The sequence below is a fragment of the Pan paniscus genome, chromosome 3 (assembly GCF_029289425.2).
Source record: "Pan paniscus chromosome 3, NHGRI_mPanPan1-v2.0_pri, whole genome shotgun sequence".
Taxonomy (NCBI): domain Eukaryota; kingdom Metazoa; phylum Chordata; class Mammalia; order Primates; family Hominidae; genus Pan; species Pan paniscus.
The window spans coordinates 97,457,082-97,518,029 of record NC_073252.2 but is presented as its reverse complement, the minus strand read 5'-3'; the positions used below and the strand labels follow the sequence as shown (position 1 = coordinate 97,518,029).

Genomic DNA, 60,948 nt, shown 5'->3' with positions numbered 1-60,948 from the left:
GAAGCAGATGTGAAGCCCTCATCTTGTGAAAAATCTGCTTTGGATTCTTTTCTTGAGTAGGGTGTGCATGCAGAAGCAAATTTTCTGAAACTACTAGGCACAATCTCCCATGGCAGTTCTGAAAGCTGGCACAGTGTGCCTGAAAAAGGATTAGCAAAAGCGTGACAAATCTGGGCAGAGCTGCAGAGGCCCGATCTCTGCCCTACTCCTGGCACAGCCTCATTCCCAGTTGGCTTGGCAGAGCTGATGGTATGAAAGGATGAGTTTCAGCTTGCATCTAGCCATAGGATTTACCACCTGAGTTTGCAGTGTTGGAGAAAGAGAATTTTAGAGACAATGGCAAGAATGAAACCCCACCCTCAAGGTTTGTAGTTTACTAAAGTGGAGTGTAAATGAGCAGCATTCACCCTAATACAGGGTGTCTAGTTATATCCCACTCAGTAAGTACAATTGCATAACTATTTATGCTATTAAGAATGATTTAGCAATAAACAGATCCTTTCTTCCCTTCTTAACCTTAGGGAAATACCTATTTAATTTTCAGTTACTGAGTGTTTGACAGTTTAATAAGCACTTCCGCACTTGTGCTTTACAGCAAGTCCTGAAGTGGGTATTATTTTCTCCCTTTGTGAAGGTTGGAGCATTTAGTTTTCTTGCCATAAGTGCCTACCAGTCCCTATGGAGCAGATACCTAGCTCTTCTGACTGTAGTGACTCTTTCACTTCTCTGCTGTCATTATGAGACTGGAGTGAGAACACTTCTGGACAGGGTCCATAACAGAAAGCTGTTACCGAAGGGCGAAGGAGCAAGGCTGTAGGAGAGTAGTGCTGATAACATGACCCTGTAAGCCTCCCACACTTACAGACTCCCACACTCACAGGTGCTGCAGAGTATGGACAGGGTAACCGACTAGTCTCCATTTGCCTGGGACTCTCCTGGTTTGGGAACTGAAAATCTTGCATCCTGGGAACCCCCTCAATTCTGTGCACACCAATGGCTGGTCAACCCCTGTGTGGATCATATTTTGCCTCTTAGGTTTCATCTAAATTTCTGGTAGCACTTCCAGGTTCAAAAGACTTAGTCCTTAAACTCTTAGGAAATTCTGGCGGCTTCCAGGACCTCACAGTCGATTGCTGCAAGACAGCTTTACTGAGTCAGTACTCTGGGACATTTGGTCTCATGTGGTTCCATATTTAAATATTTGAGCAACCAATCCATAATAATAATAATAATCCAAGCAGCCAACTGGAGTCAAGTTAATAATAATGACATCTGCTACTGATTATGAATCAGGCAGTATACTTCAGTGCTTTCTGACCCTCACTACCAGTCCTCAGGACACCCATGCAATGTGGTTATCATTAGTCTTATTTTATGAATATGGAAGCTGAAGTCATACATATTCAAGCAAGGCTCCAGGCCCTGAACCAAGTGACTCTAATTCCAAAGCCCATATTCCTGTAGTACACTTTTCAAAGTTCCTCTAAGTTCCCCTGTATCTTGACCTGAGGAAATTACAGTTGCATGGGTGCTTTGAGGTAATCATTAAAGGCTTTTGTAAACTTTGGGAGTAGGACCAGGCTCACAGTAACTAGGAGATTGAGTACCCTGAGAGTTCTGGCCCCAGAATTTCACAGAAATATGGTGTTTAGAAGAAAGAAGTCATCGGTTAAATTCTCTAAACCTAAAATTAAGACTTAGCTGCTATATATCCAAACTGACCCATTTTTTTTATTACCTTCCAAGATTCAGCTTTTGGCACTTTATCATCCAATCAAGTTTCATGGAGACTGGATTAGGACCATAAGACTTATTCAGATATTAAGCCTCACATGATACATTATTTTTTGTAAAAAATTTTTTAGATTAATATGATACAAAGTTTTGCCAAGCCCTTAAGAGGGAGTTTATCAATTCAGCGCTTTTGCGTTTATGCTGTCACCACCCATGTTTGAACTCATTTTCTTTTGTTCATAAGTAAACAAGTTTTTGTTTGAAAGTCGAGACTAAGAATACCTGTCCTTGTCCACACCTGTTTAACTTTGTCTTATAGTGCCAGCAAACATACTGGAGTTCTTCAGCACTACTGCTAAAGCAATGGTGCTTACTCACAAGCCAAATCAACTGGCAATGGTTTTTCCTGGTGGATTTGATTTGGTTAATGAGTTATAGTAACAAATTCTAATTACCAATTCTGAATTTGACATAATATATGTTAAATTGGATGTACATTTACTATATTATATTGAAAGAGAGATGTGTGGAAGAAATGTATACTTATTTTTGAAAAGAAACTTTTGTTTGTATCTGAAAAATAAACTCTTAGCAAATTTCATCTCTGGGTTGTTAAGAGTCCAGGTTCTGGATTTCATAGCTTGAACAGCTTTGTCTGAAGACTTAGAAAACCTGCTTCACTGGATCACTTAACAAAAGTAAAATATCCTTTGGGTAAAGTTTTCTTGGAGGTGATGGTGTACCAGTATGCTGACCATCTGGTGTACCAGTATGCCGACCATCTGGTGTACCAGTATGCTGACCATCTACTGTCAAAAATAACATCTATACTGGACATTCTCCTATCAAATAATAGATCCAGAAGCTTCTGGAGTCATTGCAACTTATATTAAGAAATAATGGTCTGTAATGGTTAAACAGCTACTCAAGAAGACCTAGGTACTTGCCCAAGTAGATGAAAACCCTCTGGCATTCGAGAGCCAGTATGCAGGCTGGATTTCAATTTTTCTTGAGCCCCTGCACTGTGTTACATTGGTGCCGTAAACAAACTGTACAACCATATGAGGCAACTCTGTGGTTAATGGGATTTGGAGTCAGATGATAATTTCTCTATGTGCAGGCACAGAAAGTTTTACTTAACTTTCTACACCTAAAATACTTAGAAACCATAGTCATCCATATTGATATTTTATATCATCTCAACTTCTCTTGCCCACACTTGACCTACTGTTGCAATTATTTTACATTTCCTTGGCTCTGTTTTCATTTATATTTAATTCCAGAAACCACATCCAGTCTTTGCAGAATGAAGTAGAGCATAAAGAAGTAGAGATGTACACACGCGTCTCTAAAATCAGCCGTGCCTAGGCAAAGCAGCTTGCACTTAAACACCCAATACATTTTTCATGATTGTGGTGAAGTGAAGTAAACTAACCCGTTTTTACATCCTTCAAAATGAGGTGGATAGGAATGCTTTCAGCCCTTTTCAATAGCTTTGATTATCTTGTTTTTGTTAGATCCCTCCTCTTGGTTTGATCATAGTAGTTACTGTATTTCTTTCTATAAGTTGGTCTGCAAAGGGTAGGGCTTGCAGACCATTGGAAAGTTGTGACGGCTGTGAGTCATATTGCTGAAGGTGGAACGCTGAAGCCAGACTATCTATGTGAAGGCACAAGCTGCTGTTATATACAACAGAGTGAACTGAGCATCAGTCAGAAAAAAGTCTATGTTTGCAGAAATACAGATCCAAGACAAAGACAGGATGGGCACTGCTGGAAAAGTAAGTGGAACATTTCTGTCCTCTCCTCATCATGACCTAATGATGTGAGGCTGACACTTAGAACTTTGAATCCATTAAAGTAATTAAACACTTGGAGATATTCCTTGAGGAATGAAATGCTTGGTGAGCAGGCATACAGTGAGGGAAACACTGGATATGGTGTTTCAGAGAATGTCAGTGGAAGCAGGGGTAAGTTGGAAATAGCATATCCAATGTCAGCAAGACATTGGTGGAAAATAGAGAAATTGATTTATATTGGCATTATTCATAATTTGATTTCAGGATAGCTGGGCAATTGCTCCAGGAAGCCAAATGTTTCCACAAGGACACTTCAATCGTCTCAGTAGCATGTGCTGCACTCGCTGCAGTAGTTCAATGGGAGACCAGGGTCTCATGCCCAGATGTTGGAAGAAACGTTCCTGCCATTAAGAATGGAAAATGCTAATTCTGGGATGCAAAATGGCCAAGAAAGTGTCATGAATTTTAGGTTTCTTACAAATGTAATTTTTATCAAAATATATATTTAAAAATTCTTTAAAATCAAGACTATATTATTGGTAAAGTATGTTTATTGTTCTAAAAACAACAGAGTTAGCAGAGTTGGTATTAACTTTAGAAACAGCTTTGCTTTGTTTTTTTTATTTGAAAATAGGTCAGTATATTTCCTTACTTTAAATGGGTACATAATTGCTTAAAGGACTAAATTTTTTTGTTTGTTTTGTTTTAACTTGAACAATTTTGCATTTAGCTTGCTTAAGGTTTTGGAAAAATAAAGATGACATGAGAAGTCTGGGTAATGTGACAAGTCAGGAGACTCTATGATGTTAGAATTTGAAATAAGTTTTACTAGAATTGGATAGAACTGGAATAAAACCATCCTAATTTGGGTCAGAAATCCAGCAAAACTAGATTACTTGGGAAGTTAATTTTGCACTACAGAAGCTAGCAACTCTACCCATGGATATTAATGAATCTTAGAACTGAAAGGAATCTTAAAAATTTGCAACTTTAACCACCCAACAGATGCTTCAGGTCTGGTCACACTATTTCTAGGAAGTCGATATTCATCCACTGTAAGAACATTTCTGATGATGGAGAAAGTAGCCTCAAGGCAGCACTTTCCAATTAATAATACAGTATATAATATATAAAGAGTATAAAAGCTATATGATTTTGATATATGGTCATGCAATAGTGTGGTTTGCCTAAGGATTATATATTTCCCAACTTTCTGTAGTGTTCCAGCGTAGCTCTTGAAAGGAGTTTCCCTTTACATTGGGATTGATTTTTTCTCTTTATAATAAATGTTTTCTTTTTCATTAAAAAAGTAAAAGATAACTGTATTAGTTTCCTAGGGCTTCCATAACAAAATATCACAGACTGGGTGGCTTAAACAGCAGAAATTTGTTTTCTTGTACATCTGAAGGCTGCAATTCTGAGATTAAGGTGTCATCAGGGTTGGTTTCTTCTGAGGCCTGTGTCCTTGGCTTGTGGATGACCCTCTTCTCGCTGTCTTCACATGATCTTCCCTTTTCCTAATCTCCCCTTCTAATAAAGACACCAGCCATATTGGATCAGGTTCCACCCTGATTACCACTTCTTGAAAGACCCCATCTCCAAATACAGTCACCTTCTGAGGTACGGGGGGTTAGGACTTCAACATACGATTTTGGAGGGAGACACAATTCATCCCATACCAATGATTATTCTAGAAAATTTGGAAGGTCAGAAAATATGAAGGAAAAAAATCAATCATAATATCACATCCCCAAACTGCCATTTTTGTGTGTGTGTTTCCTTCTATTTTTCCATCCATAGTTTATGTAGCTGTACTCATACAATATACAAATATTTTATCCTATTTTTCCATCTTAAACATTTTTCAATTTATAACAATTTATAAACATTTTTAAATGTCTAATTTCTGCATTTACCACAATTTATTTCATCATTCCTCTATTATTATTTATGTATTTTCCTTTATAAATAGTGCTGTGATGACATCTGCTATATAGAGAGGTTTTTCTAAAATTAATATTTCTTCGAGGTAGCCTTTAAAAATGGAATTACATGGGTAAACATGCCACAACATCCTTAAATATCTTGATGTACCATGCAAATTACTTTCTAAAGGGTTGACATAGGTAAGATGGCCCATTTTACCATTTATCTGACAATACTGTGCATTCTCATTAAGTTCTCATTAAGTAAAAAGTCGTTATCAGAGCATGGTGGCTTGTGCCTGTAGTCCCAGCTAACTGGGGAGGCTGAGATGGGAAGATCACTTGAGCCCAGGAGCTAGAGTACAATCTGGGCAACAGAGTGTGATATTGTCTTAAAATTTTTTTTTAAAATTCATTACAGACTTGATAGGCAGAGAATTGTATCTCATTTTTATTTTTTTTAAAAGGCATTTTTATGAGTGAGAACAAACATGTCACAATCTATTCATTAATCTGTTGCAGTTTTTTCCATAGGCCCTTTGCCTGCTATGTATCTCCCAGGATGTAAGTGTGGTATGTGGAAGTGGGAAGGAGTGTTAGGAGTGAAGTTGTTAACACTTCCTCTGTAAATTTGAGTAAGCATTGTATTTATCAAATGTGGTAACTTTTATCTATTTTGCTTTAATATTTTCCCTCAGTACTATTTGATGTCAATGTGGAAAATTTACTATTTCTCAACACACAAAATTTTAATTCTTAGAAGCTGTTTCCTTTATGACTTTTTTTAACTTTTATTTTAGGTTCAGGGGTACATGTGCAGGTTTGCTACATAGGCAAATTGTGTATCATGGGGTTTGGTGTACAAATTATTTTGTCACCCAGATATAATAAGCATGGTACCTAATTGGTGGTTTTTTCATCCTTACCCTCCCTCCACCTTCCACCCTCAAATGGGCCCTGGTGTCCATTGTTCTTTTCTTTGTGTCCATAGGTACTCAATATTTAGCTTCCACTTATAAGTGAGAACATGTAGTATTTAGTTTTCTGTTTCTGCATTCGTTTGCTCAGGATAATGGCCTCCAGCTCCTTCCATGTCCCTGCAAAGAATATGATCTTATTTTTTTATGGCTGCATAGTATTCTGTGGCAAATATGTACCACATTTTCTTTATCTAGTCTAGCATTAATGGGCGCTTAGGTTAATTCCATGTCTTTGCTATTGTGAATAGTGCTTCCGTGAACATACGCATGCATGTGTCTTTATGGTAGGATGATTTATATTCCTTTGGGTATATACCCAATAATGGGATTGCTGGGTCAAATGTTAATCCTGTTTTAAGTTCTTTGAGAAATGGCCAGACTGCTTTCCACAGTGGCTGAACTAATTAACCTTCCCACCAGCAGTGCATAAGTATTCCCTTTTCGTTCCAACCTCACCAGTTTGTTTTTTGACTTTTTAGCAATAGTCATTCTGACTGGTATGAGATAGTACCTCATTGCGGTTTTGATTTGCATTTCTCTAATGATTAGTGATGTTGAGTATTTTTTCATATGCTCGTTGGCCATATGTATGTTTCGTTTTGAAAAATGTCTGTTCATATCCTTTGCCCAGTTTTTTATGGCGTTGTTTGTTTTTTGCTTATTATTTTGTTTAAGTTCCTTATAGATGCCAGATATTAGACCTTTGTTAGATGCATAGTTTGCAAATATTTTCTCCACTTCTGTAGGTTGTCTGTGTACTCTGTTGATAGTTTCTCTTGCTGTGCAGAAGCCCTTTAGTTAAATTAGGCCCCTTTTGTCAATTTTTGTTTTTGTTGCCATTGCTTTTGGCATCTTTGTCATTAAGTCTTTACCAGGTCCTATGTTCAGAATGGTATTCCCTAGGTTATCTTCCAGGGTTTTTAGAGTTTTGGGTTTTAGATTTAAGTCACATCTTAAGTTAATTTTTATGTATGATATAAGGAAGGGGTCTAGCTTCAATCTTCTGCATATGGCTAGCCAGTTACTCAGCACCATTTATTAAGTAGAGCATTCTTTCCCCATGGCTTGTCCTTTGTTATTTTTTCGGTCACTCTTAAGCATAAAAGTTACTCCATGCTCAGTATGATCAATATTTACATCTTCACTGATTGATAAAATAGTTTGACTTTAAAAATAAATCTTGGGCCAGGCACAGTGGCTCACACCTGTAATCCCAGCTCTCTGGGAGGCCGAGGAGGGCAGATAACAAGGTCAGGAGATCGAGACTATGCTGGCCAACATGGTGAAACCCTGTCTCTACTAAAATACAAAAACATATTAGCTGGGCGTGGTGGCACACACCTGTAGTCTCAGCTACTCGGGTGGCTGAGGCAGGGGACTTGCTGAACCTGGGAGGCAGAGGTTGCAGTGAGCCCAGATTGCGCCACTACACTCCAGCCCAGCGACAGAGCAAGATTGCGTCTAAAAAAAAATAATAAAAAAATAAAAATCTTAACAATGAATCCAGCTTGAATTTGTTTGGGAATGTGGTGTGAGATTTCTAACTTCAACATTGGGCCATATTACACTGTAACCCATAACATTTTCATTAGTAAGGCAGAGGGTAAATATTAAATTGAGCTACTGATGGCTTTCAGCCGCCCATCTGTTACCAGTGTATCATTTTTCACATTTAACGTTTTTACAAAAGAGCCACTTAAGAATCCATAAGAGCTCTCTAGGACTGTTGTGTTTGTTGACAAGTTGAAGGTAACTTATTTTGCATCTGAACAAATTAATTAAAATATTTTATAGGAGTCCTAGACAGATTTGGAGGTAGGAAGGTGGAAACAATTTCTCTATGTGTGTCTGTCTCTGTCTCTCTCTCTCTGTCATAATTCAATAATCTTAGCAAAACCATTTAATTGAATAACTACAGCAAAACCAGTTGAACAACTGGATGCCAGTCACTGGTATCTCCACACCTAGTGTCCACTACTATAAGATGACAAGCTTTAACCTGCCTATCAAGCCCTACCAGGTGCAAGAACTGGGCTAGGTGCAAAAGGGATGCAGAGATGCAGACACAAATTCAATCATCCAGGAACTCACAGTCATAATCTGTATGCTTCATGATGTTCATGGTTCCCTTCATCCTTACCATGCTAATAGTCTAATTTCTTCACCATTGCTATATGATTATATGCAGCTATTAAATACTGGTTTAAATTCTTACAGACAAGTCAGCAGCATTTTCTGTTTTATAAATTTGTCTCTTGTGAATAAGCGATACACAGAGGACAATTTTGTTAATCTATTAGATTTGAAATTGTAACAAAATAACCTATTTTTGGGTGGGGGTATTATGTGAACAGCAAACAAAAATCAATAAGTTGGGAAAAGTACCTCAGGTCTAGTCCAGCTCTGCATGTCATGTGCTAGGTGACCATGGATCCATCATTTAGTCACTCTGGGCTGCATTTCTCATACCTTAAGCAAAGGCACACACAAGATGATTTATAAGGCTTATAATACTAGTGTTTGATGAAAATCATTCTGGAAAACTTAGAATATTATATATGCTCTTCTGTTCATATTTATACTATTCAGGGAGTCTGTATTTAAAGGCATAATTCGGACCCATTATAACACTTGCCTATTTCTTAGGTTATTAAATGCAAAGCAGCTGTGCTTTGGGAGCAGAAGCAACCCTTCTCCATTGAGGAAATAGAAGTTGCCCCACCAAAGACTAAAGAAGTTCGCATTAAGGTAAGCGTGAGCCCTAGAGAACTTAAGCCAAAAGCGTTATCAAACTTATATTGAATATAGCACTGTTGTGAGGCTGGATTCTTAAATAAGGAGATGCTTCCCATGTTTGGAGTATTAATTCCTTTACTGGCTCTTGTATATTGTTAAGGATCTGGTTGTACTCGATGTGAAATTAATGAGTTCATTATCCTTTTAAAAAACAACAGTGCTAACATGCTTTATTATACCTTTGATTTGTTGAATTTTTATTCATATAGTGTCTAATTAAAAATGGTTAATAATCATAGCTAAAGACTTCTTTTAAAATCTTCTGGGAGTCAGATTGTTTTGAGGTTACTTTTTGCAAAGAATGAGGAACTCACTTGTGCCTGGAGAAATGACAACTTCGTGGAACATTTTCCTCCCTTTCTTTGGACAGAGCTTAACCTTGGCTTTGGACACCAGTTGTTGAGTAGGCATTGCTACCAATCTTTCTTTGACCCTCTTACTGTTATCTGAGCACAACAGTAGCAGGAAGATTTTGCTCTTTGCTTACCTTCTTGCATGCCATTTCCTCTGTTCTTTGTTAAGAGAGCCCAATAAGGGCCTAGCTATAAAAATCTACTTTGGGGCCATCACATGGTAACATCTGTATTCTGGTTCCCTCACAAGAGCACCAATTTACTACCGACAGGCACCAAGATTCAACCTAGGGTATAAGGGAGCAATATTATAAGTTCCATCAGAGAGGGATCTTGTCTGATGGTTGATTTTTGGCTCAGAATAGTCTAAGAATAAATGTTGTTATATTAGGCAAAGATATTGATTAAACAATTATAATTTCTTCAAGAAGTTAAATATTCTCCCAACAGTGAAATGATCAGTTTGTTGATTGGTGCAATGTTTTTGTCTTTGAACACAGATTTTGGCCACAGGAATCTGTCGCACAGATGACCATGTGATAAAAGGAACAATGGTGTCCAAGTTTCCAGTGATTGTGGGACATGAGGCAACTGGGATTGTAGAGAGCATTGGAGAAGGAGTGACTACAGTGAAACCAGGTATATGCAGGTGTCAAACCACAAGTTTGAAATAATTAGGCTTTGATTAGCCTATCAAAGGAAATAGCACACACTAGGAATTATTAGAGGGATCCTTAACACAATTCAGGGAATTAAAAGGATACAAGAATGGATTTTACTGAGTAATGTTTAATTTGGCAAAACCTCAACCTTTAGAAGGCAAACCTTACGGTGTTTATAAACCTTAGAATATCTTTTTAAAAGTTTTACCTATAATATGGGCTCAATTCACATTTGTTAATTTCATATTTTACCATTAATGAACAGCATCTTATATCATGATTTTTTTCCTGTAGGTGACAAAGTCATCCCTCTCTTTCTGCCACAATGTAGAGAATGCAATGCTTGTCGCAACCCAGATGGCAACCTTTGCATTAGGAGCGAGTAGGTTTCAGTCATTTTTACTTTAATGTTATTTACATTTTTCCTATGCTAATTTTTGAATTGAATTAATTAATACGTGTATTTGATGTATCAAATAGTATTACTGGTCGTGGAGTACTGGCTGATGGCACCACCAGATTTACATGCAAGGGCAAACCAGTCCACCACTTCATGAACACCAGTACATTTACTGAGTACACAGTGGTGGATGAATCTTCTGTTGCTAAGATTGATGATGCAGCTCCTCCTGAGAAAGTCTGTTTAATTGGCTGTGGGTTTTCCACTGGATATGGGGCTGCTGTTAAAACTGGCAAGGTAAGAAACAGGGTAGGCTAGTTTATTTGTTCTTCTTTCCTTTTCTTAAATGATTTCCTTGGAATCTTGAAGGGTTTTGGAAAAAAAAAACAAAACATTTAAAAGAATGTATTGCATATTCAGGCTGCCAAGCAACACAATGCCAAATCAACTAAAAGAAAAATAAAAAATTCAGATTAGAAATTTTATTTCTTTTTTTTACACTTGAGAATATTTATTGACTATATTTGCAAACTGCATCATTTCTCCATCTTTAAAATATACCCCTTCCCCATATGTTAAGTTTGTTAAGATAGAACGATCTCAGTATTTTAGTTACAGCAGAGGGTTTTTGTCAGAGCTTTTACTCCTAGTTTCTTGTCAGCTAAGTAAGATTTATTGTATAACTACAAAATAGAGTAGTAAGTACATTACCAACTTCTCAGAAAAAAGTACAATTTTGTCAGATCACCTGTTATAGATAATATAAAGAGCAATAAAGTCATTAATCATTTTGATTACCACCTATAATGCATATCAGAAATAAAATACAGTAGTGTTTGTTGCCTATTATCAGTAATGCTGTTACTGTTCACCAAAACTGATTTCTCAGTATACATTTTTCCATCAACTGTGATGTTAGATAGGATCCCTGGAATTTTAAATTAATCACATGAAATTTCACAAGTAAATTGGAGTTCAAGGAATTAAGAATCTTTGACCTCTTATTATTTTGAGATACATCCCATCAATACCTAGTTTATTGAGAGTTTTTAGCATGAAGGTCGTTGTTGAATTTTGTCAAAGGCCTTTTCTGCATCTATTGAGATAATCATGTGGTTTTTGTCTTTGGTTCTGTTTATATGCGGATTACATTTATTGATTTGCGTATATTGAACCAGCCTTGCATCCCAGGGATGAAGCCCATTTGATCATGGTGGATAAGCTTTTTGATGTGCTGTCGGATTTGGTTTGCCAGTATTTTATTGAGGATTTTTGCATCAATGTTCATCAAGGATATTGGTCTAAAATTATCTTTTTTTGTTGTGTCTCTGCCAGGCTTTGGTATTAGGATGATGTTGTCCTCATAAAATGAGTTAGGAAGGATTCCCTGTTTTTCAATTGATTGGAATAGTTTCAGAAGGAATGGTACCAGTTCCTCCTTGTACCTCTGGTAGAATTCGGCTGTGAATCCATCTGGTCCTGGACTCTTTTTGGTTGGTAAGCTATTGATTATTGCCGCAATTTCAGATCCTGTTATTGGTCTATTCAGAGATTCAACTTCTTCCTGGTTTAGTCTTGGGAGAGTGTATGTGTCGAGGAATTTATCCATTTCTTCTAGATTTTCTAGTTTATTTGCATAGAGGTGTTTGTAGTATTCTCTGATGGTAGTTTGTATTTCTGTGGGATTGGTGGTGATATCCCCTTTATCATTTTTTATTGCATCTATTTGATTCTCCTCTCTTTTTTTCTTTCTTAGTCTTGCTAGCAGTCTATCAATTTTGTTGATCCTTTCAAAAAACCAGCTCCAGGATTCATTAATTTTTTGAAGGGTTTTTTGTGTCTCTATTTCCTTCAGTTGTGCTCTGATTTTAGTTATTTCTTGCCTTCTGCTAGCTTTTGAATGTGTTTGCTCTTGCTTTTCTAGTTCTTTTAGTTGTGATGTTAGGGTGTCAATTTTGGATCTTTCCTGCTTTCTCTTGTGGGCATTTAGTGCTATAAATTTCCCTCTATACACTGCTTTGAAAGTGTCCCAGAGATTCTGGTATGTTCTGTCTTTGTTCTCATTGGTTTCAAAGAACATCTTTATTTCTGCCTTCATTTCGTTATGTACCCAGTAGTCATTCAGGAGCAGGTTGTTCAGTTTCCATGTAGTTGAGCAGTTTTGAGTGAGTTTCTTAATCCTGAGTTCTAGTTTGATTGCACTGTGGTCTGAGAGACAGTTTGTTATAATTTGTGTTCCTTTACATTTGTTGAGGAGAGCTTTACTTCCAACTATGTGGTCAATTTTGTAATAGGTGTGGTGTGGTGCTGAAAAAATGTATATTCTGTTGATTTGGGGTGGAGAGTTCTGTAGATGTCTATTAGGTCCACTTGGTGCAGAGCTGAGTTCAATTCCTGGATATCCTTCTTAACTTTCTGTCTCGTTGATCTGTCTAATGTTGACAGTGGGGTGTTAAAGTATCCCATTATTATTGTGTGAGAGTCTAAGTCTCTTTGTAGGTCACTCAGGACTTGCTTTATGAATCTGGGTGTTCCTGTATTGGGTGCATATATATTTAGGCTAGTTAGCTCTTCTTGTTGAATTGATCCCTTTACCATTAAGTAATGGCCTTCTTTGCCTCTTTTGATCTTTGTTGGTTTAAAGTCTGTTTTATCAGAGACTAGGATTGCAACCCCTGCCTTTTTTTGTTTTCCATTTGCTTGGTAGATCTTCCTCTATCCTTTTATTTTGAGCCTATGTGTGTCTCTGCACATGAGATGGGTTTCCTGAATACAGCACACTGATGGGTCTCAACTCTTTATCCAATTTGCCAGTCTGTGTCTTTTAATTGGAGCATTTAATCCATTTACATTTAAAGTTAATATTGTTATGTGTGAATTTGATCCTGTCATTATGATGTTAGCTGGTTATTTTGCTCATTAGTTGATGCAGTTTCTTCCTAGTCTCGACGGTCTTTACATTTTGGCATGACTTTGCAGCAGCTGGTACCAGTTGTTCCTTTCCATGTTTAGTTCTTCCTTCAGGAGCTCTTTTAGGGCAGGCCTGGTGCTATCTATGACAAATCCACAGCCAATGTCATACTGAATGGGCAAAAACTGGAAGCATTCCCTTTGAAAACTGGCACAAGACAGGGATGCCCTCTCTCACCACTCCTATTCAACATAGTGTTGGAAGTTCTGGCCAGGGCAATTGGGCAGGAGAAGGAAATAAAGGGTATTCAATTAGGAAAAGAGGAAGTCAAATTGTCCCTGTTTGCAGATGACATGATTGTATATCTAGAAAACCCCATTGTCTCAGCCCAAAATCTCCTTAAGCTGATAAGCAACTTCAGCAAAGTCTCAGGATACAAAATCAATGTACAAAAATCACAAGCATCCTTACACACCAATAACAGACAGAGAGCCAAATCTTGAGGGAGCTCCCATTCACAATTGCTTCAAAGAGAATGAAATACCTAGGAATCCAACTTACAAGGGATGTGAAGGTCCTCTTCAAGGAGAACTACAAACCACTGCTCAAGGAAATAAAAGAGGATACAAAGAAATGGAAGAATATTCCATGCTCATGGGTAGGAAGAATCAATATCGTGAAAATGGCCATACTGCCCAAAGTAATTTATAGATTCAATGCCATCCCCATCAAGCTACCAATGCCTTTCTTCACAGAATTGGAAAAAACTACTTTAAAGTTCATATGGAACCAAAAAAGAGCCCGCATCACCAAGTCAATCCTAAGCCAAAAGAACAAAGTTTGAGGCATCATGCTACGTGACTTCAAACTATACTACAAGGCTACAGTAACCAAAACAGCATGGTACTGGTACTAAAACAGAGATATAGATCAATGGAACAGATCAGAGCCCTCAGAAATAACCCCACATATCTACAACTATCTGATCTTTGACAAACCTGAGAAAAACAAGAAATAGGGAAAGGATTCCCTATTTAATAAATGGTGCTGGGAAAACTGGCTGGCCATATGTAGAAAGCTGAAACTGGATCCCTTCCCTACCCCTTATACAAAAATTAATTCAAGATGGATTAAAGACTTCAATGTTAGACCTAAAACCATAAAAACCCTAGAAGGAAACCTAGGCATTACCATTCAGGACATAGGCATGGGCAAGGACTTCATGTCTAAAACACCAAAAGCAATGGCAACGATAGACAAAATTGACAAATGGGATGTAATTAAACTAAAGAGCTTCTGCACAGCAAAAGAAACTACCATCAGAGTGAACAGACAACCTACAAAATGGGAGAAAATTTTTGCAACCTACTCATCTGACAAAGGGCTAATATCCAGAATCTACAATGAACTCCAACAAATTTACAAGAAAAAAAAAACAACCCCATCAAAAAGTGGGCAAAGGACATGAACAGACACTTCTCAAAAGAAGACATTTATGCAGCCAAAAAACACGTGAAAAAATGCTCATCATCACTGGCCATCAGAGAAATGCAAATCAAAACCACAATAAGATACCATCTCACACCAGTTAGAATGGTGATCATCAAAAAGTCAGGAAACAACAGATGCTGGAGAGGATTTGGAGAAATAGGAACACTTTTACACTGTTGGTGGGACTGTAAACTAGTTCAACCATTGTGGAAGTCAGTGTGGCGATTCCTCAGGGATCTAGAACTAGAAATACCATTTGACCCAGCCATCCCATTACTGGATATATAACCAAAAGATTATAAATCATGCTGCTATAAAGACACATGCACTCGTATGTGTATTGTGGCACTATTCACAATAGCAAAGACTTGGAACCAATCCAAATGTCCAACAATGATAGACTGGATTAAGAAAATGTGGCACATATACACCATGGAATACTATGCAGCCATAAAAATTGATGAGTTCATGTCCTTTGTAGGGACATGGATGAAGCTGGAAACCATCATTCTCAGCAAACTATCACAAGGACAAAAAACCAAACACCGCATGTTCTCACTCATAGATAGGAATTGAACAATGAGAACACATGGACACAGGAAGGGGAACATCTCACCACTCTGGGGACTGTTGTGGGCTGGGGGCAGTGGGGAGGGATAGCATTAGGAGATATACCTAATGCTAAATGACGAGTTAATGGGTGCAGCACAGCAGCATGGCACATGTATACATATGTAACTAACCTGCACATTGTGCACATGTACCCTAAAACAAAGTATAATAATAATAATAAATAAATAAAATAGATCTATTTTATTAGGAAAAAAAATAAAATAGGTCTATTTTATTAGAAAAAAAAAGAATCTTTGACCTAATGCATTATTAAAAGAAAAACCTTTATCAAGAAATACAATTGAAAATGAAATTTCTAGATTTAATTTTTGTTTCTTCCACATCTCCTTCAGATTCAAATTTCCAAAATTTATATTTGTATCTAAATTTATTTACAAATGACTCAGAGTTATGATTTTTTATTTCTTCTATTAAAAAATGGGATATATGTGCAGAACGTGCAGGTTTGTTACACAGGTATACGTGTGCCATGGTGGTTTGCTGCATCTATTGACTCGTCCTCTAAGTTCCCTCCCCTCACCCCCCACCTCCTAACAGGCCCTGATGTGTGTTGTTCCCCTCTCTGTGTCCATGTGTTCTCATTGTTCAACTCCCACTTATGAGTGAGAACATGTGGTGTTTGGTTTTCTGTTCTTGTGTTAGTTTGCTGAGAATGATGGCTTCCAGCTTCTTCCACGTCCCTGCAAAGGACATGATCTCATTTATTTTTATGGCTACATAATATTCCATGGTGTATATGTACTACATTTTCTTTATCCAGTATTTCATTGATGGCCATTTGGGTTAGTTCCAAGTCTTTGCTATTGTAAATAGTGCTGCAATAAACATACGTGTGCATGTGTCTTTACAGTGGAATGATTTATATTCTTTTGGGTGTATACCCAGTAATGGGATGGCTGGGTCAAATGATATTTCTGGTTCTAGATCCTTGAGGAATTGCCATACTGTCTTCCACAATGGTTGAACTAATTTATATTCTCACCAACAGTGTAAAAGTGTTCTTATTTCTCCATAGCCTCACCAGCATCGATTGTTTCCTGACTTTTTAATAATCGCCATTCTGACTAGCATGAGATGGTATCTCATGGTGGTTTTGATTTGCATTTCTCTAATGATCAGTGATGTTGAGCTTTTTTCATATGTTTATTTGCCACATAAATGTCTTCTTTTGAGAAGTGTCTGTTCATATCCTGTGACCACTTTTGGATGGGGTTCTTCATTTTTTTTCTTGTATATTTGTTTAAGCTCCTTGTAAATTCTGCATATTAGACCTTTGTCAGATGGGTAGATCACAAAAATCTCCTCCCATTCTGTAAGTTGCCTGTTCACTCTGATGATAGTTTCTTTTGCTGTGCAGAAGCTCTTTAGTTTAATTAGATCCCATTTGTCAAGTTTGGCTTTTGTTGCAATTGTTTTTGGTGTTTTTGTCATGAAGTCTTTGCCCGTGTCTATGTTCTGAATGGTATTGCCTAGGTTTTCTTCTAGGGTTTTTATGGTTTGGGGTTTTACATTTAAGTGTTTAATCCATCTTGAGTTAATTTTTGTGTAAGATGTAAGGAAGTGGTCCAGTTTGAGTTTTCTGCATATGGCTAGCCAGTTTTCCTAGCATCATTTATTAAATAGGGAATCCTTTCCCCATTGTTTGTTTTTGTCAGATTTGTTGAAGAGCAAATGATTGTAGATGTGTGGTGTTATTTCTGAGGCCTCTGTTCTGTTCCATTGGTCTATATATCTGTTTTGGTACCAGTACCATGCTGTTTTTGTTACTGTAGCCTTGTAGTATAGTTTGAAGGCAGGTAGCATGATGCCTCCAGCTTTGTTCTTTTGGCTTAGGATTGTCTTGGCTATATGGGCTCTTTTTTGGTTCTAGATGAAATTTAAAGTAGTTTTTTTCTAATTCTGTGAAGAAAGTAAATGGTAGCTTGATAGGGATAACATTGAATCTATAAATTACTTTGGGCAGTATGGCCATTTTCACGATATTGATTCTTCCTATCCATGAGCATGGAATTTTTCCATTTGTTGGTGTCCTCTCTTATTTCCTTGAGCAGTGGTTTGTAATTCTCCTTGAAGAGGTCCTTCACATCCCTTGTAAGTTGTATTCCTAGATATTTTATTCTCTTTGAAGCAATTGTGAATGGGAGTTCACTCATGATTTGTGTTTTTAACTGGAGGCCCTTTTCAGGTTTCACTTTTTGACCCTAACCCCTAACATTCCTCTCCACAGGTCAAACCTGGTTCCACTTGCGTCGTCTTTGGCCTGGGAGGAGTTGGCCTGTCAGTCATCATGGGCTGTAAGTCAGCTGGTGCATCTAGGATCATTGGGATTGACCTCAACAAAGACAAATTTGAGAAGGCCATGGCTGTAGGTGCCACTGAGTGTATCAGTCCCAAGGACTCTACCAAACCCATCAGTGAGGTGCTGTCAGAAATGACGGGCAACAACGTGGGATACACCTTTGAAGTTATTGGGCATCTTGAAACCATGGTAAGACCCAAAATTTGAGAAGCCACAAAATACCCAAGTTATTAGATATGCACAAGGTAAATTTAATTTTCTATAACTTTATTAATAGTCAATAATGGAAATATCTCTGCAATAGTCAGTTTTACTCAGGCAAAAACTGATAATCACATAGCAATTTTGCCTAAAATGTCAAACACTTAAGAGCAGGTTCACTGGACCAAAGTTAAATACCATATCATACCACTCTCAGCTGACTAGATGGCAAGGTAGTCAACCCTTCTAGATAATTGTTTTAAGTATGATCTTCCTTGTATATGTAGATTTCTTGGCGAAAGCAATTCTGTCTCTTGGATGTCAGCAAAGTAAGCATCAGAAGGTGACTGAGGAGAGGTGAAAAGGGATTATTCCAAATGTTGTGGTCTCTTCCCCCAAATCTGTGATCCATCGACCTTCTCACTCTTTACATCTGAGCTTTGTTTGCCCTCATCTGAATTCCCTTAGAATATGAACCTTCAATTTTCTAACCATGCCTCCTGTATGGTAGCCCACAGCACCAGACCTTCAGTTAGACCTGTAAAACAGATCCGAGATTCCTGGAACCAGAAAGCTCCAGCCTGGCATAGCGTAAGGAGACTTGGAAAAATGGAATAAAGCCACTTTTGCTCAAGATTGAGTGGCAGATTAACTCACCTTAATGCTTTTGGTAATTTAAGAATAAATAGTCCTTAATTTATCATTGCTGTCATATTTCTTTCCTAGTGAATCACTTAGATTTATTTCATATCAACAAATAGCATTCTAGGTCATAAGTTTATGAAGCCATATGTGATACTGGATATATTATTAGAGCTATTGATTTCCAGTTGCTACTTGATGAAGGCTGGTCTCTAAAAACAATGCCATCTGTTGCTCCAATCTAGCAAGTATTAAATTATTGCTTAATAACTGGATGGGTTAATGACCAGAAAATGTGAGGTTAGTCTCAGAAATGCTCCCAAGAAAAGGGACTCTCTTGCCCCACATTTTAGTATTTTATTTAATTTTAAGACTAAACTTAAAAAAAACTATGCTAAATGATTTGGTATACTTAATTCAATTTAGTTTGGTTCAAATGGCTTTCTAAGGCTTATCTGAAGTGGTGATATTGGTATGAAAATATCACAAGAATTTCCCTTGTATTTTAGTCCATGGTACACTAAAAATGCCACAAACACTGACCACATTGATTGCTGTTTCTGCCTTAAAGGGCAAATGTGTATAGAAATTTAATTAAGGACTAAAGTTGCACAGAAATTTTTTTAAAGCAAGTAAAAAACAAGGTGGCTTAATTTAATTTCATGACTTTGTCATAGTACATAGGTCATTTCAGAGCTTATGTCACACTGTAAGAGACACAGGAAGCAAACGATCTCCTCCGTTTTAAACTCAGATTGATGCCCTGGCATCCTGCCACATGAACTATGGGACCAGCGTGGTAGTAGGAGTTCCTCCATCAGCCAAGATGCTCACCTATGACCCGATGTTGCTCTTCACTGGACGCACATGGAAGGGATGTGTCTTTGGAGGTCAGGAAAGCAAAGCCTCTGGATGGGGAGTGGTGGCTTTCACTCTGGTGCTTGGCAAGTGGGAGAAGCCTGTTTCCTCAGGCCTTTCTTCCAAGAATGAGTATGAAGTGATCTAAAATGGAACTGTGATCATAATAACACAAAAGATAATTCTCCACTCCTCACCTTGATGTAGGACTAATATTGGTGGACGCATTTTTAATATTAGCATCTGCAACTCAAGTTCCCCAAAGGCCTGAATGAGAGACACCAGTAGTGTTTCTATAGGGATGAATTATGTAACAGGAAGTTCTGATTTAATCCATTATTATTAATATACACAAGAATGTGTATTAAAGTGAATTTATTCGATTCATAATAGCACCAACAAAAATCCTGGACCCAAAGCCAAAACCAACAACAACAAAAAAAGGGATTGTCACATTTTATGGGAACAGTTCAGATTCACACTGGAAGGACTTAGATTATCACTCAACAATTAATATTGTTTAGGAGAGATGGAGCCAGGGCCACTCTGCTCAAGGTAGGTGACACAGTGAGTCCTTTTATTTCCCTCTTCACAAAGTCTCGTTTTCTAGTGCCTTCATACAGAGTTGTACTGGGTGCTTTGAAGGTACTCCCAATATTAGAGTCTGCTTTATACAATATAAGAGAATAGTAACTATTCAAGTACTTGTTAAGAGTATAAAAAAGGAGAAAATGATTGTTCTTCACTTAGAGAAGTACATAATGTAGCAAAGGATACAAAAACAAATATAAAAGAAAGAATATAAAAATAAGTGCAGCTATAGATATTATAAAACAAATTATGAGGAGTTTTTTAGCATTTATTCTATGTTAAAAGTTTTACATTAATGTGTTTGAAGTTTATTTTATTTCTCAGTAACTCTCTGAGGAAGCTACTTAATGAATAATAAAACTGAGACTTGGAACTATTAAGTTTTTTGCCCCTATAGCTCTCAAGTTGAGAACTGAGATTTAAAGCTGGTCCATGGGAGAACAAAGTTTTTCCTCTTTCTGCAACATTACTTGGGGCATAAAAAAGCAAGAGGCTAGTTGGTATGGATGAGGTTTTATAGAGAAGGCTTTTTAGGGAAAATGAAACTTGAAGAACAAAACAATAAGAGATATAAGAAGTTGAACCTCCTTGCTTTGACTATTTGTGGGAAGTGGGAAGATTATAGATTATTCAGGAATATTAGAGGTAAAATTCAGTTATTCAGCAAATATTTGTTGAGTGTATACTGAGTACAGGTACCATTGTGTACATAGTGTACCATTCCAGGAGCTAGGAACGGAGAAGAGACAAAACATACCAAGTCCCTGATCTCAGGAAGTGTGAGAATCCTCTCACTTTGGTATAGAGAGACTGACAATAAATAAATGAATGCAGAATATACCATATGGTTACAAGTGCAAAGGATAATAATAAAGGATGGGTAACGGGCAGTGCCAGAAGACTGGGGTGGAGGTGGAGGTGAATGCTATTTTATAAAGTTCAGGGAAGGCCTCCTTGATAAGGTAACATTGGAGCAAAAACATAAATAAGATATTCAGAAATCTTGGGAAAGAATATTCCAGGAAGGAGACGTAGTAAATACAAAAGGGTGTTGGCAAGAACCATAAGAACGGGGAAAAGGTCAGTATGGCTACAACAGAGTGAGGACAGAAGAACAGTCACAGCTGGGGTCAGAGGACCTTAAATTATATGGGGCCTTTGGGCCATTGCAAGGTTTTAGGAGTTTATTCTGAGAGAGAAATAAAACCATAGAGGCTTCTGGGGGAGGTGTCACCTGATCTGACTTCCATTTTAACACTCTCCTTCTGGCTGCTCTATGGGGAATACTCTAAATGGGGCAAAGGGCACAAGCAGGGAGACCATGGAAGAAGTTATTATAATGCTGGAAGGAAAGGATGCTGGCTTGGAGTGATGGGGCTGGTGAGAAGTAGTCAGCTCTTGGATACATTTTGAAGATAGAGTCAACAAAATTTGCCGAAATAGTTATTGTATGGCAAAAAGAGTAGCATCCAAGATTTTGGGGCCTAAGCAACAGGAATCATGTCACCATCATCATTTATTGAGAAGGAAGACTATAGAAGGAATAGATTGGGGGCTAGGGTGGAAGTGGTAGAAACCAGGAGTGGTTTGGGGCAGGTTACACTTGTGCAGGTACCTGTGAGATATCTGAATAAAGATGTCTATAAAATGTAGGCAATTGGCTATGAGTCTGTAGTACAGGTAGAGGTTTAGGATGGGTATAGAAACCTAAGTATTTTAAGAGGAGTATATCGAAAGCCACAAGACCAGAGGAGGTCACCCTAGAAGTAAATGTAGATAAAGAGGAGAAATGGACCAAGGACCAAGCCCTAGGAATCCTTGGAGTTAGAGGTCTGGGAGATGTAGAGGACCCAGCAAAGATCTGTGGAAGAAGTAACTAGTGAGCAAGTAAAGTGACAATGATGATGACGATGTAGTATCTAGAAGCTAAGGGAACAGAGTGTTTCAGAAAAGGGGAGCCACCAACAGTATCAATTATACCTAACAGTTCATATAAGAGGAGGACTGAGAAATGACCCCTGTCTGGGTCAAAATGGAGCTCAAAGATGACCTTGATGATAGCCATTACAGGACAGTGCTGGGGGCAAGAGCGTAATCAGAGTGGGCTCAGAGAGGATGAGAGGAAAGGAACAGGATCCAGAAACAGTGAACTGAAGACAATTCTTTCTGTAAAGTAAAGAAGTTTCTGTGCAATAGAAGCAAAGATATGGGGTGACTGGAAGGAGATGTGGGTATCAGAAGAGTTTTTTTAACCTTTGTTTCTTTTTAATTTAATTTAATTTAATTTTTATTTTACTTTAAGTTCTGGGATACATGTGCAGAACGTGCAGGTTCGTTACATTGGAATACAAGTGCCATGGTGGTTTGCTGCACCCATCAACCCATCATCTAGGTTTTAATCCCCGCATGCATTAGGTATTTGTCTTAATGCTCTCCCTCCCCTTGCCTGCCACCCACCGACAGGCCCTGGTATGTGTCATTACCCTCCCTGTGTCCATGTGTTCTCATTGTTCAACTCCCACTTATGAGTGAGAACGTGCGGTGTTTGGTTTTTTGTTCCTGTGTTAGTTTGCTGAGAATGATGGTTTCCAGCTTCATCCATGTCCCTGCAAAGGACATGAACTCATTCTTTTTTATGGCTGCATAACTTTTGTTTCTTATGCTGGGACAAATACAGCTTATTTGTACACTGCTGGGAATGATCTAACACAGGGAAAGTCATAGTGCAGGAAAGAGAAGGAATGAATATAACATAATAAAAGATAAGGATTATTTAGTAATGTCTAAAGAGAAAATGTGTGCTTATTTACAGGTTTGAAAAGCAGAGATGATGTCCCAAAACTAGTGACTGAGTTCCTGGCAAAGAAATTTGACCTGGACCAGTTGATAACTCATGTTTTACCATTTAAAAAAATCAGTGAAGGATTTGAGCTGCTCAATTCAGGACAAAGGTAACTGTTTCTTATGATGATCTTGTCTCTTCTCCACAGGCTACTTTTAAAATTTAGTACTTATAAATGTGCCTGTTTTCTTCATATTTTATTTCTAATTATTTAATCTAGCCAGATTGATACAGCTAATTACTTCTCTTTACCCACTGCATTAGTGTATTTTCATACTGCTATAAAAAAAAAAACTGCCCGAGACTGGGTCATTTATAAAGCAAACAGATTCAATTGACTCACAGTTCAGCATGGCTGGGGGCTTCAGGAAACTTATAATCATGGTGGAAGGCAAAGAGGAAGCAAGGCACCTTCTTCACAGGCTGCAGGAAGGAGAAGTGTCGAGCAAAGTGGGAAGAGCCCCTTACAAAACCATCAGATCTTGTGAAAACTCACTCACTATCATGAGAACAGCATGAGGGAAACTGCCCCATGATTCAATTACCTCCACCTGGTCTCTCCCTTGACATGTAGGGATTATAGGGATTATAATTCAAGATGAGATTTGGGTGGGGACACAAAATCTAACCATATCACCAACTTAGTATGCCATTGTACTATATTAATCAATTTTTTAAAATCTTTTGGATGTTGTTTACCTAGTTGATTTCATTGTGGCTATTTTTATTTCATCATAAAGCTGCTAGTTATTTCAAGTAGGCCACAAAATTTCCTTATTTTACAGTTTTCAAAATGCTTTCTCAAATGTGCATTATTCAGATCCCTGTAAGCCAGGTATTATTTTTACCATTTTTAGATGAAGACCAAGGTTGTGAAAGCAAATAAATAACTGGCCAAACCTCCTGGGGTAGTGCCAGGATATAAACTAATTGCAAAACTTGTGCTCTTTTGACCATATAACAAACTTCTCTGACAGAGCTTGGCAAGCTTTGGGTAAACATGGGTGTGATGATTACTACTCTTGTTGCTTCTGAGGCAACATAGAGGTCAAGTATGAATTCATGCAAATTTTATCTACAACATCTACCTCATGGAGGTCTCAAACAGCAATCAAAAAGCCTGTCTACAAGATGAAATGACTTTCACTCATTGGGCCTATAAATAATTATTGAGCTTCCACTATGTGCCAAGGACTTGGATTTCATTAGTAAAAGGAACTGTATATAGAGATCCAAATTTTTACTATTTTTTTTTTTTTACCTGAGAGCTTTTTCAATGTTGTGTCTTGTCTCCACATTTGGTCTAGCCTACAGGATCATCATATTATGAACATACATTTTTTTAAGCAAGTAAACAATGGAATTTTGTAAGAAAAACTGTCAGAACCACTCAGTACTACTTTACTCAGATAAGCAAAACTAACAGCTTAGTATGGCCTGCTTGGAAAATAATTACTATTTGTTTTCCAAAGAAACATAAATTCTGCTTTCAGGAATTTTGCTTCAAATATCACCTTAAAGCAGGGACATCCAAACTAACATTTGTAAACCTAAACTCTTCAATTTCCATCTACTTCCTGCACAGCTCTATTTGAATGTCCCACTTGGAAATATTTTTTCGCCAGTAATTTTTATCTCAGTCATTATATTATGCATTCCTCTTTTATAGATGAGAAGCCATAGCATCATGTCTGACTTCTTTTTCACTCTTGCCTACCACATACAAACCAATTCTAAGCCTTGATGATGCAACCCTTGGTTTCTCCTTCAGAATCCCTCATCTCATTGCCCATGCTCATTGCTTTAATTCAGTCTAATCATTTCTGACATGGACATGGTAGTGAGATAATAGGTTTTCCACCTTCTGTATTAAAATACATTCCAGTTAGTCTTTCACTAAGCTGCCAAGCTCAAGTTTTGCCAAAATGTCAATGTCTTAGCATGGTTTTGAAAGCCTTTATTATTGAACTAAAACCTATTTTGTTTCAACAGTTAAGAATTTGGCATTCATTCTATCACCCTCTGCAGCAGGCTTTTGGGATAAAGTGAGGGAAGTAGGTCTCATCTACTTGCAGGATCTCTTGGGCATCCAGAAATCTAAACATACTGGATTACCTTTCCTGTTCACATGTTCCTAGGCTTGTTCATGCTTTCTCCTCAGCCTGGAAACCACTTCCCTCTTGTTGGCCTACAGAAATTATACTGATGCTTTCAGAATTAGCTCAGATACCCTTATCAGAGTTGCGTAACAAAGAAAACTAATTGTTAAGGACTTTGAGCCCAGAGGATTTCCAATAACAGAATTTACTTGAAGTTTCTATGACAGATAGAAAGGACAATTGTTTAAACTATCCTTTCTTGAAAGATATGAAAACAAGTCATTAAAAACTCTCATTTTACATTTCAGCATTCGAACGGTCCTGACATTTTGAGATCCAAAGTGGCAGGAGGTCTGTGTTGTCATGGTGAACTGGAGTTTCTCTTTTGAGAGTTCCCTCATCTGAAATCATGTATCTGTCTCACAAATACAAGCATAAGTAGAAGATTTGTTGAAGACATAGAACCCTTATAAAGAATTATTAACCTTTATAAACATTTAAAGTCTTGTGAGCACCTGGGAATTAGTATAATAACAATGTTAATATTTTTGATTTACATTTTGTAAGGCTATAATTGTATCTTTTAAGAAAACACACTTGGATTTCTATGTTGAAATGGAGATTTTTAAGAGTTTTAACCAGCTGCTGCAGATATATATCTCAAAACAGATATAGCGTATAAAGATATAGTAAATGCATCTCCTAGAGTAATATTCACTTAACACATTGAAACTATTATTTTTTAGATTTGAATATAAATGTATTTTTTAAACACTTGTTATGAGTTAACTTGGATTACATTTTGAAATCAGTTCATTCCATGATGCATATTACTGGATTAGATTTAGAAAGACAGAAAAGATTAAGGGACGGGCACATTTTTCAACGATTAAGAATCATCATTACATAACTTGGTGAAACTGAAAAAGTATATCATATGGGTACACAAGGCTATTTGCCAGCATATATTAATATTTTAGAAAATATTCCTTTTGTAATACTGAATATAAACATAGAGCTAGAATCATATTATCATATTTATCATAATGTTCAATTTGATACAGTAGAATTGCAAGTCCCTAAGTCCCTATTCACTGTGCTTAGTAGTGACTCCATTTAATAAAAAGTGTTTTTAGTTTTTAACAACTACACTGATGTATCTATATATATCTATAACATGTTAAAAATTCTTAAGAAAATTAAAAATTTATAAAATGTTTTGTGGTGATATATTTTTAAACAGGCATTTTTATGTTGTTATTGAGCTTTTATTTGTTATAAACAAAGTGTTGAAGCGCCTGAAAACATAAAAATACTTTATAAGACATATAAGAAGTTGGGTGGTCATAGCAGAAATTGAGACTTCCAATGTTAGGGCATAATATAGATTGGACACTTCTACCATGGTAAATTGCAAAATGTCCAGGTATTTATGAACCACTTTTACATGATGAATATTTCCCAGTGAAAAGTGGCATGAACTCGAGGAGTAAAATTTCCTTTTTCTTTTACCGGTTTGTCAATCTAGGCTTAATCTAGGTTTAAAAAAAATAGCTGAAAAGTGTAAATAATTATTTTGAAGTATCTTCATCATCAGCTGAGTTTAGCTATGGCAATTCTCAAAACACTACGAATATTTACAGCTTATAAGAATTATATTTTTATGTATACATATATATCTATATTTATGTCAATAAATAGATACATAGATAGATGATAGATAGATAGATAGATAGATAGATAGATAGATAGATGATAGATATAGATAAGTATAGAAAATCTCTATCCAAGAATCATTTGGAGACATTTCCTCTGTCCATTAGCAATATCTGTAGCTAGGATCTCAGAATCCATTAAGGAAGGAAAACTGCCCCCCAAAAAAGCATTTTTAACAAGAAAAATATGTAGAATGGATTAATTCCTTTATGTCTCCTGCCTCAAATTTTGAAAAACATGTAAATAAGGATACTAAAAGTAATATGCAAATATAGGTACATCAAAAGAAATAAATCCAAGAAGGAATAAACACATTTATATTCTCAGATCACAGCTTTTTAAATGAAATCCACTTTATGCTTAGATAAAACTATATTTTGACAAATATGCTGCATATGTGACAATTTTATTTATTTAATATTTATTATGATACTTTGTGGAATCATTCCTCATGTCTGAGCTTGTCATGGCCAAATAATGAACAGAAAGAACTTCTACTATCTTTCTCAGGGTAACCTGCACATGCATAGCATTTTGAGTCATCAGAAAACACTGGTTCTAAGAATAGATCAGGAAATCTGATTATTTTTGCATATTTCTTATTTCTGGTCAATGAAACCACAAAGCATTGTCAAACTGAGTTCTTGAATATAAATCAAAATATAAGTAAGCAATAAATAGCTAGAGGAATGCTAAAAGAAATACCCAGCTTCTTCTTTAAAGAATAGTCTAGACTTCTAATCATTTAACTGATATGTGGAGAACATTCATTGGGCAATCTTTTTTTTTAATTTCAACCAGTATTAAGCACTGAGCTAGGTGTTTGGTATACAGTAATGAATAAAACAGAATAATGAATGCCCTTTGGAGCATATGGTCTAGTAGTGATGGCAGCTCCTCTCTGCTAGGAACTGAACACTCTTCGGGACACCCTGGCTGCAGAAAGGAGTGACCCACTGCAGGTCTCCTCTGAGCTGTTCTATCACTCAATAAAGCTCTTCTTCACCTTGCTCACTCTTCAGTTGTCTGCATACCTCATTCTTCCAGTTCGCAGGACAAGAACTTGGGGCCCACCAAATAGCCGGGCTAAAAGAGCTGTAACACCAACAGAGCTGAAACACGCCCCTTGCTCACCATGTTGTGGGTGACAAGGAGAGAAAAGAGATGGAGAGAAGAGCTGCGACCCTTTGGGGAGCCCAGACCTAGGAGCTCCCTAAGCCAGGGCTGTAACACCCTCTTTGGAACTCTGTGGTTCCTGATGTCTCCAAGCTTCCAGGCACCACTGCATTCTTGGTGTCAGCTGTGGAAGCTGCTTATGGTATGCCTGGTCCAGCCACAGACTTGCAGGAAGCGGGTGCTCATGCCAGCACCTGGAGCTGCCCACCCTGCTGCAGCCAGCATGGCTGGCTGTGTGCAGTGGCCAGACCCCATACTTCCTCACACACCCCTAATCACTCCATGACGGGCTCACCCTTGGCAGGTGTGGGACCCAGACCAGTAGCATGAGCTGAGCATAGCCTGCCAGGCCGAGTGGGCAGAATGAGCCCAGCAGGCCAGAGCAAAACATGAGCAAAGGCGCGACTGGCCACAGAGGTTTCTGGCTGGCAAAGTGACACCCCAAGGATCCTGTAACAGTAGGAGATTTAATAAGTAAATAAACATAAGTATATTACTTCAATTTTTGATAAATGATAAATAAGGCAATGATCAAGGTGCTGTGTTAGAGAGAAAAAAGAGGGGAAACAGGAAGGTATTTCCAGCTTTCCATAAGGTACTTGAAGGCCTCTCTGAGGAAGTAAATTTAAGCTTACACGGAAGGATAAGCTAGAGCCAGTTCTGTGAAGAGAAGAGAAAATTATCTCAGGCAAAGGAAAAACATGGCCAAAGGCCATTAATTTGGGAAAAGCATACCCATTTATTGTTGGGAACTATAAAAGGGCCAGTGTAGCTGGTATTTGCTGCAAAACATTAATGATATTGTTTAGGTTCACGAAGCTGAAAAAGATGCTAAAACCTTGTGGACATTTTTATACATTTACCTCAATAATCAGCTTCCTTATGTATATTTCCCAAAGATAATGTGATTTGATTAGTGCCAAAATTGATATGAAATTATTTTAATTTAGAGGAAGAAAAGGACTATATAGAAATAGCATTCCCAAGAGTACCCTCTTGCCCACGACTTCAACTCCAGTCTCTGCAAAGATTTCTTTCACCAGCAATTTCTTTTTTGTTTCTCATTTCTATTTACATCTAAAATTATTTATATTTTTATCTAATAAGTAACTAACCAAGGCCTCATAAACTAGTTTGTAGTATTCATCTTCTTCATGCATAGGTATTTGTCCATTTTTTTATTCCTTACTCCCTCACAGAGTTAGATTCCCTTCATTAAGGAAAATCTCGATTACCTAGGCCACCAGCTTTAGGTTCCAGTAGTTCTTTCCACCATGTATCTGACTTTGTCTGTTACCCTATAGGGTACAGAAAAGTGACGGATGCCTTCACTGAAAGTCCATTCCGTTTTACATGTAAAGTGTCAGAAGATAAGAATTATGTTCTAAGTTCTTTCTCAAAACAGTACCTAGTATTAATAGAACGTTTTGTGCCCAATGGACACCATGCAAACATTCTTAGCTGATTTAACAATTGAATTGAGAAGATTATGTATTTCTGGCTGTGTCACGTGTCCAGCTCATTAAATGCATTTTCATGTTAGCCAAAGAATTGAGTGAAATAATAAAGCAAGTTTTTGGCAACAGCTCTTTCAGGTAGTCAAATTTTTAATTTTAAATTTGGATTTCTTTTTCTGTTTGGTAAACGAATGAGACTTGCACTTCAGATTCAAGTCAACATTTTAATTAACGTTTACTAGCATTAGGACAAATACCTAATGCATCTGGGACTTAAAAACTAGATGACGGGTTGATAGGTGCAGCAAACCACCATGGCACATGTATACCTATGTAACAAACCTGTACGTACTGCACATGTATCCCAGAACTTAAAGTAAAATTTAAAAAAAAATAAGGCTTACTTGAATTTGCAATGGTATATTTGAAAAAAAATGGATATGTTGTTTTAATTTCACTAGCATTTTACAAATTTCAATGCAAGTTTTGGCAAAGAACCACATAGTTACATAACTACCTGGCATGCATCACTTTAGTACTATTTATTCAGAAAGGCCTTTTATAAAACAAACTTTCCTGCCAAAAAAAGGAAGTACAAATATTGTACTCTGATTGTGTATTACAACTTGTCAAAAGTGTGATGTGGTGACCTAACTCAGGAGGGCTGGGTTTGATTACAACTCTACCTCCAATTAAAACTCACAGTAGCTATTTTCTGAAGTCTGATATAGCATTCTCAAAGGTTCTAACTAGAATGAGGTTTCTTTTTTATTATTAATAACTTTTCTGTACCTACTATGGTTTTGAGAGGGTTTCTGAAATTGTCATAAAATTGGTTATTGGTTTTCCTTTACCTTCCAAAAGAAGACCGAGGGGTGTCTCCCTAAGGAAGAAAAGGTGCTAAAGCACTTGCAATTTGCTGCTTCAAACTAGGAGACTTATCTAGTGCATTTGTTCTAGAAAATTAGAATCATAGACATAGTCTCTCCTGGAAGACACTGAAAGTTATAGGAAGCACTTGGCTACATTTGAAAGAAACACTCAAAAGAGATAGCTTAATCGAAGACAAAATCCCTCGGAAGAAACAAGAGAGGACTCGGTTCTAGGACCTCAGTCCCAGCACCATCAGGAAACCTTATTTTATCCCTATCTGCTTAGAGGATGCTTGGTATGGCAGAATTCTAATCCTACTTTGGGGTGTTTTCCCTTTGAAACTTAAAAGTATTGAAACAATCAATTCTCTCTTCCTCTTCCCTGCTAGCTTGTTTCCCTAGTTCATTCCTTTATCTCTTGCCCATATTCCTGCAATAACCACCGAACGCATGTCCCTGCCTACTGTAGAATGGCCTTGGAATTAATTTGAATGGCTTATTCAAATCCCCCAATCCCACCCATGGGAATGCTAAATTCAGCACTCTCTTCCTCTGTGCTTTAAATACAAAAAGGATTTTTGAGAGCAAAGGAGAAAGCAGCATCACACTCATTCTCCACTGATATGGTTAGGCTTTGTGTCCCCACCCAAATCTCATCTTGAATTATAATTCCCATAATCCCCATAATCCCTATATGTCAAGGGACAGACCAGGTGGAGGTAACTGAATCATGGGGACAGTTTCCCCATGCTGTTCTCCTGATAGTGAGTGATTTCTCATGAGATCTGATGGTTTCATAAAGGGCTCTTCCTTCTTTGCTCTTCTCCTTCCTGCTGCCTTGTGAAGAAGGTGCCTTGTTTCCACTTAGCCTTCTGCCATGATTGTAAGTTTCCAAAGCCGTCCTGAACTGTGAGTCAGTTGAATCTCTTTCCTTTAAAAAATACCCATCCTTGGGCAGTTCTTTATAGCAGTGTGAGAATGAACTAATACATCCACATTCTCTCACTTCAAGCCTTAGAGCAGGATACCTCACGGTCCCAGCATGGACAGGATGTGTAGAATGTAGAGGAGATGCTCTGTTCATTGTGACCAGCTCTGCTTGAGCCCCAGCAGATTCTTGTCCATGTAGGAGAGAGGGGAATAGACCACCACCTGAAAAGGATGGAGGTAATGCCAAACACCTAGGCGTAGGTTTTATCTCTGCCCTCCTTCTTTCCATCAGAGCAGGAACTCTTTCTTATTCCTCTGTTTTGTTTAAGAAGAAGGATACTTATCTTTCATTGGCTTGTTTCTCTCTTAAAATCAAGGCAGAGGATTCAGGGTCTAATTACCATGGATTTACCTCCATTATCATTCACTGGAGACAAGCTCGGTTCTAAGCTTAGTTCTACTTTGGGAATTACGATATTCTTCTGGTGAGATTTACTGAGTTTCAAAATGTTTACTCAGTACTCACCAAAAACATGGTCTTTGTGACTTAATTTTTCATTTTTCTTTAGAAAATCACCAATACTTAAAATGAAATTTTGCTATCTTCTTGTCTTTCTTCAGGATAATTACAAAGAGAACTTCAAGAAATTTCACATACCTTGCCTCTTGTCTTATTCCCTTCAGATATAGCTTTCCCACTGTCCCCAGACTGTAATATCCAAAAGGCAAATCTGACCATGCCACTTCTGCTTAATAAATATTCAGGGGCTTTACTTTGCCTCCAAGATTATTAATAGGCATCAAGGGCCCCTCGAGATGGGTTCCCATTGCTCCCTGCACTACCCAACATTCTCAGACAACATTAAAATGCTGCGCACACCATGCAGGGTTTTATTTTCTTTCTTGCTTTCTGTCTTGCTACTCCTCCTCCTTGAATATTCTCTCATCCTTCCCCTTTGTCTTGGCAAATTCCTGCTCATTTTTTAGGGTTTAGTTTTATCTTCACTCCTCCAGAATATCTCCTCTGATCTCAATGTGTCTGTTGTCTCTTTGTTACCTGGTATAAGTCTCTTTTCGTGTATCATGTTATCATTTAATTTTCTGTTTATGTGTTTGTTCTTTCACAGGTCTATTCATCTACCTCCAGCCGCTGGCAGAGAAGCTAACAAGAATAGAGATCCACCAGTGTTTCTTTTCTTTTCTTTTCTTTTCTTTTTTTTTTTTTTTTTTTGAGGTTCTCAATACTCGATTTTTAAAAAATAATTTTTCTCTCTCTTTTTCTTTTTCCTTTTTTTAATTTCAATAGATTTGTGGGAAACAGGTGGTGTTTGGTTACATGAATAAGTTCTTTAGTGGTGAGTTCTGAGATCTTGGAGCACCCATCACTTGAGCGGTGTACACTGTACCACCCTTCTCCCTCCCTTTCCCCTGAGTCCCCAAAGTTCACTGTACCATTGTTATGCTTTTGCGTCCTCATTTGCGTTCCCACTTATGAGTGAGAACATACAGTGTTTGGTTTTCCATTCATGAGTTACTTCACTTAGAATAATGGTCTCTGATTCCATCCCGTTTGGGCCTTTCAGGATTGGTTTCCTCTGCAGTACTTATGAGGGCAGGAAGGTGGCAGCATTTAGCTATCAGTGAGTTCATGCTGACGCTAGGAAGAGAAACAGAAATAACCACTCCTATCTTGGGACATTTTTCCAACTGCCTTGATTGCTTCTCTTTTCCAGCAGAACTGAGAAAATAAGGCCACAGTTGAGAATTTTGTGCTTGATGGAGACATCAAACCCAGAAATGCTGGACTGGCTGAGCAACTTGAGTAAAGCCCATCCTCCCACTTTTGTCATGCAGGCTCTGGGAACTGCTTTAAGAATGAGAAAAATGGACATAAAATGGTCTAATCAGTATGTAAATTATTATCTTGCTTACAGTTTCATAGACTAACGGAATTATTGGGGGAGATTGCTTATATCTTCAATGTGACTTCAAGTCTATCTTTTTATACTTTATTTGCATTTATTAGTGTTTAATCCCACAGAATGATCCCATTCTCCTATTTTAAGTGTTCTAATTCCCGCACACAATTCCTCTACCTATAGGTTCTAAATTTATAATTGTAGGTTGAAAGAATGGTTTTGTTCATTCAACCCTAAGCATTCAGTGGTTGCTACATTCTTCATGTTACATTTTCTCAGTTCCTTATGTTGGTTAACTTCTAACTGATTAGGCTGAGAACTAGAATTTCCATCACAGTAGTACTCATGCTGAGTAGTCACTGCTTATTGATTTGTCTGGTGGAAAACCTGAAGGTAGGACCTTTATCAGTCAGGGTCTTAGCAGGGAACCCCTGTTTAATCAAGTTAGGGCTTAATGGGAGATAATTTTCTTTCCAGAGGTACAGGCAGGGTTAATCACTCCAATAAGGGATGTTGAAGTATCCAGGGTTTTGCTACAGTGGGAAGCTATTATTGCCCCTAGGCCTGAAGGTCGATGACAAGGAAGTTATTAGAATCTGGCAAGTGATGGAGTGGAGCTATAGCCAAGGGGCTGCCTGAGAGGAGCAGTGGCCAAATGTGATTGAGAATTGCTGGTGAAAGGATTCACCAACCACAGGAAGAGGCTGACCATCATAGACCACATTTCAATGACTTATGTTTCATTAATGAGTCATCATCAATTTCTCTTTCATTTTGATAGCCCCCTCTTAGGGTTCAGGTTTTGAGGTAACTCTTCTACTAGACAACATTTTAAAGTAGTAACTATTTTTCTCATTGCTATTAACCAAGCCACACATTAATGCCGAGCTTCTGTTAAGTAAAAAATAACTAGGGATACCAGACTGAGTTTTTCAGCCCAGTCAGAAGAAAAGCAATTTGACATACTGTTACCCTTTGCAGTCTTAGCAAGAGAAAGGCAATGTGCTTGTTTATTGTCTAAATTAGCACTTTGCCCCTGATACTTCTCAAAGCTGAAAGACCCTCTAAGATCAAGAACTGATGAAGTAAGTCTTCAGATTTGATAAACTGGTGTTCTATAGGGAAATTAAAGCCAATGTGAAATTTGCAGTTGACTTTTGTGATGACTACCTTCCCCTTTTAAATTCTGAGTGTATTATGCATTTAAGTATAAATTTGTCTTTTCAGGGCTATAGAAAAATGTGCTGCTCAAAAGGAGATTTCCATCTCGAAAAGGCAAATTACTGGGAAAAATGAATCTGTTTTCTCTACCAAGGTAACCTACTAATTTATGAAACACACTGGGGACTTTAAGCAGGATATTTGGCACCACACCTTCTAATCACACCCACTCTTTGTTGAGTAGCTGGATTCTGTTTTCCCATTTAACACATGGTTTCTTTCCCTAAAAATGAGAATGAAAAATCTTGTTCTTTGAGAAACAAAGTTGGAACTTTGTGTATTTTTTATGGCATTATTTTGAGTATGAGTTTTGAGGTAACTATTTTCAGATTCCAGGAAGCTATGAGGCCATATCTAGTTTCAGAGTTGCATTGCTGTTACAGGCTCAACATTAGGTAACATATTTTGTTTTCAGTCTGTTTCAGCTCCAGTATTGACTGGTTTCTCTCTCTTGAACTTTGCATCCACAATTCAGTTTAGGGAGAGTCAAGAACATAAGTGTTTTCATCATTAACCATTAACTTTTAAAGCACCATTAATCCTGTGTATGATTAGCTCAGCTTTCAGAATCAGAATTCAGAAATATGGTAAAAATCACCAGGACAAACTTTTAACAGTTTTCACAAGTATTCCCAAAGTGATGATCAAAGCCTACAGTAACAGATCTTTTAAAAGAAGGGGCTTCCTTATGGGCTGGGCCCCCCCAACAGGGGTAGTTGATTAAGAAAATCTTACCACTTTCTTACAACTTTATAGAAAATAAGTCATGTTAAAGCACAGGGGTAGTGAAAGGAGTGTTTAAGAAGTGGTCTCAACTGAGGTTTTGGGGTACCAGTGGAGCCCCTTTGCCTTGGTTCCAGCAGAAGAGTGATGCATGCGAAGCATGTGGTTATGAGTGCCCCAGGTCCTTTTGGGCTTTAGCTGCTTACCACATGGTGAAAAGGAATGGTGATAGAAATCCAAAGTGAACTTTTTAATATTATTATTATGGCTTTATATATAGTCAAAAGAGCTCACCTTCTTCTCCTAGCTCAGACATGGGTTTGGCTAAGGAAGGAGAAATGGGGTTGGGGAGGTTGGGAGCAGGGCATGCAATGCTCTTCTGAAAAAATAGGGACATAAAGGAGATATGCCCGCAACTCTCCATCAGGTTGAAGGATTCTTTCTATTAGCCTTTCAGCATTTGGATCCTTATGATTTTGGTGCTTCTCTGTAGCACTGGAGACATAGAAGGAGACTGCCTCCTGCTGGGGTCAGTATTTTCTGCATCCCATGAACGGAAGTGAGAACAGCTTTGGGAGCTAATGCCGAAGGTGGGAGAATCTGATGCCCTCAGTCTCCAGTGAACTAAAGTAAGAGTCTTACTACTTTCAGTGCTTGGGAACTGCTACAATACATGGGCTGCTCCAACTTATTTCTTTAAACCTCCACTCACCAGATTTTCAGATGCTGCACAGGTGGAATGGTGGATCAAGTTCTAAATGTCACATGACTGTCTTGTTTAGTTATATGTTGGGTGTAGCCCGAGGAGTACTCAGGCCCTAAAGAAACCCTTTTGGATGAATAAACATCCCAGAGTCCTTATGCTAGTTCTACCTGTGAGGTGTTTGCTACAGTCTGAAAGTTTATGTAACCCCAGCACTCATATGTTAAAATTCTAAAACCCCCAATCCCCTTGATAGTATTTGGAGGCAGAGCCTTTGGAAGGTAATTAGGTCATGGGGGAAAAGGCCTTATGAATGGGGTTAGTGCTCTTATAAAAGAGGCCAGAGGCCAGGTATGAAGGCTCATGCCTGTAATCCCAGCACTTTCACAGGCTGAAAGGTAGGATCGCTTGAGCCCAGGAGTTCAAGACCAGCCTGGGCAACATAGTGAGACCCTGTCTCTACAAATAATTTTAAAATTAGCCCAACATAGTGGTGTGTGCCTGTAATCCTAGCTACTCAGGAGGCTGCAGTGGGAGGATCACATGAGCCCAAGAAGTCAAGGCTGCAGTGAGTAGGAAGGTACCTGCCTTCAAACCAGGAAGAGGGCCCTCACTAGACACCCAAACTGCTAGCACCTTGATCTTGGACTTCCCAGCCTCCAGGGCTGTGAGAAATAAATTCCTGTGATTTGTAAGCCACCCAGTCTATGGTATTTTGTTACAGCAGCCCAAATGGACTGAGGTAGTATTCCTAGTCCCATCTCACATCTTAGACTACAAGTCCTAGAGAATACATGCTGAGAGGAAAAAGCTTTTAGGTGTTTCAGGGCATCTCCTATTACCCCCATTACCCTCTTCTCCCTAAAGTCATGGAGTGAGGGGGTTCAGAATTACCTGAAGCACAGAATTTATACTAGGAGACCACATAACACCCTTTTGTTGGCTGTCAGGCCCATGAGGTAACCTAGTGCCCAGAGCCCCCTCACTTGAGATCTTGGAGGTTCCCTGTCAAAGGCCTAGAAAAACTAGAGTTGAAGGCTGCCACTGCAGCTCAATGCAATTCCCATTTCACCTTCCAGTAAGAGCTTTCAACACCTCCCTGATCCTCCTAAAATCCTTTCATCAGTGATGGCCCAGAGGATAGTCTCTGCCTGAAGTCTCACCAGCTCAGAGTAGAGTTTCCATTATGAGAAACTCTGATGCTTCCATGCACATGGAGTGGGTAGATGGGTAGGGCAGGGCAATGGACATGTTTGGATGTACCAAGAAGGAAAGAGGAAAGGTCAGAGTCATCTTCTTCCTTATAGGCAATGCTCAATTTCCTATTTATAAAATGGGTAAAATCCCCTGCCCCATCCCCTTGCTGGAGTAATAGTGCAAAGCAGGTGAATCAGGAAGGATAATCAGGTCCTCAGTGGCATCAGTGGATTCTTACACTCTCTGAACCCTTAAGGTTAGAGGCAAGCAATATTTTTCCTAAGAGTCTGCAGAGAAGTCATGAGTTTAAGTTTCTGTTATTCTACTAACTGTTTAACCTTTGGAACAGTTACTTCAAATCACTCAGCTTCAGTTTTTGCCTGTATAAAATATAATAGTAAATATCTTCTAGCATTTCCATGATAAACTATGGAGATGGTGAGGTCTGCCCAATTGCAGATGAGAGAAATTCACCCTCAAGCTTTGTTGAGCAGCTCTCCCTGTGTGGTTGCCATCCCCTCCTACTGCAAACTGCTTTCCTTGTGCAGTGGACAAATAGAATACAGATGGCTCAAGACTCAGGTCATCCCAGTATAGCAGATCCAGAAGAAAGAAAACTTCCCTCTCCTAGAATCTTTTCTTAAAAATCCCAAAGAAGAGCTCAAATAAGCATGGCTGGGGCCATGTGTTCATCCCAGAGCCAATATCTTTGAATGGAACAATGTGATGCTGTGATTGAACAGAGTTGGGTCTTGTGCTTATCTCCATGGCTGGGTTGTTGCAGTGGCAGGTTCATTGGAAAAACATGGAGTAAGGGAAGGATAATTCCCAAATGAAGAGGATTTATTATAAAAAGAAGGAAGAATCGAATGCTCTGGATTCAGTAACAACAGACATCCATGACAAATTGAGAATGTGTTAAGTCATGGAATACAAGGAAGTGTGAACAACCAAACCAAGAACAGCATAGGAAGGCACTTAGGCCTCGGCAATGCCAGAACAGAACTGGGCTTCAGCACAGGGTTCCTCTTTACTGTTATATCTACTTCTTTGTGTAAGTTTGCTTCTTTTTACTTCACTATACACTGGCTTTCTCCACATGTCATGAAACATAGTGGGTATTAGTACCACTCCCACCAACGATTCATGTCCTCCATTCCCACCAACGACTCATGTTCTTTTCATAGAAGGGTTGATATGGAAGCAGGGTGTTTAGGCAACTCTGAGACACAGAAGGCCTTCACTTTGTGATCCCCCATGTTCATCTTCTGCCCCTTTTCTTCATCTCTGGAGTCATCCATCTCCTGTGTATTAGCCAACATTGGTAAATGGCTATATAGCTCGTTATCCGACCAATACAATTTTTTTAATTTTTATTTTTTGGCGGTATATAGTAGGTATATATATTTATGGGGTATGTGAAAATTTTTGATATAGGCATGCAATGTGTAATAATCTCATCAGGATAAATGGAGTATCCATCATCTCAACCATTTATCCTTTATGTTATGAATAATCTAATTATACCCTTTCAGTTATTTTTAAATGAGCAATTAAATTATTATTGACTATAGTCACCCTGTTGTGCTGTCAATTTGTTATTCATTCCAACAATATTTTGGTACCTACCATCCCCACTTCCCCTGATCCGCCCATTACCCTTCTCAGCATCTGGTAGCCATCTTTCTACTCTCTATCTCCATGAATTCAATTGTTTTAATTTTTAGCTCCCACAAATAAGTGAAAACATGTGAAGTTTGGGTCTTTCGGTGACTGGCTTATTTCACTTTACATAATGATGTCCAGTTCCATCAGTGTTGTTGCAAATGACAGGATCTCATTTTTTATGGCTGAACAGTACCCCATTGTGTATATGTACCACAGCTTCTTTCTTTTCTTTTTTTTTTTCTTAAAAGATGGGGTCTTGCTTTGTCACCCAGGCTGGAGTACAGTGGTGTGATCATGGCTCACTGCCACCTTGAACTCCCAGGCTCAAGGGATCCTACTGCCTCAGCATCCTGAGTAGCTGGGTCTAGAGATGTGAGCCACCATGCCTGGCTAATTAAACAACAAAAACAATACAAAAATGTAGAGATGGGGCCTTGCCATCTTGCCCACATTGGTCTCAAACTCCTGGACTCAAGCAGTCCTCCTGCCTTTGCCTCCCAAAGTGCTAAGATAAAAGGCATGAGCCACCACACCCAGCCTCACATTTTCTTTATCCATTCATTTGTTGATGGACACTTGGGTTGCTTCCAAATCTTGGCCACTGTGAAGAGTACCACAACAAACATGGGAATGCACATATCTCTTTGATATCCTGATTTCTTTTATTTTGGGTGTATACACAACAGTGAGACTGCTGGATCATATGGCAACTCTATTTTTAGTTTGTTTAGGAACCGACAAACTGTTCTGCTTAGGAGTTGTACTAATTTACATCCCCACTAACAGTTTACAAGGGTTCCCTTTTCTCCACATCCTTGCTAGAATTTGTTATTTCCTGTCTTTGAATAAAGCCATTTTAACTGGAGAGGGCATCTCCTTGAGGTTTTGATTTGCATTTATCTTACGATGAATGATGTTAAGCACCTTTTCATATAGCTGATTGCCATCTGTATGTCTTCTTTTGAGATATGTCTACTCAGACCTTTTGCCCATGTTTTAATTGGATTATTAAATTTTTTCCTATAGAATTGTTTGAGCTCCTCATTTATTCTGGTTATTAATCTCTTGTCAGATGGGTAGATTGCAAATATTTTCTCTCATTCTGTGGATTGACTCTTCATTTTGTTGATTGTTTCTTTTGCTGTGCAGAAGCTTTTTACCTTTTGTGTTCCCATTTGTCTGTTTTTGCTTTGGTTGCCTGTGCTTGTGGGGTATTACTCAAGAAATCTTTGCCCACTCCAATGTCTTGGAGACTTTCCTGAAAGTTTTCATTTAGTAATTCCATAATTTGAGGTCTTAGATTTAAGTATTTAATACATTTTGATTTTATTTTTGTATATAGTCAGAGATAGGGGTCAAGCTTTATTCTTCCGCATATGGATATCCATTTTTCCCAGAACTATTTATTGAAGAAACTTTCCTTTCCCCAATGTATGATATTGGTGGCTTCATCAAAAATTAGTTCACTCTAGATGTATGAATTTGTTTCTGAGTTCTCTATGCTGTTCCATTGGTCTTTTTGTCTGTTTTTATGGCAGTACCATGCTGTTTTGCTTATTATAGCTCTGTGCTATAATTTAAAGTCAGGTAATGTGATTCCTTCACTTCTTTAGCTTAGGATAGCTTTGGCTATTCTGGGGCTTCTGTGGTTCAATATAAATTTCAGGATTGTTTTTTCCATTTCTGTGAAGAATGTCTGGTATTTTGATAGGGATTGCACTGAATCTGTAGACTGCTTTGGGTAGTATGAACATTTTAACAATATTGATTCTTCCAATCCATGAACATGAAATGTCTTTTCATTTTTTTTTGTAGCATCTTCAGTTTCTTGCATCAGTGTTTTATACTTTTCATTGTAGAGATCTTTCACTTCTTTGGTTAATTCCTTGGTATTTTATTTTATTTTATTTGTTGCTTTTGTAAATAAGATTACTTTCTTGATTTCTGTTTCAGATTGTTTGCTGTTGGTGTATAGAAATGCTACTGATTTTGTATGTTTATTTTGTATCCTGAAACTTTACTGAATTTGTTTATCAGTTCTAATAGTTTCTTTGTTGGAGCCTTTAGGCTTTTCCAAATATAAGATCGTATTATGGGCAAACAAGGATAAATTTGAATTCTTCCTTTCAATTTGATGCCCTTTCTTTCTTTCTTTTGTCTGATTACTCTAGCTAGGATTTCAGTACTATGTTGAATAATGATGGTAAAAATGGGCATCTTTATCATGTTCCTGACCTTAGAGGAAAGGCTTTCAGCTTTTCTCCATTCAGTAGGATACTAGCTGTGGGTCTGTCGTATATAGCTTTTATTATGTTGAGGTACATTCCTTCTATGCCCAGTTTTTTCAGGATTTTCAACATCTCATGATGCAACATTGAATTTTATCAATGCTTTTTCAGCTTCCATGGAAATGATCATATGATTTTTGTCTTTCATTCTGTTGATATGATGTATCACATTGATTGATTTGCATATGTTGAACCATCCTTGAAGCTATGGGACAAATCTCACTTGATCATGATGAATGACCTTGTTAATGTGTTTCTGAATTCTGTTTGCTAGTATTTTGGTGATAATTTTTGCATCGGTATTCATCAGAGATATTGGCCTGTAGTTTTCTTTTTTCAATGTGTCTTTGTCTGTTTTCGGTATAAAGTATTACTGGCCTTGTAGAATGAGTTTGGAAATATTCCTCCTCTATATTTAGAACAGTTTGAGTAGGATGGGTATTAGTTCTTCAAAAGTTTGATGGAATTCACCAGTGAAACCATAAGATCCTGGGCTTTTCTTTGCTGGGAAATCTTTTATTATGGCTTTGATCTCATTACTTCTTATTGGTCTGTTCAGGTTTTATATTTTTTCATAGTTCAATCTTGGTAGGTTGTATATGTCTAGGAATTTATTCATTTCTTCTAGATTTTCCAGTTTTTGGCGTACAGCTACTCATAGTAGCCACTAATGATCCTTTGAATTTCTGAAGTATCAGTTATAATGTCTCCTTTTTCATTTCTGATTTTATTTATCTGGATCTTCCCTCTTTTTTTCTTAGTGACTTGGATAAACATTTGTCAAATTTGTTTATCTTTTCAAAAGACCAACTTTAAGTTCTCTTATATTATTCTTTTCAATAAACTTTCTACTCCTATAACTTTCTCTGCCTCCTCTTTAAGGTCACTAACTCTAAGGTTTGTTCCTCTGAGGCTTTTTTCTAGATCTTGCAAGCATGCTTTTTCAGTTTTTTTCTTTTTTCTTTTTGTCTTCTCTGTGTATTTTCAAATAGTCTGTCTTCAGTCTCACTAATTCTTTCTTCTGCTTGATCAATTCTGCTATTAAGAGACTAAGATGCATTCTTCAGCATGTCAATTACATTTTTCAAATCGAGAATTTCTGCTTGATTCTAATTATTTCAATCTCTTTGTTAAATTTATCCGTTAAAATTCTGAATTCCTTCTCTGTGTTACCTTGAATTTCTTTGAATTTCCTCAAAACAGCTATTTTGAATTCTCTTCCTGAAAGATCACATAACTCTATTTCTCCAGGATTGGTTTCTAGTGTCTTAAGTAGTTCATTTGGTGGCATCATGTTTTCCCGGATGGCCTTCATGCTTGTGAATGTTCATAAGTGTCTGTGCATTAAAGAGTTAGCTATTTACTGTAGTCTTGAGTCTGAGCTTGTTTGCACTGTCCTTCTTGAGAATGCTTTCCAGATATGAAAGGGACTTGAGTGTTGTGATCTAAGCCATATCTGCTTTAGGGATCTCCAAGTTCAGTTATGCTGTGGTTCTTGCAGACTCACAGAGGGGGTTTTTGTTCTTGCAGACTCACCTTGGTGGTCTTGGATAAAATCGAGAATAATTCTCTGGATTACCAGGCAGAGACTTATGTTCTCTTCCTTTATTTTCTTCCAAACAAGTGCAATTTTTTTCTTTGTGCTGAGTCATCTGAATCTGAGGATAGGGTGACACAAGCACCCCTGTGGCCACAACCACTGTAACCACTACCTAGATACTAACTATGTTCATTCAAGGCCGTAAAGCTCTAAGCCAGCAAGAATACTTCAGCCTGTGACATCAAGGCTTGCTGAAACTTAAGTTTAGTCAACTGGGATGGACAGTTCCTCTCTGGCTAGAGCTGGTCTAAATGCTCCCTCAGTGGGTGGGAATTAGCTGAGTTCAGCCCAATTTTGCTTCTGCTATGACAGGGCAGCACTGAGTTTACTTCAAAGTCCCACTATCACTGCACTCTCCCTCCCCCAAGTGCACAGATTGTCTGCACCACAAAGCTGCTACCGGGGTATGATGGAGGGGTAGCATCAGTGACCCATGACTATCTTTTCTACCCTTCTCAGTGCCTCTTTCAGCTGTATGAAGCTAAAGCCTGGTACTGTGATTGCTCTCCTGATTTTTGGTTCTTACGAAGGTGCTTTTGCATAAATAGTTGTTAAATTTGGTGCTCTTGGTGGGGGCAGGGGTGGTGATCAGTGGAGGCTTTTATTTGGCCATCTTGCTCTGCTCCTCCAACAAGTACAATTTTAAGAATGAATGGCTTCATTATTGATAACTATGGTAAGACAGGGGACACAAGCCATCGGGGACCCAGAAAAATTAGGACATATAGTCACCCTCTGTTTAGTTTTCCACTCCTTCACTCTCCTCCTTTGTTAAGAGCTGCTCTTAGAAAGGGAATATCAGTCACTGCATGAATCAGAGTTCTTTGCCTTCCAGAGAAATTTTTAATGTTAACTCACCTGGAAAAATAAATAATTTTCTTTCCCTTGTAAAGGAAGTAGTTTCTATCTTTGTTTAATGAAAATATTGTTTCAGTCCTGCAAGATAATAAAGTTCCAGAGATCTATTTCACAATAATTTAAGTATGTTTAGTACTACTGAACATTACACTTAAAATGCTAGGGTGGTAAATTTTATGATAGGTGTGTGTTGCCACCATAAGAAAATAGATTCAAATTGAACTTTTGGACTTTTGGAATAGAAACTGGATAGAAACCATATGAATAGTTTCTATCGTTTTTTCTGTAACATATCAAACCATTTTGCCTTTTAAGTTTACAATGTTTTTAAAAGATAACTTTATGATTCATTGCCTTTAATCAAAGACTTTCCATAAGGGTTTTGTTTTTTGTTTTTTGTTTTTTTTTGGTTTTTGAACACAGGAAGGTAAAGCCAGCCTGGTGCCTGTTAGAAGAGTAATAACGAAAAATTACCCTGATCAATCTCATAAGGTATATGTAGGCCTTTTAAAATCTTCTTTGGTTCTAGATGCTTGATGAATCACCACACTGTCTTCCACAATAATTGGACTAATTTACACTCCCACCAACATTATAAAAGCTTTCCTATTTCTCCACAGCCTCGCCAGCATCTATTGTTTTCTGACTTTTTAATAATCACCACTCTGACTGGCATGAGATGGTATCCCATTGTGGTTTTGATTTGCATTTCTCTAATGACCAGTGATGATGAGCTTTTCTTCATATGTTTGTTGGCTGCATAAATGTCTTCTTTTGAGAAGTGCCTGTTCATATCCTTCACCCACTTTTTGATGGGGTTGTTTGATTTTTTCTTGTAAATTTGTTTAAGTTCCTTGTAGATTCTGGATATTAGCCCTTTGTCAGATGGATAGATTGCAAAAATTTTCTCCCATTCTGTAGATTGCCTGTTCACTCTGATGGTAGTTTCTTTTGCTGTGCAGAAGCTCTTTAGTTTAATTAGATCCCATTTGTCAATTTTGGCTTTTGTTGCCATTGCTTTTGGCAAAGTATTATAAATCATTCTACTATAAAGACACATGAACACGTACGTTTATTGCAGCACTATTTACAATAGCAGGCTTGGAACCAAACCAAATGCCCATCAATGATAGACTGGATAAAGAAGATGTGGCACATATACATCAGGGAATACTATGCATCCATAAAAAAAGAATGAGTTCATGTCCTTTGCAGGGACATGGATGAAACTGGAAGCTATCATTCTCGGCAAACTAACACAGGAACAGAAAATCAAATATTGCATGTTCTCACTCATAAGTGGGAGCTGAACAATGAGAACACATGGACACAGGGAGGGGAATATCACACACTAAGGCCTGTCAGGGGTGTGGGGACAAGGGGAAGGAGAGCATTAGGACAAATACCTAATGCATGTAGGGCTTAAAACCTAGATGACGGGTTGATAGATGGAGCAAACCACCATGGTACATGTATACCTGTGTAAGAAACCTGCACATTCTGTATATGTATCCTAGAAGTTAAAGTAAAATTTTTTTTAAAAGTAAAAAATAAGAAAAAAGCTTCTTTGAATCATAACTGACATACAATATACTGCACAGATATAAAGTGTACAATTTGATAACTGTTTATATATATTCACAATCAAGGTAATGAACATGTCCATTATGCCACAAAGATCTTTGTGCCACACTGTGATTCCTATTCCTGCCCCTCCCTGTCTTCCCCATCCCAACACAACTACTGATCTTATTGCTGCCACTGTCAATTTTCCTTCTGCCTGAAGGATTTTCTTTAGTATTTTTTGTACCGTGAATCTGACGGTGATTAATTCTTTCAGCCTTTACATGCTGAAAATAGTCTTTATTTCACCTTCATTTTGGAAAGATATTCACTGGGTATAGAATTTTAGATTGAAAGGTATTTTCTTTCAGTGCTTTAAAAAGGTTGCTCTACTCTGTTCTCTCTTGTGCTATTTCCAGTAATAAATCTATTGTCTTGCTTACTTGTGTCTGCTAAGCATCACCAATATTTAAAAAATTTTTCTCATTAACATTGGTTATGACTATGATGTGCCTTGACATAGTTTTCTCCTTATTGTTTGTACCTGGGGCTTATTGAGCTTCCTGAAGTTGTAAGTTTATGATTTTCATGAAATATGAAAAATGTTAACCATTATCTTCTAAAAATGTTTTCCTTTTCTTCCTAGGGCTACAATTACACATATATTAGGCCTCCTGAAGTTGTCTCACCTCACACTGATGCTTTTTTCAGTTTTTTCCCTGTATTTAATTCTGAATGGCTTTTATCTTTTTTTCTGTAACATACAATTTGCTGTTAATCTCATCCACTGTATTTTTTATTCCAGATGTCTAAAAGTTCAACTTGAATCTATTATTGTCACAAAAAACGCCTGTCATAAAATTTACCATCTTAACACTTTTTAAGTATAATGTTTAGTAATGTTAAACATACTTAAATTATTGTGAAATAGATCTCTGAAACTTTTTTATCTTGAGGAACTGAAACAGTACTTCCATTAAACAATAACTCCTCTTTGTCTCCTCCTCCTACCCCACCAGAAACCACCATTCTACTTTTCATTTCTATGAATTTGACTACTTTAGATACCTCTTATAAGGGGAATCATACAGTATTTGTTCTTTTGTGATTATTTCGCTTAATATTATATTCCCAAGGTTCATCCATGTTGTAGCACGTGGTTAATTTTCATTTTATTTTATAGCTGTATAATATTCAACTCCATCACATTTTCTTTAACCATTCATCTGTTAGACATTTAGGTTGCTTTCACCTCTTGGCTAATGTGAATAGTATAGCTATGAATATGGGTATGCAAATATCTTTTCAAGACCTTAATTTTAAATCTTTTTAATATATACCCAGAAGTGGAATTGCTGAATGATATAGTAATTTAATTGTTAAATTTTGGAGGAACCACCATACTGTTATACATACTGCCATAGTGGTTGCACTATTTAAAAACCCAACCAACAGTGCATGGTGTCCCAATTTAGCCATATCTTTGCCAATACTTGTTTTTTTTTTTTAATATAGTGGCCATCCTAATGGGTGTGAGGCGATGCTTCATTGTGGTTTTGGTTTGCATTTCTCTGATGATTAGTGAAGTTGAGAATTTTTTCATATCCTTGATGGCCATTTGTATAACATCTCTGGATAAATGTCTATTCGATTTCTTTGTTCATTTTTAAATTGGGTTATTTGTTTTTTTGATAATGAGTTGTAGAAGTTCTTTATACATTCTAGATATACCACTTACCAGATATATTATTTGCAAATATTTTCTTCCATTCTGTAGATTGCCCTTTCACTCTGTTGACAGTGTACTTCGATAAACAAAAGTTTTTAAGTTTGATGTAGTCCCATTTGTCTATTTTAGCTTTTGCTGCCTGTGCTTTTGCTGTCATATTCAATAAGTAATTGCCAACTCTAATGTCATGAAGATTTTCTCCTACGTTTCCTTCTAGGAGTTTTATAGTTTTGAGTATTATATTTAAGTCTTTAATCCATTTTAAGTTAATTTTTGTATGTAGTGTAAGATAAAGGTCCAACTTCATTCTTTTGCCTGTGGATATCCGGTTTTCCCAATACCATTCATTGAAGAGACTCTTCTTTACCCATTGAGTGGTCTTAACACTCTTGTCAAAGATCATTTGGCCATATTTGTAAGGGTTTATTTCTGAGCTCTATATTTCATTGGTCTATATGTATGGCTTTAATGCCAATACCACACTGTTTTAATTATTATAGCTTTATGATATATTTTAAAATAGAGATGTGTGAGTTCTCCAACTTTGTTCTTTTTCAAAATTGTTTTGGCTATTCAGTTAGGACCTTTGTTATATTTGTATATTTCTATGTAACATGTTCAGTCATTCCTCTAGCTTTTGGAACATATAGAATGATTATGGCTTAAATGTGTCCCCTCCAAAATTCGCATGTTGTGAATGTGGTAGTAATAAGAGATAAAACTTGTAAGAAGTGCTTAGGTCATGAGGGTGCCTCTCTCATGTATGGAATTAACACCCTTACAAAAGATACTGCACACAGCATTTGCTTGCCCTTCCACCTTTTTCCATGTGAGTACACAGTCTTCCTCCCCTCCAAGGGATGTAGCCTTCACCAGACAACCAAACCTGCTGGTGCTTTGGTCTTGATAATTTTCTGTTCTTTATAAATTACCCATTATCAGATATTAGAACAGCACAGACAGGCTAAGACAGCAATTGGTACCAAGATGTGGGGTTGTTGCTATAAAAAAAAATCTAAAAATGAGGCCAGGCATGGTGGCTTATGTCTATAATCCCAGAACTTTGGGATGCCGAGGTGGGCAGATCACGAGGTCAGGAGATCGAGACCATCCTGGCTAACACAGTGAAACCCCATCTCTATTAAAAATACAAAAAATTAGCTGGGTGTGGTGGCAGGTGACTGTAGTCTCAGCTACTCAGAAGGCTGAGGCAGGAGAATGGCGTGAACCCAGGAGGTGGAGCTTGCAGTGAGCCGAGATCACGCCACTGTACTCCAGCCTGGGCGACAGAGCAAGACTCTGCCTCAAAAAAAAAAAAAAAAAAAAAAAAAATCTAAAAATGTGGAAGCAGCTTTGGAACTGAGTAATGGGCAAAGGCTGGAAGAGTTTGGAGGAGTAGGCCAGAAAAATCATATACTGCTGTGGCTGCAGCATTAAGGGTAATTCCGGTGAGAGCCCAGAAGAGGAGAGCTGTAGAGAGAGCCTTGGTATTTTTGGAGATTACTTCAGTGGACAGGAAGAGAATATTGGTAGAAATATGGACAGAGTAGACAACTCTGATGAAATTTTAGACAGAAATAAGTAATATCTTACTGGAAACTGGAGGAAAGACCATCCTTGTTACTGAATTACATTCCTGTCCGATGACTTTATGGAAGACAGAATTTAAGAGCAATGAACTAGGATATTTGGCAAAAGAAATCTCTAAGCAGAAAAGCTTTCAGGATGCTATGTGGCTTCTTTTAACTGCTTATAGTAAAATGTAAAAGGAAAAATAGTTTTAAGATAGAACTTATAATTAAAAAGGAAAGCAGAATGTAAAGATTTGGAAAATTTTTAGCCTGGCTATGTAAACAAAGAAAGAAAACCAAGGGTGCAGCCAAGTGACCCTTTTATAAGGAAATATGTATGGATAGTATAAAGCCAGGTGCTACTCATCAAAAGAAGGGAAGAATGACCTCAAAGGCATTTTGGAGATCTTTGAGGCTCTTCCTCTCATCATAGACTCAGACTGCCAGGAATTTGAGGCCAGAACAATTTTGAGAGAGGTCCCAGGACTCTCATAAAGCCTTGGGATTCATGATTCAGGGCCACTCTATGTCTCTGCTCCCTTCATTCCAGGACAGCACTCCTCAGCCACCCCAGCTGTGGTTCAAGTGAGCCTAAGTGCAGTTCAGGCTGCTACTCCAAAAGGCAAAACCCACAAACCTTGACAATGTCCATATGGTGCTAACTCTGCAGGGATGCAGAGTGTGCAAGCTCTATGCAGGCTGTTAAAAATGCCATCAGAATTTTAATAAAAATTGCATTGAATCTGTAGGTCACTTTGTGTGATATGAAAATTTTAACAATATTAATTCTTCCAATCCATGAACATGGGATATCTTTCCATTTATTTGTCTTTCTCAATATGTTTCATGAGTTTTTTTGTAGTTTTCAGTGTACAGATCTTTCACTTCATTATTAAATTTATTTCTTAAGTATTTTATTCCTTTTGATGCTATTTTAATAGAATTGTTTTCTCAATTTCTTTTTGAATCAGTCATTGTTCTTGTATTGAAATATGACTTTTTTAATGTTGATGTTATATTCTATAACTTCACTGAATTCATTTAACAGTTTTCTGGTGGTGTCTTTAGGGTTTTCTATATATAGGATAATGTAATTTGAAATCACAGACAATGTTACTTTCTTTCCAATTCAGATGCTTTCTATTTCTTTCTCTTGTCTAATTGTTCTGGCTAGAATTTTCAGTACTAGTTGAATAGAAGTGGTGAAAGTGGGCACCCTTGAAATCCAAACTGTTCCAAATAACATTTGAAGTAATACATTAATTAGATTCTACTTGCTTTTTAAAATTACTTCCCCTACTGCCTCCACACACTATACATCCAGCCAAAATATGCCCCATACATTGTCCCTTCTATGAAGATATTTCTCCAGTTGGAATTATTTTTCCCTCATATACCCACTTGTCAAAATATATAAAGCCCAGTTTAAATTACTTTATTCATGGAGATTTCTCAGTCACTCTGGTTTGACCTATGTGATAAGTCTTTTTTAAGCTTGTAATAAAACATGTATCTAACTTTTCCCTACATTAACTTTTAGAGTTTAAATTCCTTAAAAGCAGTAAGTGTCTCTAGTTCATCTTGGCATTTTTATTTCTTGCTTCAACTGAGTAATAAGAGTTGACTAAACAGAGTTAGCTAAGGAGAAGAAAGTACCCTCCTTTGTTTTGCTCTTTCCCACCCCAATCAGAATTTTTCACAAGCTTTGTTGAAACACACCTAACAACAATTCTCACCTACATTTTCTATATAGATCACTATCTCCCATAGAGACACTGCTCTCTGCTGAAGCCCAACAAGACTTGGCTCTTATTTTCACTAGCTTTATTTATTTCAACCTTCTGGCACAACCATATAATATTTTTTTATTTCCTTGTGGGAACATATGTGATTAATAGTTTTTATATTCTCTTATTCTTAAGCAAAGTATCCCAAGGGCTGGGCACCTGTTCTGACAAATATCAAACATCTACAGTAAGATAAGTGAACATATGATAAGCACACATTTATTTAAAATTCTCTCTTTGTTTAGAAAATCACACATATTTGCCTTTTATTTGTCCACACAAATTCACAAGAAATTTTTTCTTTGAATCCAAGTCAAGGCAGAAAAATATTGTGATTCTATGTCACTACAGACCCACATTATTTGCCCTCAGGAAGTAATACAAAGAATCAGACACTCTTCTCCTCCCTCATTTCTGGGAAGATCATCAGGTTGTCCCAGTGGAGGCTCATCTATAAGTACAAGTAAAACCCTTCTGCAGCCCTCTATTTAGTGAGTGGGCAATTCTAGCCTGAGCCTCAACTTTTCAGGTAATTGAAGATTTTAACCATCAAGGAGCAGCTGAACACAGTGCAGCACTACCTGAGTAATAATTGGCTTCTAAACCAGTTTAAAGAAAAATGACAATGCCATAGGTACTTGAAGAATATTATTTACAAGCTAAGTAAATAAAAACTCAGTTGAATCAGTTTTGCCACCACGCATGTATATCTTGGACTGTCTTTTTCCACAAAACTGTCATAGGTTTTCTACTTCCTTAAGTTAAAGATCTAGGCTATAATTTTTCTTATTAAATAACTTAAGCTTTTTCCTGTTAGTACAGATGAGAGCATATTATAAACTTCAGTATATGACTTTCCAGAAAGTCCACAATTTCATTTTTAATTTATTCTGTAAAGCAATAGCTAATGAAAGTTTGTGTTTTTTTACTGGTTGGTTGGTTAATTTCTTTGTTTAAATCTGTATAATTAAATTTTAATCTAGTTTTCAGACTATATAACTTTACAATTTCTGCTCTTTGGAGTTAATAAGACTTTGTTTCCTAGGCCATCATGTATTTTGTAAGTCTTGTATAAACTTCCAAAAAAAGATATTCTTTGTATGTAGAATGTACAGCAATATAATTTTACCTCATTTAATATTATTATTCTAAATGCTCTTCACATGTCAAGTATATTAGTGGTCCACAACCTTTTTGGCACTCGGGGCTGGTTTTGTGGAAGACAATTTTTCTATGAACTGGGGTTGGAGGATAGTTTCGGGATAATTCATGCACGTTGCATTTATTGTGCACTTTTTTTCTATTATTATTACATTGTAATATATAATGAAATAATTCTACAATTCACCATAATGTAGAATGAGTGGGAGCCCTAAGCTTGATTTCCTGCAACTAGACAGTCCCATCTAGGGGTGATGGGAGACAGTGACAGATAATCAGGTATTCAACTGTCATAAGGAGTGCACATCCTGGATCTCTTGCATGTGCAGTCCACAATAGAGTTCTCACTCCTATGAGAATCTAATGCTCTGCTGATCTGTCAGAAAGCAGAACTCAAGCAGTAAAGCAAGCGCTAGGGAGCGGCTGTAAAAACTGATAACATTTTGTTAGCTCGCCCATCACTCACCTCCTGCTGTGTGGTCTGGTTCCTTAATAGTCCATGGACTGTTACTGATTGGTGGCCCGTGGGTAGGGGCCCCTGAAGTATACGACTGATTATGAATGAATAATGTGCACATGAATTACCTGGGGATCTTGTTAGAATGTAGATTGTGCTTCAGTAGGCACAGTGGGCCATGAGGTTCAACATCTCTAATAAACACCCCAGTAATGCCCATGTTGCTGGTCTGTGGACCTCACTTTGAGTAGCAAGGGCTTAAGCCACTGTTAGTTAGTATTCTGTAACTTGGAACCCAAGTATCACTGTGGATGGTGCCCCAACCTTTATGCATTCCTCTCCCTTAGATTAGATTGGCACTTCCAAGTTCCTTGAAGTGATTACTTCTCATTTTCTGTATGATTCTAACTTTTAAGATATTATAATATCTAATGCTAAGGTATTCCTTGACTATGCAATTTTCCTTCTAGCCATAAAAAATTATCCTCTCTGTCAGGTCTCAGGCTTCTTTGATGTTTATTAAGCCATCCTGATTTTTTGTGTTTAAATTTGCCCAATATATATGCTTAAAGACTAATGGGTACTCAAAAATATTAATTAAATGAAAAACTACTACCATCTATTTTTTATATCTTTGATTTTTATTATTTTGGTTCAAGAAGTATCTTTTTGTTTTGTTATCCTGTTCTAGGGTCTCTTGGTAAGTATCTAGAGGTTGTCCAGATTGCTGATTTGACATCAAGAGTGTCAATTCTGGTCTTTACTATTTCCATTTTGAGTTTTTATTTGTTGGCTTGTTTGCTTGCTTGTTTTTACTATTATATTCCTAGTTTATTGTGTAAGTTGTTCATTCACTGGGATTCCACTTGCAGCTCAGCCTTTACTTTAGCCGTAATGGGTCAAAGCATCCATTTCATGGAGGCTATTCTATTCATACACCTGGAGAAGACCAATGAACCAATTGCTTTCTAAAATTATGATTTGTTTCTTATAAAAAGTTATGTTCTTTTATGTTTTTGGGTGTTGTCTTCCCCCCCTTATATTGCAGTATTGTTTTATAGGCCCCATTTTAGTTTCTTCTTGTTTCCTTTTTCTTATATAAAATTGTTTCTGATACTGCATTTGTCAAAAGATAGGGTGAGTGGAACAGCCTTAAGCTTCCATTCTGTCTACTTGGGAGCTTGTTTGGTAGCTAAAGCTAAATTCTATTTTCATGCACAGCACCTAGCCATGCAATATGCAGTTCTTAATTAAGCAACATAACACATGGGACTAGACCTCCTCATTAACTGTTCCCACAGGCTAACTCTATCCACACTTGCAATACGTTTCCTTTGTTCACACTAAGCATACCAGGATGCCCTGTGCTTTCTCCAGACCGCTTTTATACAATATGTTGCATTCATAAAGAAGCCTGGATAGAGAAAGAGCAGTAGTAATGGTGCAGGATGTGTCTAGGAGAAGTAGGATAATTCCAATGGGCAAAGACAATTCTACATGTTCTCTTCAGGAATGGCAACATTTCCTGATGGTCAGTAGAGCTCTTTAATCTGAAAAAGGCATAGAGAGGAGAGATAACAAAGTATTTTCATATTTCCTTTGGCATATGGTTCAAAAGCTAGAGTATGTGGTATGCCTCAAAAACTATGCTTCTCAATACAGATGAAAAATCTATTCTGACTATGGCCTTTGAATTTATATTGTGGATACTAGCTTTTGTAGTAATCGTTGGCTTCATTGGGTGGAGGCACAGGAGGCATGATTATTCATCTATCATGTTAACCCAGTAATTTAATCCAAATACGCAATAACCTAGAGAATTAAGGAACCTGTGATCAGACCCCCATATTAGCAAGGGATATAAGAAAATACAGAATTCCCATTCTAGATATTTCACCAACTACATGTGACCTGAAAAAATTGCATAATCTCAGAGGGTCCTTAATTTTATCATGTGTGAAATAATTCAGACTAAATAATACCATCTAGCTGTAATTTTTTGTTTAAAAAATCCTCAAAGTACAATGGAAATGTTTTTATTTTTCCTACAGAGATTTAAAGTCCAAAAAGTCTTATAAAGCACAGGTTCTCATTTTCAAAAGACATAATGCTTAGAATTCATTATATTCTTTACAGAATATCATGTAATATTGATGTTACATTTAGAGTAACTAATTATGTAATTCTGAGATTATAGAATAAACATATGGAAGCAGATGTTTAAGTTTATGATAGAGAAAAAATTTATATTATTTTACTTCTGCTTCCTACTATTTTCTTGTTCTACATATTCTTTTTAATTATCTTTTTAGTTCTAGAAGACTTTTACAAATTGGCCTTACAATTAACTTTACTGAACTTTTCAGATTCTTGAGAATATTATTTGACATGAGGTGTCCAAACAGATATTAAACTGAGCTTGTATAACTTTGTTAACAAGCTATTAAATTGCTATTAAACTTCCTTGTTTAATTATTCTAATCATAACAATTCAGAAGAAAACAGGCAACTCTGACCCCATGGCTTATGCACTTGGCTTGGTCCTTTGGGTCTTTCCAATTACTGTGTGGTGTTCGAAGTAGATTTTAATCCCATAAGATTAAGAATAAACATTTCTTTCTTTATTTTCCTTTTAAGGGCAGAAGTTTTGAAATAAAGTTGAAATGTGTGGTGTCATTCTACCTGGAACATGTCCACATAGAACGAAAAGCATTTTTTTTCCTTTTCTTTTGGCCGCAGTGCAAACATGGTGCACATGCACAGGAAGCGTGACTGCGTGTTTTTACTAATGCATAACACATGTCTGGGAGTGCTTGACTCCTAAAAAACCATGAGTTTTTCACTTACTTTGCACGTGGTACCCTGAAGTTATAAGAGTGCTACAAATTATTCAGTAAACATGTAACAAAGTTCAGAAAGCGTGATGGTAGAAATGGGTGTCCAGAAAGAGAGTAAACAGATGTTTTCACTCAACAACCATGACCTTCAGCTTTGGCAATAAAAGTAAATATAAATGACATTGGAATTTTCCACCCAGATACAAGGCTAGCCTTCTGGTTTAAACTTCTTTATATCTCTATGACATTATCTCCTTCTAAGACCTTCTTCTCAATTGACCCGAAACATTCATATGATTGGTGGCCAGAGAAATATCGATCAAGATTATTGCTATTTACTCCCCGATGTTTAAAATAGGACTTTGAAGCAAGACAATAAGCTTAAAAGCCAAGCTTTTTAGGGTAGAGAATTTTCTAAATTCCTTTTCTTTTTTTCTTAAAGGCTGAAGAAGACTCAGATTTCTGACACAATGGTAGCACCTATCCCTTCTGCCTGTGACTGCCAGGGCTTGCTGTATGATGATAAGAAGAGAATGTGACACAGAGGAAGGGGAAAAAGTCCATCCCTCTGGTAGTAGGGGGTTGTGGAATGGGAGGGAAAAAGGGAGAAGGAGAAGTAGAAAATATTCAGATCTAAATGTCTTGATGTCTTCTGCTTGACTTTAGCCAGGAATGAGTGTTAGGAAAGAGGGGATGCTCTAGAAGAGGAAGCTATGGAGTCTTATTTGGGTCTATGTAAATAGCCCAACCACAGGCCCTTCTGCCCAATCTAGGGCAGACCCATACCAGAGTTTAACGTGGCAACAAAGTGTGGTTAGACAGAAGTTAGGCACGGAGTTTAGCTTTTCAAGGCAGCTTTCCATCACTACAAGGCCAAGGCAGAAAGTAAATATCTCATTTCCTTTTTGCAGGGTAGAGCAAGCAGGGCAAAGGGGAATGACTGAGCAATCAGGTGACTTGAGAGCCAAATAACATTCCCACTCACAGGGTCTGAATTGCTGAAATGTATCAAGATCTTCAGCTTGAGATGGACCATCAGAGCAGGAGGCCAGATGAGAGACATGGGGTTTGTTGTGATAACTAGAGCTAAAGTGAGCTAAGTGATCAGTAGAGCAACACTGGGCTCTGGCCAACCAAAATAAACCAGACCATGAGCTCCACCAGATAAGGCCCTCTGCTACAAGTACAGTAGGTGAGCAGCACCCAGGCAGAGAGAGGCATTGTCAGGAAGACTGAAGGAAGGAGGAGCATCACAAGTGATGAGGAGCTGATCTTCACCTAGGCAAGGAGGTGGGAAAGTCTTCCTTCCCCCAGATGCCCTGGGAGAGAATTGGGGAACAGGAAGACTCTGGGAAACTGAGCATTTCTTTTTATCAAAAGATAAAGAGCACAAGGATTATTTACATCATTGTAATAACCTACATTTTTTAGGCATAATTTTAGAAACATATCTTGGCTGCATATATGTGAGATTGCTTACATTTTTAAACATTACAATTGCTTATTAAATAAACGAAGGACCCAAATAAGAAAGAAGAGAAAAAATAAGCAAGATGCTTAAAATGACTTATCTCCTTCAACAGTAGAGTTCTCCAGCAAGAGAAATACTAAAACCTAAGCTGTTGCTTTAGCACTAAGATTAAGGTTCCTTCCCAAGTGTTAGTCCCAGTAAAGAAGAGTATGAGAAAAAATTGTGAAGTGCATGCAATTTGTTGTTAATTCTTTCATGATTCAACATTCTACTAAGCTACCTGATTTACCCTGGTTTTGTTGTTGTTATTGTTGTTGTTAGCCATTACAAATACTTTGCTCTCAGGGAAGACTCAGATATTAATTATAAATCTCAGGGTGAGTTTATTAATGCTAAATGATGAACAGTGTTAAATTAAAAGATATTTCAAAAACAACCAAATCTAGTTTCCATAGCAACTATTTTGTATATGGAAGAGACACAGAAATTAAAGAAAAAAGACCTACCACTTACTGTGTGACCTTGACCTCTTTGATAATGTTTCTTCATTTGTGAAATAATGAAAAACTAATCATTACTCTACAAACTCTGTTCCTTTTTATGAAGATTGAAACCACATTAGTGAAAGTGCTTTGTGGTCTTTGAAGAATATAGTTATAATTGTTATGTCAAAGACCAAAAGAGATATTCAGGGCTCAAGGCAGGCCTTCAGGGTTTCCCTGAGATAGCATTGTGGGCATTGTTTCATGATCTTTTACTATATGAGAAGTAGAGAAAGGAAGAGAGTTCTAAATGTTCATATACTGTGGTCATAAAATGCTTAAATTACTCCCTCCTAATCCACTTCTAAGATGAATATTGGTGAGGAGCCAGGATAGGCACTTTTTTTGTTGTTTACAATCGTGGGGAAGGAGTTGAGTTGAAATCAAAGCCTTTAGTAATTTAATATAATGGTGTATAGGATCTGAGTGCCCTACTGCCTCCTAGCAATAAAAAGTTTGACTTCTAGAGTCAAGAACTTCTGTTTTTGCTAGTCTCCCCAAAATTGTCACTCTGTGAATATACACATTTTCTGTTCACAGTAGTAGGGATGTTGATTTTTTGCTTATCATGCTAGTTAGTCCCTTGAAAAACTGAGTGGTATTTATATGATTGATAAGCTTATATACCACATAAAACCCATGCTCCAGCTTGAACAGTTATGGATGGGTAATGATATGTCTTGGTTTGCTGAAAATATAATTACAAAGTAATTATTAATGACTTACCTTTCAGTCTCAAAAATGTTCCAGTTCCAACAATTAATTATATGATCATTTTACTTATACCTATATGGGAACCAGAATTGGGACACATGGGCACCCTCGATAAAACCCAGATTTAATCAACTGCAAAAATCTTCCTCAGAAAAAGAAAAATTCAAAGTTTCAAGAACTAGAACTTCATGTTAATTTTTAACGAATAGCTCTGACGTTGGTGACCTATTTCAGAAATATTGTAGCAATTTAAAAGAGTAATACAGAATAACAACTTTTGCTACTTTGTGGATCATACCAGCTAGTATAAGATTAGAAAGAGAAAAGATCAGTGTAATTGATTTGATAGAATCATAAAAATTACTCTTAGCAGAATTAGGGTGAATGAAGTCTATCTTCGATAACTAGATAATATTTAAATAGTAATCATTTCAGACATTTTGAGTGTCATTTTGTAAAACTGGGTCCATCTTGATGAAGGTTCCAAGTCATTTGAAAAGTATATATATCATTTCATCATTGAATATAATCTTCAGTTAATGTCAATTAGCTCAAGTTGGTTGGTAATGTTGTATTATTCAGGTCTAGTATATCCTCATTAATTTTCTTTCTACTTCTTCTATCAAGTACCGACAGAAGATATGAGAGTGTTGAATTCACTCTCATGGTATGAGACATGAGAGTGTTGAATTCATTCTCACGGTGTTGAATTCATTTGATAGAATTCAGTACTTCTATCAAGTACTGATATGAGAGTGTTTAATGAACTCTATCACCCTGCAGTGATATAGAACAATAGAACTTATTCCGCCTATCTAGCTGTAATTTTGTATCCATTAATCAACCTCTCCCTATATCCCATTTTCCCCAACCCTTACCAGCCTCTAGTGAGCATTCTACTCTCCATTTTTATGAGATCAACTTATTTAGCTTCCAAAAATGAGTGAGAATATGCGATATTTATCTTTTTGTATCTGGCTTATTTCACTTCATATAATATTCTTCAAACTCCTCCATGATGCCACAAATGACAGGACTCTTTTTTTAGCTTAGAGTCTATTTTATCTGATGTAAGTTTAGCTACTGATCACTTTTGGTTTTCCTTTGCATGGAATATCTTTTTCCACCCCTTAACTTTAAATCTATGTGTGTTTTTAAAGGTGAAGTGAGTTTTTTATAGGAAGCATATAGTTGGGTGTTGTTTTTTTAATCCATTCATTTCAAAAAATCCATCCTTATTTTAATCCAAATGGTTTTTTAAGCCATTTTATATCTTTTAATTGGGGAATTTAACCCATTTATATTCAAGGTTACTATTGATAGCTGAGGTCTTACTCCTCTCAATTTGTTAATTGCTTTCTTATTGTTTTGTGAATCCTTTCTTTCTTCCTCTAGTATTGTATATCCTTTTGGTTGGATGTATTTCTGTAGTGGTAAGTTAGATGCCTTTCTTCTGCTCATTAGTGTATCCATTCTACCAGTGAGTTTTATATTCTCATCTGTGTTCTTATCCTTTCACTTCCAGATGTGGGATTCCCTGAAGTATTTCTTGTAAGATCTGTCTAGTGGTGATACATTTCCTGTTTTTGCTTGTCCAGGAAATACTTTATTTAGCCTTCATTTTTAAAGAATAGCTTTTCTGGGGGTAGTATTCTTGGCCAGCAAAGGTTTTTTCAGCACCTTGAATATGTTGTCCCATCCTCTCCTGGTGTGCAAGTTTTCTGCTGAGAAACTGTTGTTAGTCTAATGGAGATTTACTTATATGTGACTTAAGGCTTTTCTCTATTTTTAAAATTCTTTCTTTGTCTTTGCCTTTTGACAGTAAAATCCCAATAGGCCTTGGAGAGGAGCTTTTTGGATTAAGTATATTTGGAGACTTTGAGAGCTAGATATCCTAGATAACGTGGATCTAGATATCCATTTCTCTCTGAAGACATGGGAAGTTTTCAGCTGTTATTTTCTTAAATATGGTCACTATGCCTCTTCTCATTTCTTCTACTTCTGCAACTCTCAGATTCATATATTTCATTAAAGCTACTTAATGGTGTCCCATAAATCCTATAGGCTTTGTGAAAGAAAAATAAACCTTGGGACCCTAAAATCCCTAAGCCAGAAGGAAAAGTCAATCTGGGAAGTGCAAGGGCAAACATACCTTTCATTCTACTCCTAAATAAGATAGCTACATTTTTTTTTTAAAGCTACATACCTCCCTCACAATTTGCCCATAAGGAAATTCCTTGCGAACAAAGGACAGATAGAACTCAAAGTCATCCCTCTGCTCATGTGGGACAAATGCCTATCTGATTGCTTCCTTTGCCCTATTGTTTCACTAAGCCAGACTAAGGCATAAGTGACTATTCATGTAAATTGTGTATTTAGTAAAAGACTAATCAGAAACTCAAAATAACGCATCTATTTGTCTTTTATCTACTTATGACCTGGAAGCCGCCTCCCGGCTTCAAGTTGTCCTGCCTTTCCCGATGGAACCAATGTACATCTTACATATACTGATTGATGTCTCATGTCTCCCTAAAATGTATAAAACCAAGCTGTGCCCTGACAACCTTGGGCAATGTCATCAGGCCCTCCTGAGGCTGTGTCATAGGCATGTCCTTAACCTTAGCAAAATAAACTTTCTAAATTGATTAAGACTTGTTTCAGATGCTCTTGGTTTACAACTTCTTCATTCTTTCTTATTTATTTACTTATTTTTTCTGACTGTATTATTTCTAAAGACTTGGCTTCAAGTTCAGAAATTCTCTCTTCTGCTCAACCTAGTCTATTGTTGAAGCTGTGATTGTATTTTTCATTTTATTCCTGAAATTATTTAGCCCAACTTTTTGGGTTTTAGGGGCTTTTTTTGTTTGTCTGTTTTTGAGATGGAGTCTCACTCTATTGCCCAGGCTGAAGTGTGGTGGTACGATCTTGGCTCACTGCAACCTCTGCCTCCTAGGTTCAAGTGATTCTCCTACCTCAGCCTCCTGAGTCACTAGGATTACAGGCATGCACCACCACACCTGGCTACTTTTTGTATTTTTAGTACAGATGGTGTTTCTCCATGTTGGCCAGGCTGGTCTCGAACTCCAGACCTCAAGTGATCTGCCCACTTCAGCCTCCCAAAGTGCTGGGATAAAATTAACTTTTTAACTACAGTACTGGTTTGCTTGTGGGCTTGTTTATAATTTGTCCCAATGAACATTGTATATTAGAATATAATAATGTAAAATATAAAGAAAACTAAATATTTTAATTCCCAATATTCACATGTAATTGTAATATAACTTAGTTACTGTCATTCTTGTTTCCATTAAAAAGAAAGCCTTGGGCAATATTTTCAAAATAAAATAAAATATTAATAGCTGTCTCTAAAACCTTGATAAGCTTTTTCAGGACTCTGTACAAGATGCACGTTAGAAACAGATATAGAAATGTTACTTTCTTACTTCACTATTAAAAGGGTGAAATCAGCAGGTGCAGTAGCTCACTCTTGTAATCCCAGCACTTTGAAAGGCCAAGGAGGGGGGGTGGATCACCTGAAGTCAGGAGTTTGAGACCATCCTGACCAATATGATG

The 60,948-nt window shown here is 37.3% G+C and overlaps 1 protein-coding gene across 2 annotated transcripts; it reads left to right on the top strand.

The window, feature by feature from the left end:
- Positions 1-3,231: 3,231 nt before the first annotated feature.
- On the top strand, positions 3,232-26,430 carry ADH7 (alcohol dehydrogenase 7 (class IV), mu or sigma polypeptide). Of its 2 annotated transcripts, none has more exons than XM_003829930.5 (9): positions 3,232-3,514; positions 9,084-9,185; positions 10,087-10,225; positions 10,543-10,630; positions 10,729-10,945; positions 17,911-18,171; positions 19,580-19,715; positions 23,087-23,225; positions 25,524-26,430. In XM_003829930.5, exons 1-9 carry the CDS (start codon positions 3,461-3,463, stop codon positions 25,546-25,548), a joined length of 1,161 nt encoding a protein of 386 aa, XP_003829978.1. In that variant the 5' UTR covers positions 3,232-3,460; the 3' UTR covers positions 25,549-26,430. The 2 variants fall into 2 exon arrangements, with proteins under 2 accessions (XP_003829978.1, XP_003829979.3); XM_003829931.5 differs by lacking the exon at positions 3,232-3,514 and adding an exon at positions 3,626-3,703.
- The last annotated feature ends 34,518 nt before the right edge of the window (positions 26,431-60,948 follow it).

Coding starts and splice junctions, on each gene's coding strand:
- ADH7 (XM_003829931.5), top strand. CDS start 3,626: ATGAAATGCTTGGTGAGCAGGCATACAGTGAGGGAAACACTGGATATG. Junction 3,704..9,083: donor GAATGTCAGTGGAAGCAGGG/GTAAGTTGGAAA, acceptor CCTATTTCTTAG/GTTATTAAATGCAAAGCAGC. Junction 10,226..10,542: donor AGTGACTACAGTGAAACCAG/GTATATGCAGGT, acceptor TTTTTCCTGTAG/GTGACAAAGTCATCCCTCTC.